Source organism: Oncorhynchus keta, chromosome 18, assembly GCF_023373465.1.
Source record: "Oncorhynchus keta strain PuntledgeMale-10-30-2019 chromosome 18, Oket_V2, whole genome shotgun sequence".
NCBI classification, from domain to species: domain Eukaryota; kingdom Metazoa; phylum Chordata; class Actinopteri; order Salmoniformes; family Salmonidae; genus Oncorhynchus; species Oncorhynchus keta.
Window position 1 is genome coordinate 31,203,558 of NC_068438.1, and position 72,089 is coordinate 31,275,646.

Here is a 72,089-nt window from a genome sequence, read left to right on the forward strand (position 1 = left end):
AATAAGAGAAGTCTGATACGTTCGATATCTCTGCTGTGCTCTCTTTTCTCGTAGGTGACCTCACGGGGTTGGAGAGGTGGAGTTAAAGACAAAAGACTTGGAACATCAGGTGCGTCTGCTCCTTCCAACTAGTTGCTGTTGTCTTAAGGTGCGTAATGTGGAGTGTGAATTCGTTCAAATACCATTACAATGGCATACATTTCAGAATAACATTTTGTCATTAGAAAAAAACGAAACAATCCACAAAAGAGGGAGTAGCATGGAGAGGGAGTACCATGTCTTCAACATCAATTTGGTCAAACCTATTCTTTAGTTGCTATTAGCAAGGCTACTGGCGCTAGCAGCAAGCATAGGCATGTCTGTGTTATTGGTATTATGTAATGTAGGCTATCACGGAGGCCCTAATAAAAGTCAATTTAGCCTGTACATGTGCATATGCCCTCAGGTCCCGCGTCAAAAGTTCAGCCACGATGGGCGAGATAATACAGTTATAGTGCACCTCGGCACCTGGATGGGTAACGACCTCTGTGCTTCAGTGCATGACATATGCGCCCCACGCGCAAGCGTCAAATGGGGGAAAATGCGTGGTATTTGGGACGACACACAAAGAAAATCAAATGCTTACAAAACAATCAATTATAGGCCTAGATTATAAACCAAATCGATGAAGAGAGTATTTACAGTATATACACTAAACAAAAATATAAACACAACATGTCGAGTGTTAGTCTGAAATTTAAAAAAGCCCAGAAATTTTCCATATGCACAAAAAGCTTATTTCTCTCAAATTTAGTGCACACATTTGTTAATATCCCTGTTAGTGAGCATTCCTCCATTGCCAAGATAATCCATCCACCTGACAGGTGTGGCATATGAAGAAGCTTGGTCATTACACAGGTGCACCTTGTGCTGGGACAATAAAGGCCACTTTAAAATGTGCAGTTTGTCACAATACAATGCCACAGAAGTTTTGAGGGAGTGTGCAGTTGCCATGCTGACTGTAGGAATGTCCACCAGAGCTGTTGCTAGAGAATTTAATGTTAATTTCTCGACCATAAGCTTCCTCCAACGTTGTTTTAGAGAATTTGGCAGTACTGTAATAAAGCCCTTTTGTGGGGAAAAACTCCTTCTGAGTAGCTGGACCTGGCTCCCCAAGCCCACTCGTGGCTGCGCCCCTGCCAAGTCATGTAAAATCCATAGATTAGGGCCAAATTTATTTATTTCAATTGACTGATTTCCTGATATGAACTGTAACTCAGTAAAATCTTTTAATGTGTTCCATGTTGCATTTCTATTTTTGTTCGGTATATATACAAAAGTATGTGGACACCCCTTCAAATAAGTGGATTCAGCTATTTCAGCCACACCCATAGCTGACAAGTGTATAAAATGTAGCACACAGCCATGCAATCTCCACAGTAGGACATTGGCAGTAGAATGGTCTTGCTGAAGAGCTCAGTGACTTGCAACATGGCACCGTCATAGGATGCCACCTTCCCGACATATCAGTTCGTCAAATTTCTACCCTGCTAGAACCTCCTGTAAGTGTAAGTGCTGTTATTGTGAAGTGGAAACGTCTAGGAGCAACAACGGCTCAGCCCAAAAGTGGTAGACCACAAAAGCTCACAGAATGGAACCGGCGAGTGCTGAAGCGCTTAACGTGTAAAAATTGCCTGTCCTTAGCTGCAACACTCACTACCAAGTTCAAAACTGCCTCTGGAAGCAACGTCAGCACAAAAACTTTTTGTTGGAAGCTTAGTGAAATAGGCTTGTGTGCGGCTGCTCGGCCATGGAAACCTAAGTTCACTATGCGCAATGCCAAGCGTCGGCTGGAGGGGTGTTAAGCTCGCCGCCATTGGACTCTGGAGTAGTAGAAATGCGTTCAATTGCTCCAGAGCAATGATTCACGCTTCACCATCTGTCATCCGACGGAGGAATCTGGGTTTGGTGGATGCCAGGACAATGCTACCTGCCTGAATGCATAGTGTCCACTGTATAGTTTGGTGGAGGAGGAATAATAGTCTGGGGCTGTTTTTCATGGTTCAGGCCCCTTAGTTCCAGTGAAGGGAAATCTTAACGCTACAGCATACAATGACAATCTAGACAATTCTGTGTTTTCAACTTTGTGGCATCAGTTTGAGGAAGGCCCTTTCCTGTTTCAACATGAGATTGGTGTGGAATAACTTGACTGGCATGCACAGAACCCTGACCTCAACTCCATCAAACACCTTTGGGATGAATTGGAACCGCGACTGTGAGCTAGGCCTAATCGCCCAACATCCGTACCCGACCTCCCTAATGCTCTTGTGGCTAAAAGGAACAATGTTCCAACATCTAGTGGAAAAACTTCCCAGAAGAGTGGAAGCTGTTATATCAGCAAAGGGGGGACCAACTCCATATTAATGCCCATGATTTTGGAATGAGATGTTCGACGAGCAGGTGTCCACATACTTATGGTCATGTAGTGTATGTAGGGTTTAAAATGGTATGTGTATGTTACATATTGAATTTGAAAATATCAGCCAAAAATAAAAAAGGCCATGTGATTAATATATGACAAAAAAATTACAGTTTACTACAAAATCATCCAAATACCTTTACTATTCAAAAGTGATTGGATCATTACTCTATATACTGTTGGGACTAAATAAATTAAATCTAAAAGCAAACATGCAGCTAACCAGGTAAAAATTAGCTCCTTTAAATGGACAGTGGAGGGAAGTGGGGTTTTGTTTGAATTCAAAAGTGGGGAATGAACCTCTGCTCCTTTGATTGATAAGGAAACTCTAAAGAGCATGGCTGCTTTCACTTCTTCTACGATGCCCTGCACTGCAGCCAAACATTCAAAAGAACTTTCTCTTCTTCTACGATGCCCTGCACTGCAGCCAAACATTCAAAAGAACTTTCTCTTCTTCTACGATGCCCTGCACTGCAGCCAACATTTTTTTTAAAACAGGCTATATGCACACTGCCCACAAAATGAGGTGAAAACTCAGCTACACTTCCTAACCTCCTGCCAAATGTATGACCTTATTAGAGACACATATTTCCCTCAGATTACACAGACCCACAAAGAATTTGAAAGCATATCCAATTAATAAACTCCCAAATCTATTGGGTGAAATACCACAGTGGGCCATCACAGCAGCAAGAGTTGTGACTTGTTACCACAAGAAAAGGGCAACCAGTGAAGAACTCTCTGTATACACCATTGTAAATACGCCCCATATTTATGTTTATTTATTTTCCCCTTTGCATTATATGCTAGACATAGACATAATGACATTTTATTAAATATCTATTCCTTTGAAGCTCTTGTGATTGTAATGTTTACTGTAATTTTTTACTGTTTATTTCACTTTTGTTTGTTATATTTCACTTGCTTTGGCAATGTAAACATATGTTTTCTATGCCAATAAAGCCCTTTGAATTGAATTGAGGAAGAGAGAGAGGGAGAGAAAGAGAGGGACTGCAATGCCCCTTCCTTGTGAGATTGCCTATAGGGATACTACGTGTCTTTAAAACTTGCAAGGGAACTAAAAATAAATGCCCAACAACACAATAGTTACGTCTTGTCAGCAGAGCAGACGTTCTTTACCGCTCTCCTGGCGTCGTACCCTGCTGGGGCGCGAGTACCGGTCAGATGGCTCTCCTATTGGTAGTGCGCAATCTAAAAGCGACAATAAATTCCTCGAGGTGCACTAACTTTTGCAGTATTTGTGTTATCTTCAGGCCATAGAGTGAGAACAAATGGATGCATGGGCCCTACGAAAAAATAGCTTCAATTAAACACTGTTGTATGTTGAGTGACTAATCAAAACGGCAACATTGAAAAACTACACGCATCTGTAAATGTAATCGAACTTATGACCTGAGTTGATGTCACATCTGTCAAGAAGATGATTAAAGACGCTTCCTCAGTCCTGTCCCAAGCAACGCCTCTGACAACAACTCTGAGGAAGAAAGTTTCCTGCACCGTAAGCCAATCATTACGCACGCCCAAGAGCCGGTCTCTCCTCTAAACCAATCACAGAGCCTGGATCACTGATGGGAAAGAAGGGCAGCACAACTAATAACTGTTCCTCTGGGTTTTGACCATCTTCCCTCACACTGAACGTCTGTCAACAACAGCGACAACAACATCACTTGCATGATTATTGATGACATCGCAGATTCCCTCACGTATCCAAGTGCCTCTCGACTGGTGAAAGCTCAACGCATAGGCGCACTCTTCAGAAGTCTACCTCAAGTTTTCCTGATTTGGTAACTTGGGCTCTTTTCTTCGGGAGGCGGGAGTGTTTTTTTTGTTGTTGATCTCCCTGGATGCTGGTTCCTGTCTAGTCCAGTGGCTACCCTATCAAGACTAACCTTCCACGAATTGGAATACAGGGCATTTTTACTCATAATTTCTCCCAGTGGTCAAGCTCCATCGTCGGAAGCTCCCTGTTCTCCTCTCTGGCGGGAGGTTAGTTGAAGGCGTAGGGTTGTGGAGGTATGACTGCGTTGGCAGGGGCAATACCAAGGATGATGCGCCCCATGCTGGCTCAGAACTACCCACACAGTGGCTTCCCACTGGAAGGTAAAATCAAAAGTCGAAACAACTTTTTGAGCACTGCTTCTGGGAAGATTTGGGCTTCGATGCGTAATAATTAAGGAGTGATTATTAATATAGGATATTCTGTAGCCTTAACCCCCTCCCCCCTAAACATAAACTTGGTCATATCCAATTGTAAAAACATTTTTTATAAAACTTTGGGATTGACACGCAAAATTGAGAAGTAACACAATTACAATGTAATGTTCTTTTCATGTTTCATTTTTTCAAAGTTATTTTCATTTCGGTTATTGGATGCAAAGTGGATTGAACGGTTATCGTCATCTTTATCATATGTTTTTTGTAGTCATTATTGACACCTTTTTATATTTATCTATTTGTTTGCAGTGGACTATTTATTAAAGTATTAATTTAATAATCTCTTAATCGCTGAAAACAAGTAATGCGTTTATTTACAGAAGATTTACAGGGTCATGTAAATAGTCTATACACCTCGCTATTTTAAATAATAAGATACAGTATCATTACTTAAAGCAACTTTTAAGGACTTTCATTGTTACCAAACCTTTCATTTGAAACTACTTTTATTTTTTATTAGGCTATTATGTTTAAAAAAAACATTATTTGTAGTAGCCTTGTGGTGTTATTAGTAGCCTATGATGGAAAACAATGTTAGTTGTTGTAGGTCTATAGTTTATAATCATGAAGCCTTCTGGTGACCATTTTGTGTTTTCTTTTACTCAGTCTCAACCCCGTTAGGCCAAGGCAGAATGAACCAGCTCGGGGGAGTTTTCATAAATGGCAGACCTTTGCCCAACCATATCCGCCATAAGATCGTCGAAATGGCCCACCATGGCATCAGGCCATGCGTAATCTCCCGTCAGCTCCGCGTCTCTCACGGTTGCGTTTCCAAAATCCTCTGCCGGTACCAGGAGACCGGCTCCATCCGACCCGGGGCCATCGGGGGAAGCAAACCCAAGGTGAGGGAGCACGAGCAGTTCTATCGCTGGTGAAATTGTTGGGTTTTGTATTGTCATGCATTTTATTATGCTCTTAAAACTGTTTTCTCGAGGTATGACATGTTGGGTTAAAATTTAACAAGCTACAGGTTGGGAAAGCATGTAAGAGGCCTATATTGTATTGCTGAGTGTAAGTAGACAGTGTAAGTAGATATGAGCTGTTTATTATGCTTTAATTAATTAACGATGATATGATTTCTCGTTTCCTTAGCAGGGGACGACACCTGATGTTGAGAAGAGAATAGAGGAGTACAAGCGTGACAACCCGGGTATGTTTAGCTGGGAGATTCGGGATAAATTACTGATGGATGGGATATGTGACCGGAACACCGTTCCATCAGGTAAAAGGAAACATCTGCATTCTGTCATAATTGCTGCCCATTTAAATGGGCGCAATCTTCACCTGCAGCCATAGATTGTTCATCATCATCATGGTCATCATCATCACCGTCTTATTTATGATAATGGAACTAATGTATTTTCTTTCTCAATAACCACATTTTACCACAATAATAAACCGTTTACTCTCTGAAAACAAAAACGTTAACACCTGCTGAAAATTATGGCTGGGGAAAATAATAACTGCTATAATGTAACTGCCAAATTAATTTTAAGTTAAGATAAAATCATAAAAGAATATTGCAAAGTCAATCGATTTTTTGAATGGTGCATATGTTGATATCAAGTTCGATTTATTTGATGCTTTATCACGGTAGATTAGAAGAACAAATGAAAGCAAGTGAATGCAGATTGTTAAACTTTTATTTAGACATTTCTAGTTTATTATTTATTAATCAGTGCTCTGTAATTTCTTTATACCACAGTGAGCTCTATCAGTCGCATCATGAGGAGTAAATTCGGAGGGAAGGGAGATGACGATGATGATGAAGATGAAATCGAGAAAAAGGAATTAGAAGAACACGAACGGCGGGCCAAACACAGCATCGAGGGCATCTTAGGAGACCGATGTGAGTGCAATCATAAATACATTATACATTTTCTATCTTCTATAGGCAACTTGCGTGAGGCAACTTGTTGCGTAAGGGGGAGGCCCTTCATACACAGAACTGAATGCTTCTGTGCACTTTCATGTCCTTTGAAACGGTGAGGAAACTTCTCGTTTATTCAAAACTAAACAAAGATGGACATAAAAAGGTTTTCATCTTGTTTTGTGTATACTTCTTGGTTTTCTGACTCGGTGTTATAGGCTAGGCCTACACTTTCACAATGGGAGTCACCACTCCTTACGGGTTGCCATTCATTTTTAGACTGTGAGGTAGATAGGCCTAGTCTGTCTTTAATGAAAGTGAAGTGAAAGCACAAGGAGAGTGTCTTCCTTTGTCAACAGTCATAAAGTGCACTGGATTGTTTTGAATTCTTACAAACCATATTCTCCTGCTAATGCTTGTCCCATGAGGCGTTACGATAATTCAAACAGCAGGTGATAACTTTTGTGGTAAAGGGAGGATTGCCCCATTGTTTGTTTGTGTGTGTGTGTGTGTGTGTGTGTGTGTGTGTGTGTGTGTGTGTGTGTGTGTGTGTGTGTGTGTGTGTGTGTGTGTGTGTGTGTGTGTGTGTGTGTGTGTGTGTGTGTGTGTGTGTGTGTGTGAGTGAGAGGGAAAGATAATTTACATTTTAATTAAGTGAACGAATGTGTAACCACGGGTGCTTGCACGAAGTGGGCAACCCACCCACACGATATTTGTCTGTGCATATTCTACTTCTGCTACATATTTGTATTTAATTGTTCATGGTAGGACACTTCGCTTTTAAATAGGCTAGCCTTTACCTTGTAGGTTTATTGTAGGTATATGCCTACTGTTTTATAATGTCTTTATCAGGCTAATAACATTGTTATTAGGCCTATACATGCATTTTAATCGGATGCACACAGCCCCGTTGTAATGTTTGAGGAAATACCCCTTATCAAAAGTATATCAAAAAGAAACAAAAACTTTTTCAACCCCTAATTGCCAAGATGTATTTTAAACAAAGAAATCTCATAACATCCCATTTTACGTTTCCTACAATTTATTATGAACGAATTCGCAGGCCTATTCCATCTCAACGCAGCTGCTCTTTCTCTACTGTAAATGCAGGCACAGTAAAATAAATGAATAAATGATAGAAAAAGACAGGGAGTTGGAGGAGACAAAACGTCCCAAATGAGTTGATCAAACATTTGTATAACAGTTCCATCCCTCACAAAGCCAAGCCTCGAGCACACAATCGGACATTTGAGGATGAACTTGGGAGACAAAGGCGCGAGAGTCCATTGAGATTTACGCTTCGGTTACGCGTGGACAAAGCCTGGCTTCGCAGCAGCTTGGTCGCCATAAAAGAAGGCAACCTGTTTATAATTCAGTCAGAAAGGGAGAAGGAGCTTTGCAACAAAAGGCAGAGAAAATACATTATGAGACCGCAATGAAGGATGAATTATTCAGGTCCGCCAATAGCCGCTGCTCGGGCTAGGTCTAGAGACTGTTCACCATGGAGAAATGGCCGTTTTCACCTACAAAATGTTTCTTTTGGAGTCTTTTTAGGTCGTCTAAAGAAGCCGACTGCCATTCAGAACCTCTCAAGCCCTCTTTCACACACACACACACACACACACACACACACACACGCGCGCGCGCGCGCACACGCACACACACACACACACACACACACACACACACACACACACACACATCTATAGTGTATAGGCCTAACTGGTATTTAAACAAAATACTTAATACGCTTATTTAATGGCGAGGTGAATTAAACTTATTGATAATGTGTTACTTTTAATTTTGGACATACAGAACATTGCGGACAAAATGGTTTACGATTTTTTTTGTGTGTATTATGTGCACTCAGATTATACATTTTGTGCACACACATATTTTACACAATGTTTAAAAGTTATAGTTTTTTTGTTGATGCTTCGGGTTCATGCTTTCAACACTTTTATACTAGCCTTTTAGGTAATGTCACTTAATAATTATTTAGGCATGTTACAAATTCCAATGCCACAAGATAAGAAATTCTAGTTTCTGTGTAGCAGGCTCATATCAACGGCTTTGACCAAATATTATATCTCATAAAATGACAAATACTTTCCTAAATATATGCATAGGCTACTTTATGGTTATTAATAATTTAATTCATAGGCCTAATATATAAATATATATATTTTATTTTCCAAGTACAAATTGTGGCAATATATTTTCTTACCAATATCGGCCTGATGATATACATGTACAATTGGCTAGTTACATGTCCCTCTGCATGGTCTATTATTAAGTCTTTGATGCCCTATTCTTTCCCTTTTAAACATTAATAATGTCTTCTAAATGAGTTGATATTGTGCTATGTCACATTTAATGATCGAGGGAGTGTATTAAGGACTCCTTTGGTGAATGGGGACCAATGTTCTCCCCCGAGAGGCGCTTGGCCTCGAGCGGCGGTCACAATGGAACTCGCCACTCGTCATGCGCACTGCTGCAATACTCACCCATCATGCTCTCACCCCTTGCGTTCTCAAAATCTCTTCAAGCGGATTAAATTGAGCCTTTTATTTCATTTTACTTTCATCCAGAGAGCGAACCCGCCCCTCTCACTCGGTTTCCTTCTCTTTCTCTCCATGCCTGCGGCGCACATTCGTTTAATATCTATGGTTCATCTTCAGGAGTGCAACCGCTAACAAAAGGAAGTCAGTTTGTTGTAGAAAGGTCCCTAAAATTAAATTATCCGTTAAATCATTGACCCATCTGATATTTGTCTTGATATGGTTGCCAATACATGTCACATTGTTTTATTAATTCCAAAATGAAGGGTATAAATTAATATTAATACGCCTAAAATAGTATCCGTTTCCTTAGAAAGGTTGTGCTGTGTCCAAATGCTCATTCGGGCTCGCTTTACCTCAGTCGGTTTACTATCCTATTTCCATTCGTATCGGTCAAGTGTACATTTTACCCCAGGGGCTAACTAAAAATGTTAATGACCTTTGCCACGACAATGCTTTGACTTGAAACGGGCACAGTTGATTTTTGCACTAATATCAGATAACTCAAACTAATGCATGGTGTATGCTATTATGCGTAGGTAATGAGAGTTGAAATGAGTGCACGCTTCAAATTGGTTGGTGTTTGGTCCTGAGGACTAAGCTATTGTGGTGCTCTAGAGATTGCCTTGTATGGGTAGAGTGACACCAGTAACGTGAAATCTCGACTTTTTTTAACGATGTGTAGTTTTTTCGAGACCTGTGGCGTCCACTATTGTCGTGCGTTTTTTTCTGTCTGGTCTCATTTGGAATGCTGTTTTTACAGCTGCAATTACAATCTGAAAATTACTTTTTTACTGCTAAACGGGTCAAACATTGATGAAGTCGATGTTTGTGGAGACCATTGTTGTGCGAGGGCCGTTCAGAATTCATTGTCGTTTCTCTTAAGCGTCCACATCAACGGCGGCTTGATTGGATTTATTTGTCTGTTGAAAAAGACTATTGAAATTATTTCGGAAATTTCAAGCTTGCTCAATTGCAGCCTCGTGCACCGCAGTGCCTAAAATGATGCGCAAGTATATCATCACGTGCCAACTGTTTTTGGAATAAAGGCTGGTGCAGTTGGTTAAGTGGACAGTAGGGCAGGCTATCTTTCTCAATTCATGTGTCAGAGAAAATACTTTCAACTTAGAATTACAATAGTTGAATACATTATGCCACTCTTTAGAAAATAGCTTTCCAAATGTCCAGTCAGTGCTCCAGTCTCACTTAATGCCTCCTGTGCATATTTGCTATTTTGGCACAGTTCCTACATAACCATTAGCAGGGGGTTCAAAATAGTAGTTTCTCTGCCTTCCAGACTCTAAAAGGCTAACATTGAGTTAATTAACCCCAGAAATGGAGCTAATGATTGATAATGTACAAGAGGCCCTCCCCTCTCTCCTCCTCTCTCATATTTCCAGTGTATCTTCTTAACCTTACTTGGCTAATTAAAATGACCCTGAATAACACTGATGATACATACAGAGGAGCCTTGTTGGCCCAGCACATTTCCATTTCATCTCGGACACACACAAAAATCCCCATCTGAAAGACAAACAGTCAAAGGGGGATAACTTTATTTTGTGAAAGGGACTCCTGGAAAGGGCTAATTGAATAAGTCTGGGATCTTTGAAAACCTGCCATGGTGAGCGCAGTCATCGTGTCATAATTAGGTTTATTGAGGCACATTCCGCCAATCTGCTGCCATTCTCCCCGCCTCATTGTGCCCAGAGCCAGGCCAATAGCTGCAGGACAAAAGGGAATCAAGGGCTGACAATACATGAAAGGGCCAAAAGATTTAGCTGCTTTTGTAACAGAAACTGAGCAGGACTTTTGTTTGTGTAAATAAAGTTGACGAACTGCCCGCTACTCAGGCTGGAGCATCTATACAATTTGATATGTGGGCACATACTGGATTAGTGCCAGGAGGAGAGAGGAGGAGAGAGGAGGCGAGAGACAGGAGAGGGAGAGAGGAAGAGAGGAGGAGAGGAGGAAAGGAAGAGAGGGAGAGAGGAGGAGAGGGAGAGATGATGAGAGGGAGAGAGGAGGAGAGGGAGAGAGGAAGAGAGGAGGAGAGAGGAGGAGAGGGAGAGAGGAGGAGAGGAGGAGAGGGAGAGAGGAGGAGAGGGAGAGAGGAAGAGAGGGAGAGAGGAGGAGAGGGAGAGAGGAAGAGAGGAGGAGAGAGGGAGAGAGGAGGAGAGGAGGAGAGGGAGAGAGGAAGAGAGGAGGAGAGGGATCAGGGGGGGTGCTGGAAAGAGAGTGAATGGAGAAGAGAGAAGGGAGAGGGGGGTAAAAGAAAATGGTTTGAGAGAGTATTAGGGGCTAGGTTTGTGTATTTAGTGTGTGAGTGTTTGCAGATTTATGTTCTGCATGGCTTCTGATGTTGGATATGTGATGTTCACCATTGTCTTACAGTGGCACTGGAAGAGGATTTGCCAAGAGGCATTCAAATAAAATCAAATAAAATTTATTTATATAGCCCTTCGTACATCAGCTGATATCTCAAAGTGCTGTACAGAAACCCAGCCTAAAACCCCAAACAGCAAGCAATGCAGGTGTAGAAGCAGGGTGGCTAGGACAAACTCCCTAGGAAGAAACCTAGAGAGGAACCAGGCTATGTGGGGTGGCCAGTCCTCTTCTGGCTGTGCCGGGTGGAGATTTTAACAGAACATGGCCAAGATGTTCAAATGTTCATAAATGACCAGCATGGTCGTATAATAATAAGGCAGAACAGTTGAAACTGGAGCAGCAGCACGGTCAGGTGGACTGGGGACAGCAAGGAGTCATGTCAGGTAGTCCTGGGGCATGGTCCTAGGGCTCAGGTCCTCCGAGAGAGAGAAAGAAAGAGAGAACGAGAGAATTAGAGAACACACACTGAATACTGAATAGGACAGGAGAAGTACTCCAGATATAACAAACTGACCCTAGCCCCCCGACACATAAACTACTGCAGCATAAATACTGGAGCCTGAGATAGGAGGGGTCAGGAGACACTGTGGCCCCATCCGAGGACACCCCCGGACAGGGCCAAACAGGAAGGATATAACCCCACCCACTTTGCCAAAGCACAGCCCCCACACCACTAGATGGATAACTTCAACCACCAACTTACCATCCTGAGACAAGGCTGAGTATAGCCCACAAAGATCTCCGCCATGGCACAACCCAAGGGGGGGCGCCAGCCCAGACAGGAAGATCACATCAGTGAATCAACCCACTCAGGTGACGCACCCCTTCCAGGGACGGCATGAGAGAGCTCCAGTAAGCCAGTGACTCAGCCCCTGTAATAGGGTTAGAGGCAGAGAATCCCAGTGGAAAGAGGGGAACTGGCCAGGCAGAGACAGCAAGGGCGGTTCGTTGCTCCAGAGCCTTTCCGTTCACCTTCCCACTCCTGGGCCAGACTACACTCAATCATATGACCCACTGAAGAGATGAGTCTTCAGTAAAGACTTAAAGATTGAAGTTGGAAACACAATACACACTATACTGTAGCATAGATCTATGGTCAAGTTCCCATATCACATTCTCATATACATCATAATGTTCCAGGTCTTATGTTTTAAGGTGTTAAAACTGAAAATCAGTTATCTTCATGGATTCAGTTACACTCCGAAGGCACATTCCAAATAATGGCTGATGCATGCGTTTGCTCCCAAGTTGTGCAGCGGTCTAAGGGACTGCATCTCAGTGCAAGAGGCATCACTACAGTCCCTGGTTCGAATCCAGATCACATCCAGCTGTGATTGTGAGTCCCATAGGGTGGCGCACAATTGGCCCAGCGTCATCTGGGTTTGGCCGGGGTAGGCCGTCATTTTAAATAAGAATCTATTCTTAACTGACTTGCATTGTTAAATAAAGGTGCAATGTTACTGAATCTTTCACACAAGTCATGCATTGATATTTTTGAGTGAAAGTTTGAGTTGTATGTGCAGTTAGGGAACAGAACAATTAGACTATAGGGAAACTCAGTACGATGACTTGATGGATTCCACTCATGGCACATTCCATGTATACTCTTAAATAGACTTCACACTTGAGTTCTTCTCTGTGATTTTCACCTTGTAAACAAGATCTCACAATTAAAATATCCAGCAGCAGATGATTCAAACCAAGGGTGCAACTTTGGTTTTAGAAGGGGGGAGGGGACATAATATACAGTACCAGTCAAAAGTTTGGACACAACTACTCCTTCCGGGGGTTTTATTTCTTTAAAAAAAATATTTTCTACATTGTAGAATAATAGTGAAGACATCAACACTATGAAATAACACATATGGAATCATTTAGTAGCCGAAAAAGTGTTAAACAAATGTATTTCAATTAACAGGTGTGCCTTGTTAAAAGTTAAATTGTGGAACTTCTTTCCTTCTTAATGCGTTTGAGCCAATCAGTTGTGGTGTGACAAGGTAGAGATGGTAAACAGAAGCTAGCCCTATTTGTTAAAAGACCAAGTCCATATTATGTCAAGAACAGCTCAAATAAACAAAGAGAAACGACAATCCATCATTACTTTAATACATGAAGGTCAGTCAATCTGGAAAATTTCAAGAACTTTTAAAGTTTATTCAAGTCTAGTCGCAAAATCCATCGAGCGCTATGATGAAACTGGCTCTCATGAGGACTGTCACAGGAAAGGAAGACCCAGAGTTACCTCTGCTGCAGAGGATAAGTTCATTATAGAGTTAACTGCACCTCAGATTGCAGCCCAAATAAATGCTTCACAGAGTTCAAGTAACAGACACATCTCAACATCCACTGTTCAGAGGAGACTGAGTGAATCAGGCCTTCATGGTCAAATTGCTGCAGCAAAACCACTACTAAGGACACCAATAAGAAGAAGAGACTTGCGTGGGCCAAGAAACATGAGCAATGGACATTAGACTGGTGGAAATCTGTCCTTTGGTCTGATGAGTCCAAATTTGAGATGTTTGGTTCCAACTGCAGTGTCTTTGTGAGACTCCAAATAAGTGAACGGATGATCTCTGCATGTATGGTTCACACTGTGAAGCATGGAGGAGGAGGTGTGATGGTGTGGGGATGGTTTGCTTGTGACACTGTCTGTGATTTATTTAGAATTCAAGGTACACTTAACCAGCATGCTTACCACAGTGATATGCCATCCCATCTGGTTTGTGCTTAGTGGGTCTATCATTTGTTTTTCAAGAGGACAATGATATAAAACACACCTCCAGTCTGTGTAAGGGCTATTTGACCAAGAAGGAGAGTGACAATCACCGACCTCAACCCAATTGAGATGGTATGAGATGAGTTGGACAACAAGTGCTCAGCAAGTGCTCAGCATATGTGGGAACTCCTTCAAGACTGCTGGAAAAGCATTCCTTACAAAGCTGGTTGAGAGAATGCCTAGAGTGTGCAAAGCTGTTGTCAAGGCAAAGGGTGGCTACTTTGAGGAATCTAAAATATATTTGATTTGTATAACACTTTTTTGGTTACTACATGATTCCATATGTGTTATTTCATAGTTTTGATGTCTTCACTATTATTCTGCAATGTAGAAAATAGTAAAAATAAAGAAAAACCTTGAATGAGTAGGTGTGTCCAATCTTTTGACTGGTACTGTATATATATTTTTTTTTTATCCAGTCAGATAAACACTCCAAACAGTCTACCGGACCGCTTGGAGGCGTCCACATGGTCCTAAAGCACACCATTGCCTCATTTAGTATCACATTCCAATGATTAAACTGGGGGCAGAAAAATGCAATTTCAGAATGTGTGTGGGGTGGGGGGGTATGGCCCCCCATCCCCAGTGAAAGTTGCGCCCCTGATTCATACATTCATGAAGGTGGCTCATTAAAGACAGTTATAGAAAACATGACAACCTTGACATCTTCAGAAGATACATCTTGTGTTCTATACGAGAAGCTGTAAATAATAGTCATTTCTGGCACGTTAACGGTTGTTGCTATGCTCTCTCGCAACGATCAAAGTAGGGTGAAGAAACTATATGGAAAGGTACAATATGTGAGTGTGTCTGGAACATACATTTTTTTTGAGTGTTGAGTGCTTGTTGATTGTTTGTTGTTATAAAGCTTAGAGCTTCAGAGAAACAGAGTTAGACTGGGTTTATATAGAGCTAGACTTCGTCTATATAGAGCTAGACTGGGTCTATATAGAGCTAGACTGAGGTGATATAGAGTTAGACTGAGGTTGTATAGAGTTAGACTCAGACTATACAAAGCTAGACTGAGGTTATGTAGAGTCACACTCAGACTATACAAAGTTAGACTGAGGCTATATAGAGCAAAATGACGACTGCCCTAAATAACATGACCATCCGAAGACTGATATTCCCTGTCAGTCTGAGGAATGTGTCACTCAGTGTGTCCCTGGCCACGAGGGCACAGGGGGCAAGGGGGAGCACCAAATCACTCTCACTAACCCTCGCCTCGGGCTCTCTCTGTTCTTCTCCTCCTCTCCTCTCCTCTCCTCCCCTGCTCCTCCGCCTCGCATAATTTTTTTATAATGCAGTGCATGATGACAATCCAAGCATAAAAACATAGTTATCTGCAGATGAATGGGGGCTCTATGCTTCATTAAAGCCTCTTTCTCCTTTCACACCCCTATTGTGACCCTCTGATATCAATTCAAAGGGCAATTAATGAATGCAGGCCAACTTTGAAGTGGGGGTGATTGGAGAAGGGGTTCGGGGCTCGGGGCTTCCTCCTTCAGCCCCTTCAACCTCTCGCACCCCCTTCACCCGTGATGGACTTGCCACATTCAGCCGAGTGCTCCAAAAGACGGTTTGAAGTGAGTGAAAGAGTGAAAGGCCTGTGAAGGTCAAGGAGAATGGCTGCCATAGAATATGACCTCTCTTTATCTAATGGAAGTATCCACCAAACACAACGGCTAGAGAAAAAGAGAGAGAGAAGGAAGGGGGTGAGAGGTTGTTTTTACAAGTGTGTGTGAGTGTGTGTGCATGTGCAGAGGAGCGATTGGGGGTGTCAAAGCTATGGAATGCAGGGCAAAGGCAACTGAATGCAGTGGTTGAATAAGGAAAGGCAGACAGGGAGTTGTTAATCACTTGACTGAGGTAAGGGTATAAGGCTCTGGACAGGGCAGGGGTAGGGGTATAAGGCTCTGGACAGGGCAGGGGTAGGGATATAAGGTTCTGGACAGGGCAGGGGTAGGGGTATAAGGCTCTGGACAGGGTAGGGGTAGGGATATAAGGTTCTGGACAGGGCAGGGGTAGGGGTATAAGGCTCTGGACAGGGTAGGGGTAGGGATATAAGGCTCTGGACAGGGCAGGGGTAGGGATATAAGGCTCTGGACAGGGCAGGGGTAGGGGTAGGGATATAAGGCTCTGGACAGGGCACGGGTAGGGATATAAGGCTCTGGACAGGGCACGGGTAGGGATATAAGGCTCTGGACAGGGCAGGGGTAGGGGTAGGGATATAAGGCTCTGGACAAGGCAGGGGTAGGGATATAAGGCTCTGGACAGGGCAGGGGTAGGGGTAGGGATATAAGGCTCTGGACAGGGCAGGGGTAGGGATATAAGGCTCTGGACAAGGCAGGGGAAGGGATATAAGGCTCTGGACAAGGCAGGGGAAGGGATATAAGGCTCTGGACAGGGCAGGGGTAGGGATATAATGCTCTGGACAGGGCAGGGGAATGGATATAAGGCTCTGGACAAGGCAGGGGAAGGGATATAAGGCTCTGGACAGGGCAGGGGAAGGGATATAATGCTCTGGACAGGGCAGGGGAAGGGATATAAGGCTCTGGACAAGGCAGGGGAAGGGATATAAGGCTCTGGACAGGGCAGGGGTAGGGGTAGGGATATAAGGCTCTGGACAGGGCAGGGGAAGGGATATAAGGCTCTGGACAAGGCAGGGGAAGGGATATAAGGCTCTGGACAGGGCAGGGGTAGGGATATAATGCTCTGGACAGGGCAGGGGAATGGATATAAGGCTCTGGACAAGGCAGGGGAAGGGATATAAGGCTCTGGACAGGGCAGGGGAAGGGATATAATGCTCTGGACAGGGCAGGGGAAGGGATATAAGGCTCTGGACAAGGCAGGGGAAGGGATATAAGGCTCTGGACAGGGCAGGGGTAGGGGTAGGGATATAAGGCTCTGGACAGGGCAGGGGAAGGGATATAAGGCTCTGGACAGGGCAGGGGTAGGGATATAAGGCTCTGGACAAGGCAGGGGAAGGGATATAAGGCTCTGGACAGGGCAGGGGTAGGGATATAAGGCTCTGGACAGGGCAGGGGAAGGGATATAAGGCTCTGGACAGGGCAGGGGAAGGGATATAAGGCTCTGGACAGGGCAGGGGAAGGGATATAATGCTCTGGACAGGGCAGGGGAAGGGATATAAGGCTCTGGACAAGGCAGGGGAAGGGATATAAGGCTCTGGACAGGGCAGGGGTAGGGGTAGGGATATAAGGCTCTGGACAGGGCAGGGGAAGGGATGTAAGGCTCTGGACAGGGCAGGGGTAGGGATATAAGGCTCTGGACAAGGCAGGGGAAGGGATATAAGGCTCTGGACAGGGCAGGGGTAGGGATATAAGGCTCTGGACAGGCCAGGGGAAGGGATATAAGGCTCTGGACAGGGCAGGGGAAGGGATATAAGGCTCTGGACAGGGCAGGGGAAGGGATATAAGGTTCTGGACAGGGCAGGGGTAGGGATATAAGGCTCTGGACAGGGCAGGGGAAGGGATATAAGGCTCTGGACAGGGCAGGGGTAGGGATATAAGGTTCTGGACAGGGCAGGGGAAGGGATATAAGGCTCTGGACAGGCTCTGGACAGGGCAGGGCAAGCTGGGAGGGAGGGAGTTAATCTTGCTCTCAATAGTAGAACCTAGAAATGGCAATATAAGGTTGTTTTTATTGTAAGGAACTATAACTTGCTGTTACTATACGAGTACCATGTTATTAACATTTAATTACATGCCATAGTGTAAAATGCTACCAACAGTCAAAGATGACAAGAGCTTAGCTGTTTTTGACCTTTTAAATTTTAAGGGACTTCGTAAAAGAGAGTCATATTGAGTTAACTCCCCAGTGGTCAGTCAGTGCGGAGCTCTCTTTTCCTGTCAGACCAGGCTAAGTGGGGTCAGATGTCAACATAAGGTCATTCTCCATCATCCCTACAGGAAACAGGGTTACAATCATGCTTGGGTCAACATGACAGGTAATAGCTTCCTGTTGTCCCGCCACAGCACAGACTCTCATAACTCTCATTGCTGTCTAAAGGTTTTATGTCTAGAGGTTTTCTCTCTAGAGGTTTTCTGTCTAGAGGTTTTCTCTCTAGAGGTTTTCTCTCTAGAGGTTTTCTCTCTAGAGGTTTTCTGTCTAGAGGTTTTCTGTCTAGAGGTTTTCTCTCTAGAGGTTTTCTCTCTAGAGGTTTTCTGTCTAGAGGTTTTTCTGTCTAGAGGTTTTCTCTCTAGAGGTTTTCTCTCTAGAGGTTTTCTGTCTATAGGTTTTCTGTCTAGAGGTTTCCTTTAGAGGTTTTTATCGTTTGAGGAGAGCTCGTCGCTTTGTCTTATTCAGTCTTTCTTTTCCTGAAGCTTGATGAGGTTATGATTTATTAGTTATTCTTTCTCTCACCACATCATCTCTTTCTCAAGCAAGCAAGCAAGCAAGCACACACACACACACACACACACACACACACACACACACACACACACACACACACACACACACACACACACACACACACACACACACACACACACACACACACACACACACACACACACACACACACACACACACACACACACCCTCGTTGACAGTGCAGACAAACACACAGCGCTCTTCACACACTCTCAATTACAGGGCAGCTGTAGAGGTCGGGGCTCCTCCTTAGCAAGTCAAGTGAGCACCCCCCATCTCCTTTAACAACATGGTAGATGCGCAGATGGGCCCATAAGCTGTCAGCTAACTATTATCCTTCAGTCCTTCAGGCATCTGCCCAGTCTTCTATGTACTGTTTAATGCAGTTGGGCAGTCACTTAGTCCCCCGGCCCCTGAAAAGGACCAGCGTCACTCCCCGCCCAAATAAATGCTTCATTTGTCTCCTCTGCCTTTTGTTTTGTTTCAGAGGGGGGCACATGTCACTGGCTCAGTTACCCTCTTCATTTACCAACCACCCCAAGAGAACTTCCATGGCAGTACCCGCCGTCCGTCCAGTAACCCCCATGAGAAGGCTGTAAACAGAAACCCATATGGTCAGCCACACCGCACACCCACCCACCATGCCCAAAATGTAGCTCCATACACTCCATCTCTCTGCGGACATTTTAAAGCCTTTTTGTCCCCACTCGCAGTCCCCACAAAACCATGCTGTACGATTTCCAGGAGCACAGTCTATTTCAGTTAAATCCTCTTTTCTTTACCCTCCTCTGGAATGAAGGGAGTCTCTCAGGTTGTTTTGGCTCTGGCTGCTATGTGCTGTGTGCCTCAGGTTGTTTTGGCTCAGGCTGCTTTGTGTTCTGTGCCTCTCAGGTTGTTTTGGCTCTGGCTGCTTTGTGTTCTGTGCCTCTCAGGTTGTTTTGGCTCAGGCTGCTGTGTGCCTCTCAGGTTGTTTTGGCTCAGGCTGCTGTGTGCCTCTCAGGTTGTTTTGGCTCAGGCTGCTTTGTGCCTCTCAGGTTGTTTTGGCTCAGGCTGCTGTGTGCCTCTCAGGTTGTTTTGGCTCAGGCTGCTGTGTGCCTCTCAGGTTGTTTTGGCTCAGGCTGCTGTGTGCCTCTCAGGTTGTTTTGGCTCAGGCTGCTGTGTGCCTCTCAGGTTGTTTTGGCTCAGGCTGCTGTGTGCCTCTCAGGTTGTTTTGGCTCAGGCTGCTGTGTGCCTCTCATGTTATTTTGGCTCTGGCTGCTTTGTGTTCTGTGCCTCTCAGGTTGTTTTGGCTCAGGCTGCTGTGTGCCTCTCAGGTTGTTTTGGCTCAGGCTGCTGTGTGCCTCTCAAGTTGTTTTGTCTCAGGCTGCTGTGTGCCTCTCAGGTTGTTTTGGCTCAGGCTGCTGTGTGCCTCTCAGGTTGTTTTGGCGCAGGCTGCTGTGTGCCTCTCAGGTTGTTTTGGCTCAGGCTGCTGTGTGCCTCTCAGGTGGTTTTGCTCAGGCTTTGTGCCTCAGGCTCAGGCTGTGTGCCTCTCAGGTTGTTTTGGCTCAGGCTTCTGTGTGCCTCTCAGGTTGTTTTGGCTCAGGCTGCTGTGTGCCTCTCAGGTTGTTTTGGCTCAGGCTGCTGTGTGCCTCTCAGGTTGTTTTGGCTCAGGCTTCTGTGTGCCTCTCAGGTTGTTTTGGCTCAGGCTGCTGTGTGCCTCTCAGGTTGTTTTGGCTCAGGCTGCTGTGTGCCTCTCAGGAATACAGTTTGGTTAAATTAAACAGTTTTCTTTTCTCTGCTACTCCCCTTCTCTCTGTGGCTTAAAGCAGCAATGCTCCGGCTCCCTGGCAGGCCCAGCCCAAGTCAGGCTTCTTCACTGGGTCTCTGACATTCAGATACTGTAGCTTTACCCTTTTAAGGATTGCACTGTGTCTTTTTGGGTTTTACAAACTGGCAAGCTTACGGGTCCAATCCCACACATACTGTAAACCCACTCCACCCACAGCTGAGGTGAAGTGAAAATACATGGAAAAGTAAGTTTGAATGTTTAGCTAAAGTATGAATAAAACATTTTAAAATACAGTTTATGTATACATAAAGAGAGATATGTGGGATTGGGTGGATAATTGGATTGCAAAGGCTATTCAGCAGTGCCAAATAAAAGCAATGAGATCCATGGATAGGAGGCAGTGGGCGGCGCCTGGGACCAACGGGGCACTCAGAGACCACAGGTTTACAGAACAGCTGTAAAGGATCGGATTTTCTCTTCCTTCCCTCACTTCACTGCTGTGTGCCGAGTTTACTAGCTCGGAAAAATAAGCACATTCATCCTGTTATACAATTTTGTTTTGTTTTACATGGAACTATTCTTAACTCAAGAGTAATAATGACCAAAGTAGTATCAGGGGGAAATGGTCAACTCATTGCTGTGTGCTCAGGCTGTAAATATCTTGAATGGATCTTTTCATTGTACGTGTTTGTTTGTGCGTCTAATGTGTGAAATAGAGAATATCTATGTCAAAATTAGAATGTGCTGAAAACGTACATGAGTTTATGTGTGTGTGTGTGTGTGTGTGTGTGTGTGTGTGTGTGTGTGTGTGTGTGTGTGTGTGTGTGTGTGTGTGTGTGTGTGTGTGTGTGTGTGTGTGTGTGTGAGTGAGTGAGGGAGGGAGGGAGGGAGGGAGGGAGGGAGGGAGGGAGGGAGGGAGGGAGGGAGTGTATGAGTGAGTGTATGAGTGAGTGTTTGAGTATATGAGTGAGGGAGTGTGTGTGTATCTCCACTCCACCAGATTTGGCATAGGGCTGACAAGGCTCATTAACCTAGAAGCAGAAGGATGGTCTACAGAAGCCTAGGCGCCTGTGTGTGTGTGTTTGTGTGTGTGGGTTGCTCTGCGCCAGGGTACCGAGAGTAATGGGAGTTAGCGGGTGGCAGGGAAGGTGTGCTTTCTGCCCTATCACCAGGTAGACTTTTGTCACTTCAACCCCCTACTGTGTGTGCCACGCCACTTGGTGACACATCTCTCTCTCTCTCTCTCTCTCTCTCTCTCTCTCTCTCTCTCTCTCTCTCTCTCTCTCTCTCTCTTTCTTTCTTTCTCTCTCTCCCTCTACTCTCTCTACTCTCTCTCCCTATCTCTCTCTGTAAGACCCACACTATCTCTCTCTCACAAACACACTGACACACACAACAACAACATCAACAACACAAATGCACAGTCATAGAAAGCTAGTGGTGGTAGCCTACATTTGAATAAGAGAACAACAAAGGCCTCCTCCTTCCTCTACCCCTCAGGTGCTCCCATGGTCCCCCAGGCTGAAGTGGAAGGTTTTGGGAGCCCCCCCCCCAGCTGTGCCCCCCTCGCCACTCTCTGGCTCTCTTTGTGCCCCCCGTTCCCCTGTGGGGCAGGTGACAGGCCCCTCTGTGCGGGCCGAGGCATCCATGACGGATTCCACAGATGGAGCGTGCAAATCGCCAGCAAAGACCTCAGACTTAGAGCAACAAAGAGAGAGAAAGAGAGAGAGATGGTAACAGAAAGAGAGAGACAGAGTAGGCAGAGAGAGAGAGATGGGGACGAGGAGAGGGAGACAAAGAGTATGTGAGAGAAAGAGATGGGTGAGAAAGGGAGAGAGGGAGCGAGGTCTAGGTGGTGTTTAGTTAAAGAGAGTCTCTCTGAAAGGAGTGTTCTAAGTTGGTCGGTGACTTCATTCATATTTTTATAGTTCAACTAGATTAATGTCCCTGAATAGTTTTGTCACATGAGAGTATATCAAGACGTGACTGCAGACCTCCAAGAGGCCATAATGACACTCTGGTTGAAAGACAATGTTCCCTAGGATCCCCAAAGCAGACTGATCATAACCGATAGGCAATTCCAAAGTAATTAAGGATTTTTCCAACGACTCGGCATTCCCAGAATCTAAATCCCTGTGAAATTCTTTGGAACGCTGTTGCATTCTGGTAACTGTGGGGAAACTAAGCATTCCCTATGGGCCTCCAGGAGCTGGAGCTACAAAGGCTCCTCTCTGTTTTTCACCAGCAATCCTGTTTTGAATAATGCCCCCCACTCCAACTCCTCCACACCTCAAATTCCTACCCCACCAGCCACTACCACCACCACCTAAAAATTCTCCAACCACCCCTTGGTCTCTCTATATAATAAGTATTTGCATTTGTTGTTTGGTTAGTGATGTGGCTTGAAGATGTTTAGAAGTCAGTAAGTAAAATAATTGTTCTACTGGAAGCTCACAGTGAATGACTCATTTGGCACTTGGAGGTAGTAAAGTTGCAGTTTTCCTTCTTGATTCATTGTAATGGTCTTAACCACGACTGGCAGCCATTTTACATCTTGGTTCTGTTGGGGCGGCAGGGTAGCCTAGTGGTTAGAGCGTTAGACTAGTAACCGAAAGGTTGCAAGTTCAAATTCCCCAGCTGACAAGGTACAAAATCTGTCGTTCTGCCCCTGAACAGGCAGTTAACCCACTAGGGCCCCACTAGGCCGTCATTGAAAATAACAATTTGTTCTTAACTGACTTGCCTAGTAAAATAAAGGTAAAATAAATAAATAAAATAGTGTGGATGGGAGCAGCTGAGAGGCCTGTGTGAGTGTGAGTCACTGTAAACAGAAATAGAACATTCTGATAAAATAAAAAATATAATAATCTTCCCAAATACCCAAAGGAAATGTCTCTCCCTTCTCTTTCTCTCTCTCCCTTCCTCACATTGTTTAATGTTTCTTTACCAATTTGCTCTTAATGCATCCTAAGTTGGCTCCCACTGTCATTGGTGTTGAGAAGGGAAAGTGTTGAGGGGGGAGTGGATCAGTTTCACATGAGGAACCTCAAGCTATTTGGATTTTCTTGTATTTTCTTGTTGCTTCTGATGGGGACTAATAGAGTGTTGCACAAAAACTCCCCCTCCGCTCCAGGGAATTCATTAAGCGTAACACAAAGTCGGTGCGCCAGCCTCAATGAACTTCTGTTCTGAAGTAGCTAAAGGCCTACTAGAACTGCCTGGTAGGAAACCAGCCCATACGCTTCAGAACAGAGTACACAGTAGTATTACAACTGATCTTACTTTAACTTGAATAGTAGACATACAAAAGCTGTCAAGTCTCATATTATCACACTAACTCAATCAAGCTGAAACTTCCACTCAGTGGCCACCTCCTCAATGTCTGACTGTGTGTGTGTGTGCGTGTGCATGTGTGTGTGTGTGTGCATGTGCGTGTCTTTACAAAGTAGAGCTGGGATGATAAACTGAAAATGATCGACACCGACTATATCGATCACTTATCGCAGGCATTTTGCTGATATCGTTCATCATGATAAGTAGCCTATACTGGAGACATGTGAAATTTGAAATGAAACAAGTTTGAAAATATGGGTGATTGTAAATGGAACAATTGATGGTACAACCATCAAACTAGTAGTTTAAAGGCAGAGTGCAGTCAAAAACTAGATTTGTCTGTGCTTTAAATACACTACATGACCAAAAGATCAGAACTCTGTGCAGGCCAATCAAGTTATTCCACACCGATCTTGAAAAATAATTTCTGTATGGACCTCGCTTTGTGCACGGGGGCGTTGTCATGCTGAAAGAAAGTGTGAAAAACATCCCCAGGCCATTATTCCTCCTCTCCCAAACTTTACAGTTGACACAATGCATTGGGGCAGGTATCCACCAAACCACGAATCGTCCGTCGGACTACCAGATGGTGAAGCGTGATTCATCACTCCAGAGAACGCCTTTCCACTGCTCCAGAGTCCAATGGTGGTGAGCTTTACAGCATTCCAGCCGACGCTTGGCATTGCGCATGGTGATCTTAGGCTTGTGTGCGGCTGCTCGATGAACAGTTATTGTGCTGACGTTGCTTCCAGAGGCAGTTTGGAACTCGGTAGTGAGTTTTGCAACCGAGGACAGGTGATTTTTAAGCACTTCAGCACTCAGTGGTCCCATTCTGTGAGCTTGTGTGGCCTACCACTTCACAGATGAGCCGTTGTTGCTCTTAGACTTTTCCACTTCACAATAACTGCACTTCCAGTCGACCAGAGCAGCCCTAGCAGGGCAGAAATTTGATGAACTGACTAGTTGGAAAGGTAGCATCATATGTCACTGAGCTCTTCAGTAAGGCCAGTCTACTGCCAATGTTTGTCTATGGAGATTGCATGGCGGTGTGCTCGATTTTATACACCTGTGTAAAATATAAATGTAAAATTAGCTGTTTTGAAAAGACCAGCCTTTTTTGATGGGATGACGTTTTGGCCTGCCCGGTGACATCACCAGGAGGTAAAGTAGTTAATTGACCAATAAAAAAGAGAGTTCCTAACCTCTCTGCCAATAACAGAGAGTTTCCCACTCCCCACTCAGACCCTCCCCCCCAGATAGACCTAAGAAGCTATTTTTGTTTATTTTTGATCATTTTAATTGAAAATAATCACGGTAAGGTACTTAATTGTTACCAAGAAGTTATTTGATTTTGAGGGAAAAACGGCTGCACTGGAAATGTAAAGGATAATTTAACAAACTGTGGTGCACATTCATGCTATGAACATATCATTCTATTGATCAATGTTGCATAAATTCAGGCAATTCATTGCAATAAGTGTTTTTGTCCATATCACACAGCTCTAGTACAAATGTGTGCTTATGTGTGTGCTCATGTGCACATAGACAGGGACACTGAGGTGCAGAGTAAAGCTGGGCATTGGACACACAATGGCCTGTGGTCACCCTGGCCTGAGGAGAGTCTCTGATCTCTGGGTCTCCTTGGCCTTGGGTCTGTCTGTCTGTCTGGCTTGGCCCTGCCCTAGGTTACCACTGTGTTACTACAGGGCCGCAGCTTTAGAGAGCCTCTCCAATTCACTGCCTCTTCTGCTGAATTGGCTCTTAAAGGGCTGGCGTTTCTCTCTGAGCAAACAAGACCATCATGCACCTGCAGAGGGGGTATATGGGGGGAGGGCTGCTGCCCTGTCCCTCGCTCAATCCCCAACTGCTACTGGGGCTCCAGAAAGACTGCAACTGTAGACAATGCTGGTTCCCCCCTACACTCTCTCTTTCCATCACTGACCCCTTTTCCCCCCTTAAAAAAACAAATGATCCCTGGATCCAAATTAGGCCTTTGTGTGGTGCTTAGTCCTCTCAATCCCACTGTCGCTGCGCCTCGGGAACCTTGTCCTGTGGGATTATTTATAAAATCACACAGATTTCCCCTCTGAATGGAAGTCTTTTGGTGCACAAGACAAGAGGGAACATTGGGAGTAATGGGGGGTATTGGGAGGGTGTTGGTGGCCCCTCCTCTGAAGAGATTTATGTAAACAGATAGCAGGGGAAAGGGAAAGTAAACATGTTCACACTTCAAGTGGATGGATGGATGTATACTTCTGTTATTCACTCTCTACTCTCTATGTTACTACTCTTCTTTTTCTTGAGGACTTTCCCTTTTGGTCTCCCTGCATTCTATTTGATCACTGTAGTCAGGAGAATGAGAAACTGAAGATATGTTTTGTAAGACTTTTAAGTATTTTAAAAACTTTTATTAAACCAGTCGAGTCAATTAAGAAGAAAAAACGTCAGTAACTGTTACCTGTGATAATGATATAGTACTAACTAACACCATGAAAGCCCTAACTGAGCACCTCTTGTCTGTTGGAGCAGCGAGCCACTCAGATGAGGCGTCGGACGTGGAGTCAGAACCGGACCTGCCTCTGAAGAGGAAGCAGCGCCGCAGTAGAACCACCTTCACGGCTGAACAGTTGGATGAGCTGGAGAGAGCCTTCGAACGAACACACTACCCTGACATCTACACGAGGGAAGAGCTTGCTCAGAGGGCCAAACTCACGGAGGCCAGAGTACAGGTAGACTACACACACATCACACACATTATTTGTCTCACATCACACACAGGGATGCACAAGTATACACACACACATTCCTGGCCTTCCCCTTCATCCTGTGTTCCCAGGGGTCCAATCTGCAGGGCCAGCTCTGATCTACGGCCCAGAAAATTCCCCACAACAGCTCCCATATGGAGGCTGTACCGGGCCCAGCATGAGCATACATATGGAATCAGCATGAGTCCTGCCAGTCACACACACTGACGCTCAGCAGCAGCAGAAGGAGGCCTGTTCAGTTAAATGTTCATTTAGAAATTTGGATGGGTTCATTTATCCGCTATGTCCCTGTGAATGAATCAGCCAGGTCACTCGTGATACAAGTCAGTATTCGACATACATCCATGTCTGAGGAGGTCAGGAGATGACGTGGAAACCGGCCAACAGGAGCAGCAGTGAGCGCTGTAAGTTTCGGTTATGCTAGGGTGTTGAGGACGAGGAGACGGATAAGTGTAAGCATCTGCCTCTGATTCCAAACGTTGGAAGTTTGAATCCAGCGATAGAAAGTTGTTTTTGAGATGTGTGTTTCAAGCCTATCCCAAACCTTAACCCTAACCTTAACCATTCTGAGTTAATGCCTAAACTTAACCCTTACCTTAAAAAATAGGTGTTAATGCTTAAACTGAACCTTAAACACTTCGAAATGTTACGTTTTTAACAACTTCGAAAATTGACGTTTGAGAAACATGGATGAACGTCTAATTCTGACGTGAGAGTGTGAGAGCTAGTTGGAATGGATTTGAGTTTTGAGGAAAGCACCGCCCTCAAACATGATTCCTTTGTTCTCATTAGCTACAGTATTTGGGATTTTGGGTGACTCTTTGGCTTTGGAACAGAAATAAAATAAGACCATCAGAGATAGTTTATAGTTAGCGGAATATATACTGGAGGAAACCATGTAAAATAGTGTTGTGTTGCTATGGCCAAGTCCATGTTTAATGATGTTCTGGTTGTGGGCCATGAGATGTGGAGATAGCGAAGGCCTTGTTGGCTGCAGCCAGGAGTCACATGGGCTGGTCTGGAGAGGAACACATGACCCCCCCACACACACACACAAAGAGATGATGTCACAGTGTGGTCCACACAAATGGGAGATCACTATGTGACTTCTAACTATAGCTAAGGGCAGTACACACACACACTAATGCAAATGCACAAGCACACACACACACACACATGATACATAGAAAGCAGATTATTTAAAAAACGCAGTCAGACAAAAACAGAGATTGACTCATAGAGAGAGGTATACACATATGCACAAATAACAGTCATTAACTATTCATATACAGTACCATTCAAAAGTGTGGACAAACCTACTCATTCATTCCAGATGGGATGGCATATCACTGCAGAATGCTGTGGTAGCCATGCTGGTTAAGTGTGCCTTGAATTCTAAATAAATCACAGACAGTGTCACCAGCTCAGCACCCCCACACCATCACACCTCCTCCTCCATGCTTCATGGTGGGAACCACACACTTGGAGATCATCCGTTCCCCTACTCTGTGTCTCACAAAGACACACAGGTTGGAACCAAACATTTCAAATTTGGACTCATCAGACCAAAGGACAGATTTCCACCATTGTAATGTCCAATGCTCATGTTTCTTGGCCCAAGCAAGTCCGTTCTTCTTATTGGTGTCCTTTAGTAGTGGTTTTGCTGCAGTAATTCCACCATGAAGGCCTGATTCACGCAGTCTCCTCTGAACAGTTGACATTTATTTGGGCTGCAATCTGAGGTGCAGTTAATTGCCTATTTCTGAGGCTGGTAACTCTAACAAACGTATCCTCTGTAGCAGAGGTAACTCTGGGTCTTCCATTTCTGTGGCGGTCCTCATGAGAGCCAGTTTCATCATAGCGCTTGATGGTTTTTGCAACTGCACTTGAAGAAACTTTAAAAGTTCTTGAAATGTTCCCGTATTGACTGACCTTCATGTCCTAAAGTAATGATGGACTGTTGTTTCACTTTGCTTATTTGAGCTGTTCTCGCCATAATATGGACTTGGTCCTTTACCTAATAGGGTTGTCTTCTGTATTTTACCCCTACCTTGTCACAACACAACTGATTGTCTCAAACGCATTAAGAAGGAAAGAAATTCCACAAATTAACTTTTAACAAGGCACACCTGTTAATTGAAATGCATTCCAGGTGACTACCTCAAGAAGCTGGTTGAGAGAATGCCAACAGTGTGCAAAGCTGTCATCAAGGCAAATGGTGGCTACTTTGAAGAATCACAAATATAAAATATATTTGGATTTGTTTAACACTTTTTTTGTTACTACAAATAACATGTGTTATTTCATAGTTTTGATGTCTTCACTATTTTTCTACAATGTAGAAAATAGTAAAAATAAAGAAAAACCCTTGAATGAGTATCCAATCCTTTGACTGGTTCTGTATGTGGGAATGAATGTTTAAGACAATGTAAGATCTCATGTCTTATATCCTCTTTCCCCAGGTGTGGTTCAGTAACAGAAGAGCCCGATGGAGGAAGCAGGCTGGAGCTAGTCAGCTCATGGCCTTCAATCACCTGATCCCTGGGGGTTTCCCGCCCTCTGCCATGTCCAGTCTCTCACCTTATCAGCTGTCTGACAGCCCGTATCCCCCTACATCCATATCACAAGGTTTGGACACTATAAACAAGGCCACAGGCTGAACATCCTGTTTGTTTCAGATATACAACTATTGCTCTCAGGGTTCAGACCCTAGAGTTTGATTAACAAAGTCATGTATTATTAAATATTACCTGCTTCAAGTTGGCTACAATGTAATAATCTGTCAATTGATTGACAATATATCTAAATTGAACTTTCTTCCTTTCTATTTGTCCTTCCCTTAGCGGTGTCGGAGCAGCCCAGCACCCTGCATCGGCCCCAGCCCCTGCCACCCTCCTCAGGCCACCACCAGAGCTCAGGTGGGGGAGGGCAGGATGTGGGGTCGGCCTACTGCCTGGCCACTGGACGCCACGGCTTCTCAGGCTACTCGGACAACTTTGTCACGTCAGGAGGCCCTCCCAACTCCCAGAACTCTTCCAACGGCAATGGCCTCTCTTCCCAGGTGAGTCCAGCGGAGTTACCTATCTACACACAGACACACACAGAAACAGAGTTCACACTCTTATCTATGTCGGGAGGTGGGTGTGAGGTGGAGGTCAAATCAAATTTCATTTGTTATATGCGCCGAATACAACAGGTCTGTAGACCTTACCATGAAATGCTTACTTTCAAGCCCTTAACCAACAATGCAGTTTTAAGAAAAATAAGAGTGAAGAAAAATATTTACAAAATAAACTAAAGTAAAAAATAAAAGAATAACAATACAGTAATGTGGCTATGTACAGGGGGTACCGGTTCCTGAGTCAATGTGCAGGCGTACAAGTTAGTCCAGGTAATTGAGGTAATATGTACATGTAGATAGTGGTAAAGTGACTATGCATAAATAATAAACAACGAGTAGCAGCATAGTAAAACAAAAAGGGAGGTGGGGTCAATGCAGGTAGTCTGGGTAGCCATTAGTTCAGCAGTGTTATGGCTTTGGGGTAGAAGCTGTTAAGAATCCTTTTGGACCTAGACTTGGCGCTCTGGTACCGCTTGCAATGCCGTAGTAGAGAGAAGAGGGCTTTTAGGGCCTTCCTCTGATACTGCCTGATATAGAACTCCTTGATGTCAGGAAGCTTGCAGTCAGAGGCCGAGCAGTTGTCATACCAGGAGGTGATGCAACCAGTTCTCAATGGTGCAGCTGTAGAACTTTTTGAGGATCTGAGGACCCATGCCAAATCTTTTCAGTCTCCTGAGGAGGAATAGGCATTGTTGTACCCTCTTCACGACTGTCTTGGTGTGTTTGAACCATGATAGTTTGTTGGTGACACCAAGGCTCCACTACAGCCCCGTCGATGAGAATGGGGGCTTGCTTGGCTCTACTTTTCCTGTAGTCCACAATAATCTCCTTGTTCATGATCACATTGAGGGAGAGGTTGTTGTCCTGGCACCACACTGCCAGATCTCTGACCTCCTCCCTATAGGCTGTCTCATTGTTGTCGGTGATCAGGCCCACCACCGTTGTGTCGTCGGCAAACTTGATGATGGTGTTGGAGTCATGCTTGGCCACGCAGTCATGAGTGAACAGGGAGTGTAGGAGGGGACTAGGCATGCACCCCTGAGGGGCCCCCGTGTTGAGGATCAGCGTGGCAGATGTGTTATTGCCTACCTGGGGGCGGCCCATAAGGAAGTCCAGGATCCAGTTGCAGAGGGTCCTTAGCTCAATGATGAGCTTTGAGGGCAATATGGTGTTGAACGCTGAGCTGTAGCCAATGAACAGCATTCTCACGTAGGTGTTCCTTTTGTCCAGGTGGGAAAGGGCAGTGTTGAGTGCAATAGAGATTGTGTCCTTCTGTTGGGGCGGTATGCAATTTCTTGGGTTTCTGGGATGGTGGTGTTGATGTGAGCCATGACCAGCCTTTCAAAGCACTTCATGGCTACAGACGTGAGTGCTACGGGTCGGTAGTCATTTAGGCAGGTTGCCTCTGTGTTCTTGGCCACAGGGACTATGGTGGTCTACTTGAAACATGTAGGTATTACAGACTCGGCCAGGGACAGGCTGAAAATGTCAGTGAAGACACTTGCCAGCTGGTCAGCGCATGCTCGGAGTACACATCCTGGTAATCCATCTGGCCCTGCGGCCTTGTGAATGTCGACCTGTTTAAAGGTCTTATTCACATCGGCTATGGTGAGCGTGATCACACAGTCGTCCGGAACAGCTGCTTCAGTGTTGCTTGCCTCGAATCACACATAGAAGTTGTTTAGCTCGTCTGGTAGGCTTGTGTCACTGAGTAGTCTCTGAGTGTGCGGCTCTCCTTTATTTTCAGGCTTGTGTCACTGGGCAGCTTGCGGCTGGGCTTCCCTTTATGGTCAGTAATAGTTTGCAAGCCCTGCCACATCCGACGAGTGTCGGAGCTGGTGTAGTAGGATTCAATCTTAGTCCTGTATTGACACATTGCCTATTTGATGGTTCATCTGAGGGCATAGCAGGATTTTTTTAGAAGCCTCCGGATTATAGTCCCGCTCCTTGAAAGTGGCATCCGGGATGGCAGGTAGGCTAGTGGTTAGAACGTTGGGCCAGTAACCGAAAGGTTGCTGGATCGAATCCCCGAGCTGACAAGGTAAAAATCTGTCATTCTGCCCCTGAACAAGGCAGTTAACCCACTGTTCCCTGGTAGGCCGTCATTGTAAATAAGAATTTGTTCTTAACTGACTTGCTTAGTTAAATAAAGGTTCATAAAAATAAAAAAAACTCTACCATTTAGCCCAGCTCAGATGTGAGGTGGTGGTGGGTGTGCGGTGGTGAAAGGACTTGAAAAGGACAGAGGAAGGACACGGAGGAGGACAAATGAGGAGAAGATGAGACAAATGAAAACTGAAAAGACAATTATGGCCAATTATACAGGGATGAGGCTTATCGTCCCTTTACCTAAACATTAAAGGCTGTCCTAACAGGCAGAAAATGAGATTTCAGCTGCTCAAAGTCAGACCGCTCAGACAATAGAGCACAGGGTTTACACACGCGCACTCGCACACACACACACTTGCACGCACACACACTCACACACTCACGCGCGCGCGCATACGCACACACACACACACACACGCACACACACGCACTCACATACGCACACACACACACAGACTCGCACGCGCACACACACACACGCGCACTCACACGCACACGCACGCACTCACACACGCGCACTCACACGCACACAGTGCTTCAGGATCACTTTAGAGAGTGTGACTGACAATATGGACATGAAGGATGACTGACTGGAGAGGCTGACATGGAAAAATTATATTTACACAGGTCACATGTTGGGAAAGAAAGCATTTTGAAATGTTTCATATTATTGATGAATGTTTAAAATAGTTATTGGTAATTTGTAAGACATTTATTTGGTTCAGTTTCATATACTGAACTGTGTTCAATTGATCTAAATGACAATGAATGGGCTAAGTCATAAGGAGGGGAGATATCGTCTATCAAAGAACATGTATGGTAGTCTAATATTTTCAGATATTATTCTGTTTTTCTGTAGCAGTAGGGCAAATATACTTTTGCTTCCAGTCTCACCGTCATCACCTCTAACTCGTCCCACAGTTTAGCCCATCAACACATCCATAATATCCTTGCACTTTGGAAGAGTAATCAATCAAGGTTCCAGTGTCCAAATTGATTGCTACCGAATATTTAATGAATTGAATTATGTGTGTAATTTATGTAGATTATTTCCTATGTTTTGTTCCATATATCATTGGTGCAGGCTATCTACATTTTTTTGGTACGAGTGTGGAATGTTGTTTAAATGATGAATTGACTTATATTGGATGGGTATGTCTTTTATATAAATGGTTATGAAGACTGTATATCGAAGATCAACTAGGCCTACTCTATTTAGAAACTACAAATAAGGTGGATTGATCATTATTATTTGCATGCAAGAGAACTTTTGCTGCATGTTGGCGCAACACACAATTCTACAAATCAAACACCTCTTATCCCCCCTCCCCCTCTCTGATAAATGGGGTGCCTGACCCCCAGATGTTTTCCATTTGTAAGGAACACACCTCGACTTCTGCAAGGGTGTTTGTCAAGATTACACTGACAGGGCTTCTGTATGACAACCATAATGTATGTTTGAGAGTCTGTATTTTAAGGTGCATGGGAAACTACCCCTCCCTGAATCTCTGTTGAGACATTGTTTATCTACACTTTCGTCTCTTAAGCAGTCCATATGCAGCTACCTTGGGCAATCAGGGAAACACACACACACACACACACACACACACACACACACACACACACACACACACACACACACACACACACACACACACACACACACACACACACACACACACACACACACACACACACACACACACACACACACACACACACACACACACACACACACACATATACTGCACATAAACCGTTAAGCCTCCAGGGAGGCTTCTCATGATTGCATTCTTACAATGTTTGTCTCCACATTCCTCAGTATGAAAGTCAAGTCCTCATTTATTTGAATATACAGTATATTGTATGAGAGAGCAGGAATGTCCTGTATGTCTCAGACTTCCCCCATTCCGACATTCTTCCCTGGCTCTCCTCTGCTGTCCGGCTCTTCCTGGACACGCTGATTTGGGGCCGCTGGACACAGCAATGTTCCAACACAGAAAAACGTTGATGAAGCCCAGCCAGGAGCCACGTCACGCTAAAGAGACAAGGAGAGACGAAAGAGGGAGAGAGAGAGAGAGGTATAGCGTTTTTAGAAAGCTGTAGTTTCTTTTAGAGGTCGACCGCACCAATCGTCTATATACTTCTTCTGTTTAAACAGAGTGTTCCAAAACGCAGGTCATTTTTTGGGAAAATGTTATTTGGGTCGAGAAACACAACTCCCCTCTCAAAATCAACATGGGCTCCTCTGTCCCCTGCCTGGGAAATGACTTAAGCAGGACCATCTGTGTGTGTGGATGTAGAATAATATGTCACTTATAGGGCCAGAAGAGCCCAAAGTGCAGCGTACCTGCTTTTCATTAGGACATGGACAGAGGCTAGAGGTCTTTGTTTAGAGGGATTTGATGCATTTAGAGGTAGGGAGGTTTAAAGTGGTCACGTTGGGATATATCTTTTCAGTGAGATGATCTTGAGTCACAGCAATTATCTGTTTATTAGACACTTTTGTTGAACTTTTTCTCATCCATCCAGTTAAAGTTAGTGAGGGTTTGTTATCGGCTCGTTCTGTCTGAACCTCCTTTACAACAACACCCTACGGCTCTTTTCCGTCCTTCGCTCGCCAAGAAATATTCCCCCAAATTCAATTATCGGGTGGCTAATCAACAACAGGTCAAAGCCTAGCCTGTTTCTCTGTCTGCAGCTTGTCTGCTGTAGTCCAAAGGTTTTTCTCTCTGCTTCTAAAGGTCTACTAGCTTATCTGTGTCAGGACATCTTTGGTGATAAGTCTTTATCTCATCCTTTGCTTTTTGGAGCGGCGACAGGAGGGAATGTCCTAATAAGTGGAGTAGAGTTTCTGAGACAAATTGGTTGATTATTCCTCTGTGGTGCTATCGCTGCCTGTCTGGGAAGGCCTGGTGGAAGGGTTTTGATGTCAGTGGAGAGGAACTTCCTGTCTGATTTAGGCTGTGCTACTATATGTTATGGATGGGGGTTGGGCGTAGTGTTTGGAATGTTACATAACACAATGCTGTGCCAAAGCCTCTGATAGGACTACACCACCTGTTCTCACAAGTTCCAAAATCACTTAACCACCTATCTGAATGGAATGTCAATAACGTCACTGTAACAGCAATAACACTCTTTCTCCCTGTCTCCAGGTGATGGGTCTGTTGAACCCAGGCGGAGTGCCCCACCAGCCCCAGAGTGACTACGCCCTCTCCCCCCTGACAGGAGGCCTGGAGCCCCCCGGGGGCATGGGGGCCAGCTGCTCCCAGCGTCTGGAGCACCTCAAGGGTCTGGAGGGCCTGTCCAGTGTCCCCAACATCCCCAGTCTCCCCTCGCTGCCCAACTCCCAGTCCTACTGCCCGTCCTCCTACAGTGCTCCTGCCTACAGCGTGGACCCTGTGGCCTCCTACCAGTATGGGCAGTACCACGGACAAAGTAAGGTCAATATCTCTCACTTTTATTACCACTTAAACACTTAGGAAGATCTCTCTCCAATCATATCAACTGTAGCCGCCTTGAGTTTTCACTGCTCTGAAGTCTACCACGCCAAAATATTTACAAAGGACAAATGTGTTGATAGGACTCTATCAGTGTTCATATGACGTGTTTCCATCCAATGAAAACAGCAGGTTTCAGACAGGAAGAGTTGTTTGATCTTATCTCTGCTGACTATATTGGATCATATCTGTCCTTTGGTATACTGTAGCTCACGTCATGTCACCACGCCTCACCTCGCCTCGCCTGTCAGCAATTGTTACTTCCTGTCAAACAGCACTAATAGTGTAAGATAGTGTCTCCTGGAACGTTTTCTTATGGGAGGCTTGTTTAACTGTGAGGAGGCCCTTCAGTTCACATTAACATTACACTAAGGTTAACACTGACATCAAACAAACGTTCATGTAACTCTCAAAAACCGACGTCATCCACATGCATTCAACCGTGATTAGAGCACCCTGTAGTTTTCAATTTCCCTCTGTGGGGGGTGACCTGCACGGGGCACCCAATCAGGCCAGTCCCTCGACCTCGCAGCAACCTCGCCCTTCAAAGCAAAGGCACCAGTCCATGTAGCTTTATAAAGCACTGCAGGTATCGAGTGAATATTTAACCTAATATCCGAGAGAAAGAAATGCCTAATGAAATATCTTGAAGAGATTTCTAAGTGGACAGAAAAGACACGTACACACACACACACACACACACACACACACACACACACACACACACACACACACACACACACACACACACACACACACACACACACACACACACACACACACACACACACACACACACACACACACACACACACACACACACACACACACACACATCAGAGGGACTGCATCTTGATGTCATTAATCACAGAGACTGGATACCCGTGTGCAGTTAGGTCTGTAGAACGGGAAAAGGGATTTTCTGGGGGGTGGAAGGATCCTAATATCCTCTGGCAGGGAGCAATTAGAAACAGGTGTGTGGTGTGGGCCTGCTGGGGAAACAGTATTGATCCCTGTCCCAGATTCGCTGGTACTGGGCCTCTAGTGTCAAGCCTAACCCAGCCCTTACCCAATCTTAATGGGACTGATATCAAGTCTGCCCACTTCACCTTTCTATACACACACACACACACACACACACACACACACACACACACACACACACACACACACACACACACACACACACACACACACACACACACACACACACACACACACACACACACACACACACACACACACACACACACACACACACACACACATAGCTGCACTGTGAGACTAATCACCAAGATAGTGCTGCTCCCATGGTTCAAACCCTCTTTATCTCTGTCAGTGATCATCAGTCTTTATTTTTAATTGAGGTTAACTTGTAACTTAGTCTCATTCATTTCTGTTTTTCCTTTTAGGTGCCCTTCATTATCTGAGACCAGAGATCACCTGAGGATCTGCCCATCTAAGAACCCCCCCCCACCTCTGGCTCAAACCAGTCTCCACCTCTACCTCCTGCCCAACCCAGTGTCCACCTCCGGCCCAACCCAGTCTCCACCTCCACCTCCGGCCCAGCCCAGTCTCCACCACCACCTCTGGCCTAGCCCAGTCTCCACCTCTGACCCATCCCAGTCTCCACCTCCAGCCCAGCCCAGTCTCCTCCTCTGGCCAAGCCCAGTCTCCTCCTCCGGCCAAGCCCAGTCTCCAACTCCGGCCCAGCCCAGTCTCCACCTTCAGCCTAGTCTCGGTTGAGGGACGTGTGTACTGTACTGTATATGTTGAGACTGAGGGGGCTCTTCAAGTAATCAGGACCAAAAGCTTCGTCCACTATCCCTGGCTACCTATTTCCTCACCCAGGCACTTCCACTCAACAATGATCTGTTCCTTCAGGCTTGATCAAAGTAATGGAAGAGAGACTAAAGTTAAAGGACATTGATAGAGAGGAATTTAAGGCCCAAACAATGAAACACATGAACTTAGATTAATGTCTGTTGATGACTGACAGAGATGCCACTGGGTACATTCCCTTGGCTGTGATGTGGTCTACCCCACATTGGGCGCCAACTATGACCAGGAAACCTGTGGAAGACTAATCCACACAGACCCACAGCACAGCCCAGGAGTGGAGTGGAGGCCCGGTTGGGGTAAAACATCCTTAAGTCAGGCCTGTGGAAGAGCACAACCAGACTGTATAGTAACAGACTCACTAGTGGCTTTAGAGCTGTGAACCTGTTTACATGTTTGTCGTAGGGCCAAAGGAATACAGATTCATTCTATTTATCTCTGAATGAAAGCTACTTGAGGGAAAAAATAACAGGCTTTTATTTGACGTTGCATTTATTTGATATGTTTTGTTCCAGAAGATTCCTTCCCACACAAAGAGTGAAAAAAAACCACAACATTCCAGCCATAGACTGAGGAACAAACAAACAAACAAACAAACAAACAAGGAAATGTGTAGAAAATAAACATGTTAATCAAAGAAAGAGGAAGCTTTGAGGCATCATCATAAACAGACCTGCAATGTATACTACAGCTGTTCCGTTCCCTTCATTATGTTAAATGCTCAGTGTTCTAAAACATTCCATTGAACTCTCACTGTGTTCTGTTGATAACTCTGATCTCTTGTAGCTTTAGAAGTATTCCTAGGGGTCAGGGGTGACTTCGGGGAAAGTCCCAGGTGAAGGAGGAGGATGAAGGAGGGGGGATTCAGGGGTTCTGATGGGTGACAGGGCTGATCCATCAAGGGGTGCAGTTCCCCCTCATAGAGGCCTATTAGGGCACGAGACTCACGACCAAGAGACACATGAGAAACCAGGACCACCTCACCACAGACCAACCCAGCTGACCAGAAGTGCAATATCATGTACCTCAGAGTCAACGATGCCATCAAACAGATGAATCAAAAAGATCTTGTGTCTTAAGAACTTTCTGTAAACATTTGAATCATGTTTGAGTCATTGGTTATTACATGTGCCTACTTAGGCTTCGAGGTCCAATACAAAGAAACAACAACATTGTCAGTACGGCTCTGACAGCAAAGCCACAGGGAAAGGTGGGATGCACATTGTGAACCATTGAAGTCATTCCAAGCCCATGTGGAGCAGATTGATTCAAGGGGGAAAAAAGAAGTCAACAAAAGAAACTTATGAAGAATTACGAAGCCAAATTATTTCATACATTTTTTTGCTTGTGTCTTTTTGTTTCTCTTGTGTTGTTTTACATCATTTCCTTATTTATTCTCTCTAAAATATCTTAACAATTCTGCAACATTATTCTTAAACTTTCTGCAACGTTTTCGTCAAATTACTACATCACATACCTTATAGGAACACTGTGTCCGTCTGTTCACTAAATGGTAGCTGGATGTCTCAACAGATCAAAGGTTGCCACAAGCACTCATCGCTCAATTGTACATTTGTCTGTAACAGAAAGAAAAGTGTTTTTTCTTTCCAATGATTTCTTTCATTTTTATATATTTTTTTGTATTATTTGACAGAATGATATCGTGAAATGTCTTGTGTACAAGCTCACTATTTATAATAAAAAATGAAAATACAATGACTAAAAATAGTTTTAATTTTATTGAAAGTTACACTGTAATTTCAAGGTAATTTTGGTCTCAATGCAATCTTTGTGTATGAAATGTTTGTCATCAATGTGCAGTAAATAATTGACAGTGATTCATCGCAATATAAAATACAAAAGAATAGAGAGACAAGCATGTATTTTTCAAATAAACGTATTTAAACCCCTTAGCCCTGTGTAAAAATAGAACCGTAAAGAGAGGTTCCTGACATGGAGTTGGACTTGAACACAACAGCCTTTCTTAGAAACAGTACTCAAGACATTCAAACATCTGCACCATCTATTAATGCCCACGGGCACTCTACTGTAACAAACACACGTCTGTTTCACAAATTCTAAATGAGAACAACCCTCAGAGCGTTTGGACAAACAGAACACCCTCCTCCCCCTCACTCTTCACCCTCGCTGCCCCTTACCGCTCTCAGGCCTTGGTCATACACACAGGGTCTGTGTGTGTGTGTGTGTGTGTGTGTGTGTGTGTGTGTGTGTGTGTGTGTGTGTGTGTGTGTGTGTGTGTGTGTGCGCGCCACCCTGAGGATATTAGCCCTAATTAAAACACTGGTCTGATTAATCGAGTCTCGTCTCAGCCCTTGGAGGGACTACACACTTTATAAATAGAGATGTCAACAGAAATGTTTACCCGCTTTGGATCAATCATACAGCTGACATTTTTATTGTTGAATACGAAATAATTGGGCCAATATGAGGAACCAAATGTAAACTTCCACACACACACACACACACTCCCATAAACACACAATCCAATATACAATCCTGTACAGTATCGCCAGAAAGACTGTTTGCTTTCCTAATCAGGCAGTAGCATTTAAGATGAAGACAAATCGCTGTCGCTGTACAAGTCCCAAGCAAAGCTGTGACCACAGAAATGAGTTTTACTAATGTACACTCCTCGTGAACTGAATACACCCCAGAGTCTACTTAAAACCCAAACTAGTTGAATCAATTTTACAACATGTAATGAAAGGAAAGAGATAAAGACAAACAGAGGTATATAACATTCTTATTTAGCCATTTCGTTGCACTATGAGTTGTGAGCAGTGCGTATGGCCATGTTAGTGGTTACCAGGGGCCCTCTGTATCCCTCTGTCTGTTCCATAGGGTTACACTTCGAACCTACACTAACCCCCATCAGCATGTGATCTGGTAACTCACTTCATAGACATTCACCCCCCCTGGGTCATGTGAGCTAACATGACCCAGAGATCACACTGGCAGCTGCCTCTGCCACTCCGAATCGATGTGTGTGTGTGTTAGTGCTTTTGCTTCTGAGTTTGTGTGTATGTACAACTACAGTATTAGTGTATTTCCGGGAGTGTATTCCTGCATTATACTATATTATACTATAACTATGTGTATAAATAAGTTCTGTATAACATCTCTGTTGTCATGTTCTTGTCTATGAGGTAAAGCAGCGGATGTGTTTTGGTGTTGTTTTTAATCCTCAGCAGCAACCCCCCTGTCCAGGCACTTAACCTCTAACCCTTCCACTGGTGCAGACCTGGGCTTTCCTCATTCCTCTCACACGCTAAGGACAACTTAACCCCACAACCCCCAGGATATTAATGCAATGAAAAACAGGGTTGTGAGAGAGAGAGGGAAGGATACAGAGAAGAGAGGAACAGACAGCTGAAACTGAAGCCTTGTTTATACCTGGGGATAACATGCGCAACAAGCTCTCACAGTCTCACGTTAGAATTAGACGTTCATCCATGTTTCTTAAGCGTCAAAATTCGAAGTTATTCCCAACATTAAATTTTGAAATCTTAAGGTTAGGCATTATTAACTCCGAATGGTTAAAGTAAAGGTTAAGGTTTGGGTTAGGCTTAAAAATATATCTCCCAAAAAACTTTTTTCTATCGCTGGATGCGAACATGCAGCCTTTGGCCACATCCTCAGACATGGATGGACGATGAATACTGACTTGTACCACGGTGACCTGGCTGGACATGCTTCTTTTGTTCTGATCGTATGCACATTCTGATTATGCCCATATTGGAGCTGTTGCATCTACACATGGTAGTAAAATGTGTCTCTTATCCATCCACTGTGTGACCAGATATCCTCAGGGTATGCAAATAATTTGACAGATATTGTAAGATACATAGTGATGCCATAAGTCAATGGCATTTTAGACACCTGTCTAAAAATTAGAACGTGTCCACGTTCTAATTTTTAGACAGGTGTAGACGATTAAAAGACACATTGTGATCTGACTGTAATCAGATGTTAGAACCAGGTATAAGTGACACTTGAGAGACCAAGACAGAAGAGAGAGAGAGAAGGGAAGAAAGAAGGAAAGAGAGACAGAGTGAGAAGGGGGGGAGGACCAGCCAGTAAAAAAATAAGAGGCGGAGAGACACCCTATCCTCTGTTTTATGATAGACTATTACTACCATGACAGAGCTCTGAAAGAGAAAGAGATTCTGGATGAGGTATCCCAGCAGTACATCAGAGACTGCATGTGAGTTATTTGATCCAGGCTGTTACAGCTGGGCTCGCTGGCTGGCTGTCTGATGGGATGGACGGCAGGCTGCTTTGATGAGGCAGTACGTTGGCTTAGGGTAGGCAGGCAGGCAGAGATGTTTTGACAGTTGTGGAGCCAGGCAAAATATCAATCTGCTGGAATGGGGTTTGCCTTGGTTCATTCCTTGCTTCATACATTGGACCAGAACCCTCCTCTCACGACCATAACAGTGTGCATGCATGTGCCTGCGTTTGCGTGTTTTTGCTTGACGTATGTTTGGAAAAAAGACAGTGGATTGGAGCAAACCTGGACAGAAACTTGTTATACTTTGTATTTATTTTGAATTTTTTTTTTTTAAATACTTGAGGTTGTTGAATATAGATGAAATAGAGTTTCAATGAAAATGAAACTATTTTCTTTGATATTCAAATACAGGTCTCAGAAAACCAAATAATATTTGAAGGTATTTGAATATATGTGAGTTATTTGAAAATCCCAAAATATGTATTTGATGGCTGCAAAATATCTGATGAAGAACAAAAAACTACAATAGTTTGTTGAATTAATCTAGATACAGTATATGATCATTAGCACATGGTTTGGAGGGCACTTAGATATTAATCTTAATTATAGCCTATAGCCTAGAATGAAATACATGAGGGACAACCACTTTTGAAGTTTCAAAATGACTAATAAATATATTTGAATAAATAAGTGACATAAGGTAATGCAGTAACACTTGAAATCAAGTTATTCTACATGTGTAGTAACTTAGTGATTATTAAAATAATGTTGGTACATAGGACTTTGGAAATGTCTTTATAATTACCTAATAACAGAATTGTTACATAAGTGGAATAAGGAAGTCACTATTCCTCTTGTGTACAGTAGTTAATTGAAATGCAATTGCCAAAGTATAATGTAACAACATGCTAATAAAATTATGCTCCAAAAGTTATTACACTTTTATTACACCGGCTGTCACGTTGGTCATAACGAGGAGACCAAGGCGCAGCGTGAGACGAATACATTATTATTTTATTACAACGAAGAACACCAAACAAACAAAATAACAAAACGAACGTGAAGCTATAAACACGAGTGCTGACATGCAACTACACATAGACAATAACCCACAAAACGAAAATGGAAATCGCAACCTAAATAGGATCCCCAATCAGAGACAACGATAAACAGCAATTCAGGCTACCATAGACCTACATTTACCCAGACAAACCAAAACCCCATAGATGTACAAAAAACCCTAGACATGTCAAAAAACACACATACCACCCTCGTCACACCCTGACCTAACCAAGATAATAAAGAAAACAAAGATAACTAAGGTCAGGGCGTGACCCTGGCACAAGAACAGCTTAATGTTCAGCGTTACTGAGAATGCTAACAGTAACAAAATATGGCTATTAAATGTAGAAAGGAAACTACACTGGGAAAAACATAAATGCAACACGAGTTACTGAGTTACAGTTCATATCAGGAAATTAGTCCATTTAAATAAATTAATGAGGTTCTATTGGAATAGTATAGGAGATTGTGTGTGCTCTAATCATTACATTTCTATCTTCAACATGCAGTTCTAGATACAGCCCTGTCATTAGTTGAAGGCAGCCAATCCAATAGTTTCTCAAAAGTAGTCACTTCCTGGGGTCTGTATTCAACTAATGGCAGGGCATAATGTTTTTTGGGGGGGTATGTATTTAAATATTCTTAGTCACCTTAAAATGTACTATTTGTTCCCCTGGAAAATGTGTTACTTTCCACAAGCAGAGTTAAAATTATAGTTATCCCAGGCTGGAATGTGGTGACACACATGAAGGGGAGGGAGGGCCTTGTGAAGATGAGGTGGGGGTAGGGTGTGGGTACGAAGCAAATAGATACCAAAAAAAGAGTAACATGACTACAAGAAAACAAAGAATCCCCTTCACGTCATGCACGCTGGCCATGTTTTCTCAGAAAACTCACTCCAGGATGATCACATGTCCCCAATGCTTTCATTCTGTGGGCATCAATATTTTTTTCCGTAGAGTGGGTGGCAACTGGGGTCTAGAAAGCTTCAGTCTTTGTTTAATGCAATGAAATCAGTGTAATGATGAGACCACATGACCAAAACAAAGCTGGAGAACATGTGTTATCTAGGGAGAGCTGACCGAACACAACAAGTAATCATTTACACTTCCACCCACAAATACTGTAAAAAAAAAAGTACAAATAGACATGATTTTTCTTCCTCGATGGCCTTAAATCAAATCAAGTTGTATTTGTCACATGTCACCTGACAGTGAAATGATTACTTACAAGCCCTTAACCAACAATGCTTTATTAAGAAAAATGGAATTTAAAAAAAGAAGATCCATCCATACTATCCATACTCAATTTGACATAGTCAATATTAATTCATAATTGATATGATTCATTGCTGTAAGTTCTAATGAGTTTCCTCCTCTCCTCAAGATCAGTGGTTACCAACCAGGGGTACTAGGACCCTGGGGGTACTTGGCCTATCCACAGGGGTACTAGGACCCTGGGGGTACTTGGCCTATACACAGGGGTACTAGAACCCTGGGGGTACTTGGCCTATCCACAGGGGTACTAGGACCCTGGGGGGGATTGGCCTATCCACAGGGGTACTAGGACCCTGGGGGTACTTGGCCTATACACAGGGGTACTAGAACCCTGGGGGTACTTGGCCTATCCACAGGGGTACTAGGACCCTGGGGGGGATTGGCCTATCCACAGGGGTACTAGGACCCTGGGGGTACTTGGCCTATCCACAGGGGTACTAGGACCCTGGGGGTACTTGGCCTATCCACAGGGGTACTAGGACCCTGGGGGTACTTGGCCTATCCACAGGGGTACTGGGACCCTGGGGGTACTTGGCCTATCCACAGGGGTACTAGGACCCTGGGGGTACTTGGCCTATCCACAGGGGTACTAGGACCCTGGGGGTACTTGGCCTATCCACAGGGGTACTAGGACCCTGGGGGTACTTGGCCTATCCACAGGGGTACTATGACCCTGGGGGTACTTGGCCTATCCACAGGGGTACTAGGACCCTGGGGGTACTTGGCCTATCCACAGGGGTACTGGGGGTACTTGGCCTATCCACAGGGGTACTAGGACCCTGGGGGTACTTGGCCTATCCACAGGGGTACTAGGACCCTGGGGGTACTTGGCCTATCCACAGGGGTACTAGGACCCTGGGGGTACTTGGCCTATCCACAGGGGTACTAGGACCCTGGGGGTACTTGGCCTATCCACAGGGGTACTAGGGCCCTGGGGGTACTTGGCCTATCCACAGGGGTACTAGGACCCTGGGGGTACTTGACCTATCCACAGGGGTACTAGGACCCTGGGGGTACTTGGCCTATCCACAGGGGTACTAGGACCCTGGGGGTACTTGGCCTATCCACAGGGGTACTAGGACCCTGGGGGTACTTGGCCTATCCACAGGGGTACTAGGACCCTGGGGGCACATGGCCTATCCACAGGGGTACTAGGACCCTGGGGGTACTTGGCCTATCCACAGGGGTACTAGGACCCTGGGGGTACTTGGCCTATCCACAGGGGTACTAGGACCCTGGGGGTACTTGGCCTATCCACAGGGGTACTAGGACCCTGGGGGTACTTGGCCTATCCACAGGGGTACTAGGACCCTGGGGGTACTTGGCCTATCCACAGGGGTACTAGGACCCTGGGGGTACTTGGCCTATCCACAGGGGTACTAGGACCCTGGGGGTACTTGGCCTATCCACAGGGGTACTAGGACCCTGGGGGCACATGGCCTATCCACAGGGTACTAGGACCCTGGGGGTACTTGGCCTATCCACAGGGGTACTAGGACCCTGGGGGTACTTGGCCTATCCACAGGGGTACTAGGACCCTGGGGGTACTTGGCCTATCCACAGGGGTACTAGGACCCTGGGGTACTTGGCCTATCCACAGGGGTACTAGGACCCTGGGGGCACATGGCCTATCCACAGGGGTACTAGGACCCTGGGGGTACTTGGCCTATCCACAGGGGTACTAGGACCCTGGGGGTACTTGGCCTATCCACAGGGGTACTAGGACCCTGGGGGTACTTGGCCTATCCACAGGGGTACTAGGACCCTGGGGGTACTTGGCCTATCCACAGGGGTACTAGGACCCTGGGGGTACTTGGCCTATCCACAGGGGTACTAGGACCCTGGGGGTACTTGGCCTATCCACAGGGGTACTAGGACCCTGGGGGCACATGGCCTATCCACAGGGGTACTAGGACCCTGGGGGTACTTGGCCTATCCACAGGGGTACTAGGACCCTGGGGGTACTTGGCCTATCCACAGGGGTACTAGGACCCTGGGGGTACTTGGCCTATCCACAGGGGTACTAGGACCCTGGGGGTACTTGGCCTATCCACAGGGGTACTAGGACCCTGGGGGTACTTGGCCTATCCACAGGGGTACTAGGACCCTGGGGGCACATGGCCTATCCACAGGGGTACTAGGACCCTGGGGGTACTTGGCCTATCCACAGGGGTACTAGGACCCTGGGGGTACTTGGCCTATCCACAGGGTACTAGGACCCTGGGGTACTTGGCCTATCCACAGGGGTACTAGGACCCTGGGGGTACTTGGCCTATCCACAGGGGTACTAGGACCCTGGGGTACTTGGCCTATCCACAGGGGTACTAGGACCCTGGGGGTACTTGGCCTATCCACAGGGTACTAGGACCCTGGGGTACTTGGCCTATCCACAGGGGTACTAGGACCCTGGGGGCACATGGCCTATCCACAGGGGTACTAGGACCCTGGGGGTACTTGGCCTATCCACAGGGGTACTAGGACCCTGGGGGTACTTGGCCTATCCACAGGGGTACTAGGACCCTGGGGGTACTTGGCCTATCCACAGGGGTACTAGGACCCTGGGGGTACTTGGCCTATCCACAGGGGTACTAGGACCCTGGGGGTACTTGGCCTATCCACAGGGGTACTAGGACCCTGGGGCACATGGCCTATCCACAGGGGTACTAGGACCCTGGGGCACATGGCCTATCCACAGGGGTACTAGGACCCTGGGGGTACTTGGCCTATCCACAGGGGTACTAGGACCCTGGGGGTACATGGCCTATCCACAGGGGTACTAGGACCCTGGGGGTACTTGGCCTATCCACAGGGGTACTAGGACCCTGGGGGTACTTGGCCTATCCACAGGGGTACTATGACTCTGGGGGTACTTGGCCTATCCACAGGGGTACTAGGAACTGGTAGAATACACATGAGTGGGTACTTCAGGGGTACTCTGGGTAGAGCTATCCAGTCCCTGGAACGACATAGTGGTATGAGTGAGAGAGACAGACAGAGGGACTGGATACACAGTAGGTCTAGGACGACATAATGGTATGAGTGAGAGAGACAGACAGAGGGACTGGATACACAGTAGGTCTAGGATGACATAGTGATATGAGTGAGAGAGACCGACAGAGGGACTGGATACACAGTAGGTCTAGGACATGACATAGTGGTATGAGTGAGAGAGAGAGATAGAGGGACTGGATACACAGTAGGTCTAGGACGACATAGTGGTATGAGGGACTGGATACACAGTAGGTTTTGGGACGACATAGTGGTATGAGTGAGAGAGACAGACAGACAGAGGGACTGGATACACAGTAGGTCTAGGACATGACATAGTGGTATGAGTGAGAGAGACAGACAGAGGGACTGGATACACAGTAGGTCTGGGACGACATAGTGGTATGAGTGAGAGAGACAGTCAGAGGGACTGGATACACAGTAGGTCTGGGACGACATAGTGGTATGAGTGAGAGAGATAGACAGAGGGTTTCAATGGAAGGTTCGGGGAGACAGCCAGATGAATAGGGACTTTGAGAGCTGTGGGGAGAGACAGAGGGAGAGTCTGGGAAGGTATGTGGGTAAAAGGAGAGAGGTTTTGGGAGGTATGTAATGCAAAATGGTTGAAGTGGAATACCAGCTGAGGCAGAGCAGGCCCATGAATCAGGCTGAAGCACCATGAAGTAACAGACATCACAGGAGCCAGATGTGCCTGCTGTGAGACCCCAGTAATGGAACACACACACACTTCAAAATGTATAGAATTAGTCTACAATATGGATTATAATGATTTAGAATGAGTTATTATTTAGGCTTATAGGAAGCAGTAATGCTGTCTAATATTACAATTTAATTTATACTAATGAGTTTTGAAGAGAGGAATAGATCATAAGAGTATCTATGTAAAATCGTATAATTTGGCAGTAAATAGACCAATCAAAGACGAAATGTTCTCTAAATAAGCATCAAGCAATATGGTAATTGCCCGCATTTTATCTTCACATCAATTTGGCCTCGTTACTGTTTAATTGGGCCTTAAAGTGAGAGCTGTGTGGCGCAATAAATCGTTTGCCTAAGCACAGCATCCCTGTCGATTTGAGAGAGATACGTCATTTTAGACTGTGACTGATTTCAACCCGTGACTGAACCCATATGATCCTAGTTTACGACCCACAAAAAAATTAAGCGAAAAAACGTATTTGACTTCATGGAGTTGGATAATTATCGAATTGAACTTGATGGCTTGTCGACCAGAAAGTCGTTGACTGAAAACACCACACGTTTTTTTCTTTGCACTGGACAGCGATCTGCAGTTTCAGTGTCTCAGCAAAAAGTAAGAAAGACTGCTGGCAGGAAGCCTGCACATTAGCAACGTTAACTCTATACGATCTGTGTTGTTTGCTGGGTAATTTCGTAGTTAAATGAAAATAGAAAAGAAAACGAGTCATATATTACATAGTATTTTGTGGGCCTACCTTAGAAAAACAGTTATTTGGTGTAGGCAACAAACGGGTATCCCAGTAAATGTCGGAAGCCAATAGGTTTAATGTGGTATACATTATTACATAAAGCTACCTTGAATCAATTATAACCACATTGAGTTTTATTCAATATTTGTTGGTAGTTTTTGATATTTAGATATCCAGCTTTCACGAGGACATATCATAGGGGGACATTATTTTGACCAGACTCGCATTGAAAAAATAGCAATGGAATAATTTCCGTCAGTCTGCGCAGCTACTCAATTCAGTTATGTTCAGAATCATTTTCAAATAGCTTATTGAATTAATGATACAAAACGAAATTCCACTGCTTCATTAGATTTTTCCCGTCCATAAATAAAAAGATGAGAATGTTTGATCACATCATGAGAAACAGGTTTATATGCATACAGCTATTTGAAATACATTTCCAAAACAGCTTCACCTTATTGAAAAAAAATTGACAAAATATGGCCTAATATTTCCATGTATGTCCATTATTTCCCCCACGCCACATTGGGCATCTAACACAGTCCAGAGAGGCTAACCCTCTTCCTTCACTGAAACAAAAACTCTGTGGTCTCTGACCCTAAACTCTTACCAAATGTAGCCAACATAGGTGTACATCCCTTCACGGTTAATTATATCAGGTTTCCTTGGAACGTCCCTACCCTAACCCCTCACCTTAACTCTTACCTTAACTATAACTCTTATTAACCTTTACCTTAACCGTTTTACTTTTACATTTCAATGGGGTGACGTACGGGTTGGGATGTCCCAAGGATCCGTTTAGACTTAAGCATCTCTTAAATCATTGAGGACATGTATTTCCATTGTTAGAGTGGTCATCTCGGCTATCTTTTCAATATAATAGATCATCTTAGTCAAAGGCGATGAGACAATTCACAACTAAATACTGACCTCTACTGACATGCTTGAGTTACTACACAACTACCTTTCATTTCCAGTCAGTGGCTATGCCCGAAATATGGCTTTACTACTCCTTAAACTTATTGTAGTCAATGGCGATTTTATCATGTAAATCTTTGTGGGGCAAAACAATAAAAAGTGTCATGCATACCAGCAAAGCCACAACACATGAATTGCACTATAATGGTGACAAACAGTGCTGACAGTGTTCTCCCTGTACACCAAGTCAGAACCATAGGATAAATAAAGGGGAATATAATAAATGTTTTAAATTAATTTTATTTCACCTTTATTTATCCAGGTAGACAAATTGAGAACAAGTTCTCATTTGCAACTGCGACCTGGCCAAGATAAAGCAAAGCAGTTCGACACATACAACAACACAGCGTTACACATGGAATAAACAAAACATACAGTCAATAATACAGTAGAAAAGGTCTATATACAGTACGTGCAAATGAGGTAGGAGAAGGGAGGTAAAGGCAATAAATAGGCCATGGTGGCGAAGTAATTACAATATAGCAGTTAAACACTGGAATGGTAGATGTGCAGAATATGAATGTGCGAGTAGAGATACTGGGGTGCAAAGCAGCAAGATAAATAAATAAATACAGTATGGGGATGAGGTAGTTGGTGGGCTATTTACAGGTGCAGTGATCTGTGAGCTGCTCTGACAGCTGGTGCTTAAAGCCAGTGAGGGAGATATGAGTCTCCAGCCTCAGTGTTTTTTTGCAGTTCGTTCCAGTCATTGTCAGCAGAGAACTGTAAGGAAAGGCGGCCAAAGGAAGAATTGGCTTTGGGGGTGACCAGTGAGATATACCTGCCGGAGCGCATGCTACAAGTGGGTGCTGCTATGGTGACCAATGAGCTGAGATAAGGTGGGTCTTTACCTAGCAGAGACTTGTAGATGACCTGGAGCCAGTGGGTTTGGCGACGAGTATGAAGCGAGGGCCATCCAACAAGAGCGTACAGGTCGCAGTGGTGAGTAGTATATGGAGCTTTGGTGACAAAATGGATGGCACTGTGATAGACTGCATCCAATTTGTTGAGTAGAGTGTTGGAGGCTATTTTGTAAATGACATTCCCGAAGTCAAGGATCTGTAGGATGGTCAGTTTTATGAGGGTATGTTTGGCAGCATGAGTGAAGGATGCTTTGTTGCGAAACAGGAAGCCGATTCTAGATTTAATTTTGGATTGGAGATGCTTAATGTGAGTCAGGAAGGAGAGTTTACAGTCTAATCAGACACCTAGGTATTTGTAGTCGTCCACATATTCTAAGTCAGAACCGTCCAGAGGAGTGATGCGGGCAGGTGCGGGCAGTGATCGGTTGAAGAGCATGCATTTAGCTTAACTTGCATTTAAGAGCAGTTGGAGGCCACGGAAGGCGAGTTGTATGGCATTGAAGCTCGTCTGGAGGTTAGTTAACACAGTGTCCAAAGAGGGGCCAGAAGTATACAGAATGGTGTCGTCTGTGTAGAGGTGGATCAGAGAATCACCAGCAGGAAGAGCAACATCATTGACGTTTACAGAGAAGAGAGTCGACCCGAGAATTAAACCCTGTGGCACCCCCATAGAGATAGCCAGAGGTCCGGACAACAGGTCCTCCGATTTGACACACTGAACTCTATCAGAGAAGTAGTTGGTGAACCAGGCGAGGCAATCATTTGAGAAACCAAGGCTGTTGAGTCTGCAGATAAGAATGTGGTGATTGACAGAGTCGAAAGCCTTGGCCAGGTTGATGAATACGGCTGCACAGTAATGTCTCTTATCGATGGTGGTTATGATATTGTTTAGGACCTTGAGCAGACAATGAAAACTCTTACAATATTCAATGATTATATTTCTCAAAAACAGGTTATAGGCTACATGTGCACCACCAAATCAGAACAGTATGTGAGATTAAGAGTTGAAAATATACCAATTTATTAGGGTGAGGCACATGGGCTACTAACAGCTTACTACACAACATACACTTAGTATTACTTTCTTAACTACAGTATACATATCTCCCTGCCATATTACATACTTCATGCAGCAGCAGACAAGTTGGCGCGGCGGTCCTTCGTGGGTACATTTTCTCATCATACTTTGTCATCAATGTCTGGCAATCTATGGATTTATAGTGCTTTCGAGACAACTGGGAACTCTGGAAAAAAAGGTTGAATCATTAAATGTAACCTTTATTTAACTAAGCAAGTCTGTTAAGAACAAATTCTTATTTACAAATACGGCCTACACCGGTCAAACCCGGATGACGCTGGGCCAATTGTGCGCCGCCCTATGAGACTCCCAATCACGGGCGGTTGTTATACAGCCTGGAATCGAACCAAAGTGTCTGTAGTGATGCCTCAAACACTGAGATGCAGCTCCTTAGACTGCTGCACCACTCGGGAGCTGAGATCTTCAGTTCGTAGCTCTGGAAAGAGGCTAGAGTTGATTTTGCAGATCTGAGTTAACAGTTGTTTTGAACTCACTAAAATCTGATTTAGCAGATCCGAGTTAACAGTTGTTTTGAGCTTGGCACAAATCATGCTTCATTGACAGCATAGCCAATGTTGAATGTTTATAATTTTAAACTAGGAAAAGAGACCCTTAATCTTAGACTTGGGACCCCACATCCACTCCACTGAATAGCAGGCTAGTGATTGCTTTGCAATGCTTGCAGTTAGCCACTGATTCCTTCCATACCACTCATTGTTGAATTTGTGATTTCCAACTTGTTGTGTAGTTCATGTCCAATGGCAGATGAGCACCAATACGTTTTATCTATAATTTCTCTTTATATTATAATGATTATAAATGATTAGCCAGTAGATTGTCGACTTAACTCTGTGTTGTGTGTGCATTGTGTGTGATTGATTGAGACTATAGACGTGTACTTCGGGGGATCAGGTTGTTTTAATGAATCAGAATTCTCTCTCTGCATCTGCATCCAAAAGAATATACCAAACTTTTGTTGAGCACAAATATGTTCTGCTAATTGTCGCCGCTTTCTCTCATAGTGCATCAAAATGATTTTATAATACAAAAATTAGTACAGCCTCTCCTTATAATGTATCAACAAATAACACAAATCTTACAATGATAAAACCACATACCTGCATCCCAAAGAAAATACAAAACATTTGTAAAGCACAAATATGTTCTGCCAATTGTCACCTCTTTCCACAACATAGACACACAATACAAAGGACTGGGATCAGTCGAGGAGCTAGCCATCTCACATACAATACCGTAGCTAGCTAAGCATGTTGAATTCAGAATGTTAATATCATCCTAAAAAGTACAATTACAATTGCATCTGGACAAGACCATCCACTTATGAGTAACCTCTAAGTATACAACATTATTCATGAACAAAACACTGTGTGTCATGACTTTGTGCTTAAAGGAATGTAACTTTTCTGAAGACAACAAGAAACACGTGCCTACCTCTCAAAGAGCACGAGCACACAGGCTAAAACACACGTACACACTCCCCTACTCATCACATGCTATATTAACACATGAACCTGGGGAAATTCACAAAGTATTTTAACAACTGGCTAAGATTTTGAAAGTATGATGTTGACATGACCAGTCCAATCAAAGCTACTGTAGATATAACGTGATTTGACGTAATTTTATCTGTGACCAATGACCTTGAGCCCTTCTTGGATGGACACTTCTAATGTAACTCTATGGCAGCACCCAACACGCTTGCATTTTCGAACTGGACACTTAGACTTGGCAGTGACTTAGTGTCCCAATGAGTGACAGAACACTGAGTCAATCACAGCACAACATATTTTCTGTTGGCTTGCCCCACCACAACAGAAAGTACTGAGCTGGGCTGAAACACCTGCATTTTGGAGCTGCCTTACTCAAGAAAATAAAAAAGAGACCATGTTTGTATGTGGCTTTCTCAATTATATATATATTTTTTTTACATTGTTTGCAAACTGATATGTGACACGTATCAATGCCAAAATAACATGCAAAACAGGCAAGCCCAAAATTGTATTTTTATTTTGCAAAATATGTAGGGCTCAAAACTTGTACTACATACTATTTAGCATGTACTGTTTGGTAAAAACAAATGTAGAAAGCAACAAATAACAGCATCTTACTGAGACTGCTTAATCTAACGCGTAATTGCGTTAGATGATTCCTGCCATTCGTTCATTTTGGAACGAGTCCCCTCAGTTGATTATCAGCTGTTGTCAGACATGTAGGTTTCGAAATACGATTATTTTCCTCAGTAGTGTGCAGCGAATTCTACTAGATGAAAAGCTGAAATGAGAATGACATCCTGGCATTTAAACCATATTACATGTAGGGAATTTCACACAGGCCTACTATAAAGCATTATTTTTTGGCATACTATTAACAAACAAGTAGCCGCCGCCTATTCAGACACTGCCAATTTCTTTGCATATCTAATGTATAACCACTAGGTGGGAGTAAGAGACAGCATATCATCCAGAGGCCCTCTACTTCACACTCAACCTCCCAATGTGAGAATAACCTCAGACTCTCCTCAAAGGCAGATAGATGGCAGTTATGAGTTTAGTTTATGCTGTTTTATCTCCCATAAGGTATGAATACTGCATCGAATGGTATATAGTGTTATGGTCTGTGTTGTATGATATGGAGTTATCAAAGAAATTTTAAAAAGCCAGTCCCTCCCAGCTGCCATTCTCTCTTTCTCTTTCTCTCCTCCCCCACCTCCCCCCCCAATCATATCAGCCTGAACCTGTGTGTTGTTCTCTCTTTCTCTCCTCTCCTCCCCCACCTCCCCCAATCATATCAGCCTGAACCTGTGTGTTGTTCTCTCTTTCTCTCCTCTCCTCCCCCACCTCCCCCAATCATATCAGCCTGAACCTGTGTGTTGTTCTCTCTTTCTCTCCTCTCCTCCCCCCACCTCCCCCCAATCATATCAGCCTGAACCTGTGTGTTGTTCTCTCTTTCTCTCCTCTCCTCCCCCACCTCCCCCAATCATATCAGCCTGAACCTGTGTGTTGTTCTCTCTTTCTCTCCTCTCCTCCCCACCTCCCCCAATCATATCAGCCTGAACCTGTGTGTTGTTCTCTCTTTCTCTCCTCTCCTCCCCCACCTCCCCCAATCATATCAGCCTGAACCTGTGTGTTGTTCTCTCTTTCTCTCCTCTCCTCCCCCACCTCCCACCCAAATCATATCAGCCTGAACCTGTGTGTTGTTCTCTCTTTCTCTCCTCTCACCCCCCACCTCCCCCAATCATATCAGCCTGAACCTGTGTGTTGTTCTCTCTTTCTCTCCTCTCCTCCCCCAATCATATCAGCCTGAACCTGTGTGTTGTTCTCTCTTTCTCTCCTCTCCTCCCCCCCCCCCCCCCACAATCATATCAGCCTGAACCTGTGTGTTGTTCTCTCTTTCTCTCCTCTCCTCCCCCACCTCCCCCCCCAATCATATCAGCCTGAACCTGTGTGTTTTTCTCTCTTTCTCTCCTCTCCTCCCCCACATCTCTGTTATAATCCCCCAATCATATCAGCCTGAACCTGTGTGTTGTTCTCTCTTTCTTTCTCCTCTCCTCCCCCACCTGCCCCCCAATCATATCAGCTGAACCTGTGTGTTGTTCTCTCTTTCTCTCCTCTCCTCCCCACCTCCCCCAATCATATCAGCCTGAACCTGTGTGTTGAACATTTGAACATCTCTCTTTCTCTACCCGGCACAGCCTCTCCTCCCCCACCTCCCCCAATCATATCAGCCTGAACCTGTGTGTTGTTCTCTCTTTCTCTCCTCCCCCCTGATGTCCCCCCAATCATATCAGCCTGAACCTGTGTGTTGTTCTCTCTTTCTCTCCTCTCCTCCCCCACCTCCCCCCAATCATATCAGCCTGAACCTGTGTGTTGTTCTCTCTTTCTCTCCTCTCCTCCCCCACCCCCCCCCCAATCATATCAGCCTGAACCTGTGTGTTGTTCTCTCTTTCTCTCCTCTCCTCCCCCACCCCCCAATCATATCAGCCTGAACCTGTGTGTTGTTCTCTCTTTCTCTCCTCTCCTCCCCCACCTCCCCCCAATCATATCAGCCTGAACCTGTGTGTTGTTCTCTCTTTCTCTCCTCTCCTCCCCCACCTCCCCCCCAATCATATCAGCCTGAACCTGTGTGTTGTTCTCTCTTTCTCTCCTCTCCTCCCCCACCTCCCCCAATCATATCAGCCTGAACCTGTGTGTTATTCTCTCTCTTCTCTCCTCTCTCCTCCCCCAATCATATCAGCCTGAACCTGTGTGTTGTTCTCTCTTTCTCTCCTCTCCTCCCCCACCTCCCCCCCAATCATATCAGCCTGAACCTGTGTGTTGTTCTCTCTTTCTCTCCTCTCCTCCCCCACCTCCCCCCCAATCATATCAGCCTGAACCTGTGTGTTTTCTCTCTTTCTCTCCTCTCCTCCCCCACCCCCCCAATCATATCAGCCTGAACCTGTGTGTTGTTCTCTCTTTCTCTCCTCTCCTCCCCCACCTCCCCCCAATCATATCAGCCTGAACCTGTGTGTTGTTCTCTCTTTCTCTCCTCTCCCCCACCTCCCCCAATCATATCAGCCTGAACCTGTGTGTTGTTCTCTCTTTCTCTCCTCTCCTCCCCCACCTCCCCCAATCATATCAGCCTGAACCTGTGTGTTGTTCTCTCTTTCTCTCCTCTCCTCCCCCACCTCCCCCCAATCATATCAGCCTGAACCTGTGTGTTGTTCTCTCTTTCTCTCTCTCCTCCCCCACCCCCCCCAATCATATCAGCCTGAACCTGTGTGTTGTTCTCTCTTTCTCTCCTCTCCCCCCCACCACCCCCCAATCATATCAGCCTGAACCTGTGTGTTGTTCTCTCTTTCTCTCCTCTCCTCCCCCACCTCCCCCAATCATATCAGCCTGAACCTGTGTTGTTCTCTCTTTCTCTCCTCTCCTCCCCCACCCTCCCCCAATCATATCAGCCTGAACCTGTGTGTTGTTCTCTCTTTCTCTCCTCTCCTCCCCCACCTCCCCCAATCATATCAGCCTGAACCTGTGTGTTGTTCTCTCTTTCTCTCTCTCCTCCCCACCCCCCAATCATATCAGCCTGAACCTGTGTGTTGTTCTCTCTTTCTCTCCTCTCCTCCCCCACCTCCCCCAATCATATCAGCCTGAACCTGTGTGTTGTTCTCTCTTTCTCTCCTCTCCTCCCCACCTCCCCCCAATCATATCAGCCTGAACCTGTGTGTTGTTCTCTCTTTCTCTCCTCCCCCCCCCCCAATCATATCAGCCTGAACCTGTGTGTTGTTCTCTCTTTCTCTCCTCTCCTCCCCCACCTCCCCCCAATCATATCAGCCTGAACCTGTGTGTTGTTCTCTCTTTCTCTCCTCTCCTCCCCACCTCCCCCAATCATATCAGCCTGAACCTGTGTGTTGTTCTCTCTTTCTCTCCTCCCCTCCCCCACCCCCCAATCATATCAGCCTGAACCTGTGTGTTGTTCTCTCTTTCTCTCCTCTCCTCCCCCCCCCCCCAATCATATCAGCCTGAACCTGTGTGTTGTTCTCTCTTTCTCTCCTCCCTCCCCACCTCCCCCCAATCATATCAGCCTGAACCTGTGTGTTGTTCTCTCTTTCTGTCCTCTCCTCCCCACCTCCCCCAATCATATCAGCCTGAACCTGTGTGTTGTTCTCTCTTTCTCTCCTCTCCTCCCCCCCCCCCCCAATCATATCAGCCTGAACCTGTGTGTTGTTCTCTCTTTCTCTCCTCTCCTCCCCCCTCCCCCAATCATATCAGCCTGAACCTGTGTGTTGTTCTCTCTTTCTCTCCTCTCCTCCCCCACCTCCCCCAATCATATCAGCCTGAACCTGTGTGTTGTTCTCTCTTTCTCTCCTCTCCTCCCCCACCTCCCCCAATCATATCAGCCTGAACCTGTGTGTTGTTCTCTCTTTCTCTCCTCTCCTCCCCCACCTCCCCCAATCATATCAGCCTGAACCTGTGTGTTGTTCTCTCTTTCTCTCCTCTCCTCCCCACCTCCCCCCAATCATATCAGCCTGAACCTGTGTGTTGTTTCTCTCTTCTCTCCTCCCCCCCCCCCCAATCATATCAGCCTGAACCTGTGTGTTGTTCTCTCTTTCTCTCCTCTCCTCCCCCCCCCCCCCCAATCATATCAGCCTGAACCTGTGTGTTGTTCTCTCTTTCTGTCCTCTCCTCCCCTCCTCCCCCAATCATATCAGCCTGAACCTGTGTGTTGTTCTCTCTTTCTCTCCTCTCCTCCCCCACCTCCCCCTATCATATCAGCCTGAACCTGTGTGTTGTTCTCTCTTTCTCTCCTCTCCTCCCCCCCCCCCCCCAATCATATCAGCCTGAACCTGTGTGTTGTTCTCTCTTTCTCTCCTCTCCTCCCCCCCCCCCAATCATATCAGCCTGAACCTGTGTGTTGTTCTCTCTTTCTCTCCCCTCCCCCCCCCCCCCCCCAATCATATCAGCCTGAACCTGTGTGTTGTTCTCTCTTTCTCTCCTCTCCTCCCCCACCTCCCACCCAAATCATATCAGCCTGAACCTGTGTGTTGTTCTCTCTTTCTCTCCTCTCATCCCCCACCTCCCCCAATCATATCAGCCTGAACCTGTGTGTTATTCTCTCTTTCTCTCCTCTCCTCCCCCCAATCATATCAGCCTGAACCTGTGTGTTGTTCTCTCTTTCTCTCCTCTCCTCCCCCACCTCCCCCAAATCATATCAGCCTGAACCTGTGTGTTGTTCTCTCTTTCTCTCCTCTCCTCCCCCACCTCCCCCAATCATATCAGCCTGAACCTGTGTGTTTTCTCTCTTTCTCTCCTCTCCTCCCCCCCCACCCCCAATCATATCAGCCTGAACCTGTGTGTTGTTCTCTCTTTCTCTCCTCTCCTCCCCCACCTCCCCCAAATCATATCAGCCTGAACCTGTGTGTTGTTCTCTCTTTCTCTCCTCTCCTCCCCCACCTCCCCCAATCATATCAGCCTGAACCTGTGTGTTGTTCTCTCTTTCTCTCCTCTCCTCCCCACCTCCCCCAATCATATCAGCCTGAACCTGTGTGTTGTTCTCTCTTTCTCTCCTCTCCTCCCCCACCTCCCCCCAATCATATCAGCCTGAACCTGTGTGTTGTTCTCTCTTTTCTCTCTCCTCCCCCACCCCCCAATCATATCAGCCTGAACCTGTGTGTTGTTCTCTCTTTCTGTCCTCCTCCTCCCCCACCACCCCCAATCATATCAGCCTGAACCTGTGTGTTGTTCTCTCTTTCTCTCCTCTCCTCCCCCACCTCCCCCAATCATATCAGCCTGAACCTGTGTGTTGTTCTCTCTTTCTCTCCTCTCCTCCCCCACCTCCCCCAATCATATCAGCCTTTTCCTGTGTGTTGTTCTCTCTTTCTCTCCTCTCCTCCCCACCTCCCCCAATCATATCAGCCTGAACCTGTGTTGTTCTCTCTTTCTCTTTCTCTCCTCCCCCACCCCCCCCAATCATATCAGCCTGAACCTGTGTGTTGTTCTCTCTTTCTGTCCTCTCCTCCCCCACCTCCCCCAATCATATCAGCCTGAACCTGTGTGTTGTTCTCTCTTTCTCTCCTCTCCTCCCCCACCTCCCCCAATCATATCAGCCTGAACCTGTGTGTTGTTCTCTCTTTCTCTCCTCTCCCCCCCTCCCCCAATCATATCAGCCTGAACCTGTGTGTTGTTCTCTCTTTCTCTCCTCTCCTCCCCCACCTCCCCCAATCATATCAGCCTGAACCTGTGTGTTATTCTCTCTTTCTCTCCTCCTCCCTCCCCCCCAATCATATCAGCCTGAACCTGTGTGTTGTTCTCTCTTTCTCTCCTCTCCTCCCCCACCTCCCCCAAATCATATCAGCCTGAACCTGTGTGTTGTTCTCTCTTTCTCTCCTCTCCTCCCCCCCCACCTCCCCCAATCATATCAGCCTGAACCTGTGTGTTTTTCTCTCTTTCTCTCCTCTCCTCCCCCCCCCCCAATCATATCAGCCTGAACCTGTGTGTTGTTCTCTTTCTTTCTCTCCTCTCCTCCCCCACCTCCCCCAAATCATATCAGCCTGAACCTGTGTGTTGTTCTCTCTTTCTCTCCTCTCCTCCCCACCTCCCCCAATCATATCAGCCTGAACCTGTGTGTTGTTCTCTCTTTCTCTCCTCTCCTCCCCCACCTCCCCCAATCATATCAGCCTGAACCTGTGTGTTGTTCTCTCTTTCTCTCCTCTCCTCCCCCACCTCCCCCAATCATATCAGCCTGAACCTGTGTGTTGTTCTCTCTTTCTCTCTCCCCCACCCCCCCAATCATATCAGCCTGAACCTGTGTGTTGTTCTCTCTTTCTGTCCTCTCCTCCCCCACCACCCCCCAATCATATCAGCCTGAACCTGTGTGTTGTTCTCTCTTTCTCTCCTCTCCTCCCCCACCTCCCCCAATCATATCAGCCTGAACCTGTGTGTTGTTCTCTCTTTCTCTCCTCTCCTCCCCCACCTCCCCCCAATCATATCAGCCTTTTCCTGTGTGTTGTTCTCTCTTTCTCTCCTCTCCTCCCCCACCTCCCCCAATCATATCAGCCTGAACCTGTGTGTTGTTCTCTCTTTTTCTCTCCTCCCCCACCCCCCCAATCATATCAGCCTGAACCTGTGTGTTGTTCTCTCTTTCTGTCCTCTCCTCCCCCACCTCCCCCAATCATATCAGCCTGAACCTGTGTGTTGTTCTCTCTTTCTCTCCTCTCCTCCCCCACCTCCCCCCAATCATATCAGCCTGAACCTGTGTGTTGTTCTCTCTTTCTCTCCTCTCCTCCCCCCCCCCAATCATATCAGCCTGAACCTGTGTGTTGTTCTCTCTTTCTCTCCTCTCCTCCCCCCCACCTCCCCCAATCATATCAGCCTGAACCTGTGTGTTGTTCTCTCTTTTTCTCTCCTCTCCTCCCCCACCTCCCCCAATCATATCAGCCTGAACCTGTGTGTTGTTCTCTCTTTCTCTCCTCTCCTCCCCACCCCCCAATCATATCAGCCTGAACCTGTGTGTTGTTCTCTCTTTCTCTCCTCTCCTCCCCCACCCCCCAATCATATCAGCCTGAACCTGTGTGTTGTTCTCTCTTTCTCTCCTCTCCTCCCCACCTCCCCCAATCATATCAGCCTGAACCTGTGTGTTGTTCTCTCTTTCTGTCCTCTCCTCCCCCACCTCCCCCAATCATATCAGCCTGAACCTGTGTGTTGTTCTCTCTTTCTCTCCTCTCCTCCCCCACCCCCAATCATATCAGCCTGAACCTGTGTGTTGTTCTCTCTTTCTCTCCTCTCCTCTCCCCCCCCAATCATATCAGCCTGAACCTGTGTGTTGTTCTCTCTTTCTGTCCTCTCCTCCCCCACCTCCCCCCCAATCATATCAGCCTGAACCTGTGTGTTGTTCTCTCTTTCTCTCCTCTCCTCCCCCCCCCCCCAATCATATCAGCCTGAACCTGTGTGTTGTTCTCTCTTTCTCTCCTCTCCTCCCCCACCTCCCCCAATCATATCAGCCTGAACCTGTGTGTTGTTCTCTCTTTCTCTCCTCTCCTCCCCCACCTCCCCCAATCATATCAGCCTGAACCTGTGTGTTGTTCTCTCTTTCTCTCTCTCCTCCCCCACCCCCAATCATATCAGCCTGAACCTGTGTGTTGTTCTCTCTTTCTCTCCTCTCCTCCCCCACCCACCCCCAATCATATCAGCCTGAACCTGTGTGTTGTTCTCTCTTTCTGTCCTCTCCTCCCCCCCCAATCATATCAGCCTGAACCTGTGTGTTGTTCTCTCTTTCTCTCCTCTCTCCTCCCTCCCCCAATCATATCAGCCTGAACCTGTGTGTTGTTCTCTCTTTCTGTCCTCTCCTCCCCCCCACCCCCCCAATCATATCAGCCTGAACCTGTGTGTTGTTTCTCTTTCTCTCTCTCCCCTCCCCCCCCCAATCATATCAGCCTGAACCTGTGTGTTGTTCTCTCTTCTCTCTTTCTGTCCTCTACTCCCCCACCTCCCCCAATCATATCAGCCTGAACCTGTGTGTTGTTCTCTCTTTCTCTCCTCTCCTCTCCTCCCCCACCTCCCCCAATCATATCAGCCTGAACCTGTGTGTTGTTCTCTCTTCTCTCTTTCTCCTCTTCTCTTCCATCGTTCCCTGCCTAGACTACTAATACCTGGTTGTTCCTCATTAAAATGTCCCGTTTGACTTGGGCCATCTGTGCCAACCGGTGCTCTTCATGCCAGCCGTTTGATGTTGATGAGCTCTCAGACAGACGGCTGGCCACTGGTTGGTTGATCTTCACCCACCGCCCGACAGACATAAAAGGGCTTTTTGCTTTGTAGTTTTGGGGGGGAAAGATGTGTTCTGTTAGTCTGTGAAGCTTACATGGTGTACCAAGTCCCAACCCTGTCCCGTCGTTTCGTGCTGTCGGGTAAGTTGGAGACGTGTCTGTGATTCAGACGTCTTGCTTACCTTGTGAGATGTGATACATACACACCTGTGTTGAGAGGTGAACAAAGATATTAACACAAACCAGGGGTGTAAACTCATTCCATGGAGGGCCGAGTATCTGCAGGTTTTTCGTTTTTTCCTTTCTATTAAGACCTAGACAACCAGGTGAGGGGAGTTCCTTACTAATTAGTGACCTTAATTCATCATTACATGGGTGGAACAAAAATCCGCAAACACTTGTCCCTCCGTGGAATGTGATATAAACCATGGAGGTATGGGTCATGTGAGAGCTAAGCATACTGTAATACAGGGAGTGGGGGGCAGCACTTTAAACACTGTAATGGTTGGAACTCCATCATGAATAGCCTCTTAAGGCCTAAAGCTTTAAGCCACACTGCTGGTGCCCCACAGAAACATAGAACTGAATAAATGATTTACTTTCTCCCTCTTCACTCTCACTCTTCTCCTCCCTCGATCTCCCCTTTTTACTCCCCTACCCATTCTATCTCTCTATTCATTTTTATCCTGTAGTCCTCCTCTTTGTTCACCTCTTTTGCCTCCATCTCTCTTCCACTCCATTTGTCTCCCTTACCCCCATTTTATCCCCCTTTGTCTCCCTTACCCCCATTTGATCCTCCTTTACTCTCCTACCCTTTCTTTTCTCCCTCCCTTTATCTCCTGTTAAATCTTCCTCTGTCTGTGTGTTGTGGCCAGTGGTGACCCAGTTTAGTTGAGGTGGTGTACAGGCATCTTTCTGCGTGTTTAAAATTGTGTCTGGGCTAAGGCTGGGGCTCCTCTCCTCTCTCATCTGCTCTCATGTCCCACAGTGCTATGTTTAAGGTAAATATTGTTATCGCCCTGCTGATCACAAGGACTGCTGGGACAGCACCTCCCCCTGCAGGATGAAATATTAATATGCCTTCCTCCTATTTCTGTCTCTCTCTCTCTCTCTCTATTTTATGCAACCTCCCTATATTTTACTAAAACTATCCATGTATCCTTCACTCCTCTCCTCTCTCTCCATAGTTCTCTGTCTCTCCTTCACCCCTCTGTCCCTCCTTCTCTCCCTCTCACCTGTCTCCTTCATAGTCCTCTCTCTCCTCCACCCCTTTCTCTCTCCTTCACTCCCCCTACTCTCTCTCCTTCATAGTCCTCTGTCTCACCTTTACCCATTTCTCCCTCCTTTTCTCACTCTCCTCTCCTTCATAGACCTCTGTCTCACTGTCACCCCTCTCTCTACTGCCCCTCTGTTCTCCTGCTACAGTTAATGTTGGTCTACTCTGTTCTCCTGTTACAGTTAATGTTGGTCTACTCTGTTCTCCTGTTACAGTTAATGTTGGTCTACTCTGTTCTCCTGTTACAGTTAATGTTGGTCTACTCTGTTCTCCTGTTACAGTTAATGTTGGACTACTCTGTTCTCCTGTTACAGTTAATGTTGGTCTACTCTGTTCTCCTGCTACAGTTAATGTTGGTCTACTCTGTTCTCCTGCTACAGTTAATGTTGGTCTACTCTGTTCTCCTGTTACAGTTAATGTTGGTCTACTCTGTTCTCCTGCTACAGTTAATGTTGGACTACTCTGTTCTCCTGCTACAGTTAATGTTGGTCTACTCTGTTCTCCTGTTACAGTTAATGTTGGTCTACTCTGTTCTCCTGTTACAGTTAATGTTGGTCTACTCTGTTCTCCTGCTACAGTTAATGTTGGTCTACTCTGTTCTCCTGTTACAGTTAATGTTGGTCTACTCTGTTCTCCTGTTACAGTTAATGTTGGTCTACTCTGTTCTCCTGTTACAGTTAATGTCTACTCTGTTCTCCTGCTACAGTTAATGTTGGTCTACTCTGTTCTCCTGCTTCAGTTAATGTTGGTCTACTCTGTTCTCCTGCTACAGTTAATGTTGGTCTACTCTGTTCTCCTGTTACAGTTAATGTTGGTCTACTCTGTTCTCCTGTTACAGTTAATGTTGGTCTACTCTGTTCTCCTGTTACAGTTAATGTTGGTCTACTCTGTTCTCCTGTTACAGTTAATGTTGGTCTACTCTGTTCTCCTGTTACAGTTAATGTTGGTCTACTCTGTTCTCCTGTTACAGTTAATGTTGGTCTACTCTGTTCTCCTGTTACAGTTAATGTTGGTCTACTGTTCTCCTGTTCTCCTGTTACAGTTAATGTTGGTCTACTCTGTTCTCCTGTTACAGTTAATGTTGGTCTACTCTGTTCTCCTGTTACAGTTAATGTTGGTCTACTCTGTTCTCCTGTTACAGTTAATGTTGGTCTACTCTGTTCTCCTGTTACAGTTAATGTTGGTCTACTCTGTTCTCCTGCTACAGTTAATGTTGGTCTACTCTGTTCTCCTGTTACAGTTAATGTTGGTCTACTCTGTTCTCCTGCTACAGTTAATGTTGGTCTACTCTGTTCTCCTGCTTCAGTTAATGTTGGTCTACTCTGTTCTCCTGTTACAGTTAATGTTGGTCTACTCTGTTCTCCTGTTACAGTTAATGTTGGTCTACTCTGTTCTCCTGTTACAGTTAATGTTGGTCTACTCTGTTCTCCTGCTACAGTTAATGTTGGTCTACTCTGTTCTCCTGCTACAGTTAATGTTGGTCTACTCTGTTCTCCTGTTACAGTTAATGTTGGTCTACTCTGTTCTCCTGTTACAGTTAATGTTGGTCTACTCTGTTCTCCTGTTACAGTTAATGTTGGTCTACTCTGTTCTCCTGTTACAGTTAATGTTGGTCTACTCTGTTCTCCTGTTACAGTTAATGTTGGTCTACTCTGTTCTCCTGCTACAGTTAATGTTGGTCTACTCTGTTCTCCTGTTACAGTTAATGTTGGTCTACTCTGTTCTCCTGTTACAGTTAATGTTGGTCTACTCTGTTCTCCTGTTACAGTTAATGTTGGTCTACTCTGTTCTCCTGCTACAGTTAATGTTGGTCTACTCTGTTCTCCTGCTACAGTTAATGTTGGTCTACTCTGTTCTCCTGTTACAGTTAATGTTGGTCTACTCTGTTCTCCTGTTACAGTTAATGTTGGTCTACTCTGTTCTCCTGCTTCAGTTAATGTTGGTCTACTCTGTTCTCCTGCTACAGTTAATGTTGGTCTACTCTGTTCTCCTGTTACAGTTAATGTTGGTCTACTCTGTTCTCCTGTTACAGTTAATGTTGGTCTACTCTGTTCTCCTGCTACAGTTAATGTTGGTCTACTCTGTTCTCCTGTTACAGTTAATGTTGGTCTACTCTGTTCTCCTGTTACAGTTAATGTTGGTCTACTCTGTTCTCCTGCTACAGTTAATGTTGGTCTACTCTGTTCTCCTGTTACAGTTAATGTTGGTCTACTCTGTTCTCCTCCTGTTACAGTTAATGTTGGTCTACTCTGTTCTCCTGTTACAGTTAATGTTGGTCTACTCTGTTCTCCTGCTACAGTTAATGTCTGTTCTCCTGTACTAACTCTGTTCTCCTGTTACAGTTAATGTTGGTCTACTCTGTTCTCCTGTTACAGTTAATGTTGGTCTACTCTGTTCTCCTGCTACAGTTAATGTTGGACTACTCTGTTCTCCTGTTACAGTTAATGTTGGTCTACTCTGTTCTCCTGCTACAGTTAATGTTGGTCTACTCTGTTCTCCTGTTACAGTTAATGTTGGTCTACTCTGTTCTCCTGTTACAGTTAATGTTGGTCTACTCTGTTCTCCTGTTACAGTTAATGTTGGTCTACTCTGTTCTCCTGTTACAGTTAATGTTGGTCTACTCTGTTCTCCTGTTACAGTTAATGTTGGTCTACTCTGTTCTCTGTTCTCCTGCTACAGTTAATGTTGGTCTACTCCTCTGTTCTCCTGCTACAGTTAATGTTGGTCTACTCTGTTCTCCTGCTTACAGTTAATGTTGGTCTACTCTGTTCTCCTGTTACAGTTAATGTTGGTCTACTCTGTTCTCCTGTTACAGTTAATGTTGGTCTACTCTGTTCTCCTGCTACAGTTAATGTTGTCTGTTCTCCTGTCAGTTAACTCTGTTCTCCTGCTACAGTTAATGTTGGTCTACTCTGTTCTCCTGCTACAGTTAATGTTGGTCTACTCTGTTCTCCTGTTACAGTTAATGTTGGTCTACTCTGTTCTCCTGTTACAGTTAATGTTGGTCTACTCTGTTCTCCTGTTACAGTTAATGTTGGTCTACTCTGTTCTCCTGTTACAGTTAATGTTGGTCTACTCTGTTCTCCTGTTACAGTTAATGTTGGTCTACTCTGTTCTCCTGCTACAGTTAATGTTGGTCTACTCTGTTCTCCTGTTACAGTTAATGTTGGTCTACTCTGTTCTCCTGTTACAGTTAATGTTGGTCTACTCTGTTCTCCTGTTACAGTTAATGTTGGTCTACTCTGTTCTCCTGTTAGTTAATGTTGGTCTACTCTGTTCTCCTGCTACAGTTAATGTTGGTCTACTCTGTTCTCCTGTTACAGTTAATGTTGGTCTACTCTGTTCTCCTGTTACAGTTAATGTTGGTCTACTCTGTTCTCCTGTTACAGTTAATGTTGGTCTACTCTGTTCTCCTGTTACAGTTAATGTTGGTCTACTCTGTTCTCCTGTTACAGTTAATGTTGGTCTACTCTGTTCTCCTCTACCTCTGTTCTCCTGTTACAGTTAATGTTGGTCTACTCTGTTCTCCTGTTACAGTTAATGTTGGTCTACTCTGTTCTCCTGCTTCAGTTAATGTTGGTCTACTCTGTTCTCCTGTTACAGTTAATGTTGGTCTACTCTGTTCTCCTGTTACAGTTAATGTTGGTCTACTCTGTTCTCCTGCTACAGTTAATGTTGGTCTACTCTGTTCTCCTGCTACAGTTAATGTTGGTCTACTCTGTTCTCCTGTTACAGTTAATGTTGGTCTACTCTGTTCTCCTGTTACAGTTAATGTTGGTCTACTCTGTTCTCCTGTTACAGTTAATGTTGGTCTACTCTGTTCTCCTGTTACAGTTAATGTTGGTCTACTCTGTTCTCCTGCTACAGTTAATGTTGGTCTACTCTGTTCTCCTGTTACAGTTAATGTTGGTCTACTCTGTTCTCCTGTTACAGTTAATGTTGGTCTACTCTGTTCTCCTGTTACAGTTAATGTTGGTCTACTCTGTTCTCCTGTTACAGTTAATGTTGGTCTACTCTGTTCTCCTGCTACAGTTAATGTTGGTCTACTCTGTTCTCCTGTTACAGTTAATGTTGGTCTACTCTGTTCTCCTGTTACAGTTAATGTTGGTCTACTCTGTTCTCCTGCTACAGTTAATGTTGGTCTACTCTGTTCTCCTGTTACAGTTAATGTTGGTCTACTCTGTTCTCCTGCTACAGTTAATGTTGGTCTACTCTGTTCTCCTGTTACAGTTAATGTTGGTCTACTCTGTTCTCCTGCTTACAGTTAATGTTGGTCTACTCTGTTCTCCTGTTACAGTTAATGTTGGTCTACTCTGTTCTCCTGCTTCAGTTAATGTTGGTCTACTCTGTTCTCCTGTTACAGTTAATGTTGGTCTACTCTGTTCTCCTGTTACAGTTAATGTTGGTCTACTCTGTTCTCCTGTTACAGTTAATGTTGGTCTACTCTGTTCTCCTGTTACAGTTAATGTTGGTCTACTCTGTTCTCCTGTTACAGTTAATGTTGGTCTACTCTGTTCTCCTGTTACAGTTAATGTTGGTCTACTCTGTTCTCCTGTTACAGTTAATGTTGGTCTACTCTGTTCTCCTGCTACAGTTAATGTTGGTCTACTCTGTTCTCCTGTTACAGTTAATGTTGGTCTACTCTGTTCTCCTGCAGTTTACAGTTAATGTTGGTCTACTCTGTTCTCCTGTTACAGTTAATGTTGGTCTACTCTGTTCTCCTGTTACAGTTAATGTTGGTCTACTCTGTTCTCCTGTTACAGTTAATGTTGGTCTACTCTGTTCTCCTGTTACAGTTAATGTTGGTCTACTCTGTTCTCCTGCTACAGTTAATGTTGGTCTACTCTGTTCTCCTGTTACAGTTAATGTTGGTTCTCTACAGTTAATGTTAACTCTGTTCTCCTGTTACAGTTAATGTTGGTCTGTTCTCCTGTTACAGTTAATGTTGGTCTACTCTGTTCTCCTGTTACAGTTAATGTTGGTCTACTCTGTTCTCCTGTTACAGTTAATGTTGGTCTACTCTGTTCTCCTGTTACAGTTAATGTTGGTCTACTCTGTTCTCCTGTTACAGTTAATGTTGGTCTACTCTGTTCTCCTGTTACAGTTAATGTTGGTCTACTCTGTTCTCCTGTTACAGTTAATGTTGGTCTACTCTGTTCTCCTGCTACAGTTAATGTTGGTCTACTCTGTTCTCCTGCTACAGTTAATGTTGGTCTACTCTGTTCTCCTGTTACAGTTAATGTTGGTCTACTCTGTTCTCCTGTTACAGTTAATGTTGGTCTACTCTGTTCTCCTGTTACAGTTAATGTTGGTCTACTCTGTTCTCCTGTTACAGTTAATGTTGGTCTACTCTGTTCTCCTGTTACAGTTAATGTTGGTCTACTCTGTTCTCCTGTTACAGTTAATGTTGGTCTACTCTGTTCTCCTGCTACAGTTAATGTTGGTCTACTCTGTTCTCCTGTTACAGTTAATGTTGGTCTACTCTGTTCTCCTGTTACAGTTAATGTTGGTTCTCCTACTCTGTTCTCCTGCTACAGTTAATGTTGGTCTACTCTGTTCTCCTGTTACAGTTAATGTTGGTCTACTCTGTTCTCCTGCTACAGTTAATGTTGGTCTACTCTGTTCTCCTGTTACAGTTAATGTTGGTCTACTCTGTTCTCCTGCTACAGTTAATGTTGGTCTACTCTGTTCTCCTGTTACAGTTAATGTTGGTCTACTCTGTTCTCCTGTTACAGTTAATGTTGGTCTACTCTGTTCTCCTGCTACAGTTAATGTTGGTCTACTCTGTTCTCCTGCTACAGTTAATGTTGGTCTCTGTTCTCCTGTTACAGTTAATGTTGGTCTACTCTGTTCTCCTGTTACAGTTAATGTTGGTCTACTCTGTTCTCCTGTTACAGTTAATGTTGGTCTACTCTGTTCTCCTGCTACAGTTAATGTTGGTCTACTCTGTTCTCCTGTTACAGTTAATGTTGGTCTACTCTGTTCTCCTGCTACAGTTAATGTTGGTCTACTCTGTTCTCCTGTTACAGTTAATGTTGGTCTACTCTGTTCTCCTGCTACAGTTAATGTTGGTCTACTCTGTTCTCCTGTTACAGTTAATGTTGGTCTACTCTGTTCTCCTGCTACAGTTAATGTTGGTCTACTCTGTTCTCCTGCTACAGTTAATGTTGGTCTACTCTGTTCTCCTGCTACAGTTAATGTTGGTCTACTCTGTTCTCCTGTTACAGTTAATGTTGGTCTACTCTGTTCTCCTGCTACAGTTAATGTTGGTCTACTCTGTTCTCCTGTTACAGTTAATGTTGGTCTACTCTGTTCTCCTGTTACAGTTAATGTTGGTCTACTCTGTTCTCCTGTTACAGTTAATGTTGGTCTACTCTGTTCTCCTGCTACAGTTAATGTTGGTCTACTCTGTTCTCCTGCTACAGTTAATGTTGGTCTACTCTGTTCTCCTGTTACAGTTAATGTTGGTCTACTCTGTTCTCCTGTTACAGTTAATGTTGGTCTACTCTGTTCTCCTGCTACAGTTAATGTTGGTCTACTCTGTTCTCCTGCTACAGTTAATGTTGGTCTACTCTGTTCTCCTGCTACAGTTAATGTTGGTCTACTCTGTTCTCCTGTTACAGTTAATGTTGGTCTACTCTGTTCTCCTGCTACAGTTAATGTTGGTCTACTCTGTTCTCCTGTTACAGTTAATGTTGGTCTACTCTGTTCTCCTGTTACAGTTAATGTTGGTCTACTCTGTTCTCCTGTTACAGTTAATGTTGGTCTACTCTGTTCTCCTGCTACAGTTAATGTTGGACTACTCTGTTCTCCTGTTACAGTTAATGTTGGTCTACTCTGTTCTCCTGCTACAGTTAATGTTGGTCTACTCTGTTCTCCTGTTCTCCTGTTCTCCTTACAGTTAATGTTGGTCTACTCTGTTCTCCTGTTACAGTTAATGTTGGTCTACTCTGTTCTCCTGTTACAGTTAATGTTGGTCTACTCTGTTCTCCTGCTACAGTTAATGTTGGTCTACTCTGTTCTCCTGTTACAGTTAATGTTGGTCTACTCTGTTCTCCTGTTACAGTTAATGTTGGTCTACTCTGTTCTCCTGTTACAGTTAATGTTGGTCTACTCTGTTCTCCTGTTACAGTTAATGTTGGTCTACTCTGTTCTCCTGCTACAGTTAATGTTGGTCTACTCTGTTCTCCTGCTACAGTTAATGTTGGTTAATGTTGGTCTACTCTGTTCTCCTGTTACAGTTAATGTTGGTCTACTCTGTTCTCCTGCTACAGTTAATGTTGGTCTACTCTGTTCTCCTGTTACAGTTAATGTTGGTCTACTCTGTTCTCCTGTTACAGTTAATGTTGGTCTACTCTGTTCTCCTGTTACAGTTAATGTTGGTCTACTCTGTTCTCCTGCTACAGTTAATGTTGGTCTACTCTGTTCTCCTGTTACAGTTAATGTTGGTCTACTCTGTTCTCCTGCTACAGTTAAACTCTGTTCTCCTGTTACAGTTAATGTTGGTCTACTCTGTTCTCCTGCTACAGTTACAGTTAATGTTGGTCTACTCTGTTCTCCTGTTACAGTTAATGTTGGTCTACTCTGTTCTCCTGTTACAGTTAATGTTGGTCTACTCTGTTCTCCTGTTACAGTTAATGTTGGTCTACTCTGTTCTCCTGTTACAGTTAATGTTGGTCTACTCTGTTCTCCTGTTACAGTTAATGTTGGTCTACTCTGTTCTCCTGTTACAGTTAATGTTGGTCTACTCTGTTCTCCTGCAGTTAATGTTACAGTTAATGTTGGTCTACTCTGTTCTCCTGTTACAGTTAATGTTGGTCTACTCTGTTCTCCTGCTACAGTTAATGTTGGTCTACTCTGTTCTCCTGTTACAGTTAATGTTGGTCTACTCTGTTCTCCTGTTACAGTTAATGTTGGTCTACTCTGTTCTCCTGTTACAGTTAATGTTGGTCTACTCTGTTCTCCTGTTACAGTTAATGTTGGTCTACTCTGTTCTCCTGCTACAGTTAATGTTGGTCTACTCTGTTCTCCTGTTACAGTTAATGTTGGTCTACTCTGTTCTCCTGCTACAGTTAATGTTGGTCTACTCTGTTCTCCTGTTACAGTTAATGTTGGTCTACTCTGTTCTCCTGTTACAGTTAATGTTGGTCTACTCTGTTCTCCTGTTACAGTTAATGTTGGTCTACTCTGTTCTCCTGTTACAGTTAATGTTGGTCTACTCTGTTCTCCTGCTACAGTTAATGTTGGTCTACTCTGTTCTCCTGCTACAGTTAATGTTGGTCTACTCTGTTCTCCTGTTACAGTTAATGTTGGTCTACTCTGTTCTCCTGCTACAGTTAATGTTGGTCTACTCTGTTCTCCTGTTACAGTTAATGTTGGTCTACTCTGTTCTCCTGTTACAGTTAATGTTGGTCTACTCTGTTCTCCTGTTACAGTTAATGTTGGTCTACTCTGTTCTCCTGTTACAGTTAATGTTGGTCTACTCTGTTCTCCTGTTACAGTTAATGTTGGTCTACTCTGTTCTCCTGCTACAGTTAATGTTGGTCTACTCTGTTCTCCTGTTACAGTTAATGTTGGTCTACTCTGTTCTCCTGTTACAGTTAATGTTGGTCTACTCTGTTCTCCTGCTACAGTTAATGTTGGTCTACTCTGTTCTCCTGCTACAGTTAATGTTGGTCTACTCTGTTCTCCTGTTACAGTTAATGTTGGTCTACTCTGTTCTCCTGTTACAGTTAATGTTGGTCTACTCTGTTCTCCTGCTACAGTTAATGTTGGTCTACTCTGTTCTCCTGTTCTACAGTTAATGTTGGTCTACTCTGTTCTCCTGTTACAGTTAATGTTGGTCTACTCTGTTCTCCTGTTACAGTTAATGTTGGTCTACTCTGTTCTCCTGCTACAGTTAATGTTGGTCTACTCTGTTCTCCTGTTACAGTTAATGTTGGTCTACTCTGTTCTCCTGTTACAGTTAATGTTGGTCTACTCTGTTCTCCTGTTACAGTTAATGTTGGTCTACTCTGTTCTCCTGCTACAGTTAATGTTGGTCTACTCTGTTCTCCTGCTACAGTTAATGTTGGTCTACTCTGTTCTCCTGCTGTTACAGTTAATGTTGGTCTACTCTGTTCTCCTGTTACAGTTAATGTTGGTCTACTCTGTTCTCCTCCTGCTACAGTTAATGTTGGTCTACTCTGTTCTCCTGCTACAGTTAATGTTGGTCTACTCTGTTCTCCTGTTACAGTTAATGTTGGTCTACTCTGTTCTCCTGCTACAGTTAATGTTGGTCTACTCTGTTCTCCTGTTACAGTTAATGTTGGTCTCTCTGTTCTCCTGTTACAGTTAATGTTGGTCTACTCTGTTCTCCTGTTACAGTTAATGTTGGTCTACTCTGTTCTCCTGTTACAGTTAATGTTGGTCTACTCTGTTCTCCTGTTACAGTTAATGTTGGTCTACTCTGTTCTCCTGCA

At 44.8% G+C, this 72,089-nt stretch overlaps 1 protein-coding gene across 4 annotated transcripts; it reads left to right on the forward strand.

The window, feature by feature from the left end:
* The first annotated feature begins 4,044 nt into the window (after window positions 1–4,044).
* LOC118397565 (paired box protein Pax-3-like) lies at window positions 4,045–38,978 on the forward strand. Of its 4 annotated transcripts, none has more exons than XM_052467899.1 (9): window positions 4,045–4,579; window positions 5,300–5,535; window positions 5,786–5,843; window positions 6,399–6,542; window positions 26,314–26,513; window positions 29,012–29,177; window positions 29,393–29,610; window positions 34,938–35,220; window positions 36,695–38,978. In XM_052467899.1, exons 1-9 carry the CDS (start codon window positions 4,495–4,497, stop codon window positions 36,727–36,729), a joined length of 1,425 nt encoding a protein of 474 aa, XP_052323859.1. In that variant the 5' UTR covers window positions 4,045–4,494; the 3' UTR covers window positions 36,730–38,978. The 4 variants fall into 4 exon arrangements, with proteins under 4 accessions (XP_052323859.1, XP_052323860.1, XP_052323857.1 ...); XM_052467900.1 differs by having other exon boundaries at window positions 4,046–4,579; window positions 34,938–35,225; XM_052467897.1 differs by having other exon boundaries at window positions 4,050–4,579; window positions 5,786–5,915.
* Window positions 38,979–72,089: the final 33,111 nt, after the last annotated feature.

Excerpts from the sequence above, each read along its gene's own strand:
- LOC118397565 (XM_052467897.1), top strand. The coding sequence starts at position 4,495 with ATGACTGCGTTGGCAGGGGCAATACCAAGGATGATGCGCCCCATGCTG. Across the intron at positions 6,543-26,313 it reads GGGCATCTTAGGAGACCGAT|CGAGCCACTCAGATGAGGCG; the intron begins GTGAGTGCAATC and ends CTGTTGGAGCAG. Across the intron at positions 26,514-29,011 it reads TCACGGAGGCCAGAGTACAG|GTGTGGTTCAGTAACAGAAG; the intron begins GTAGACTACACA and ends CTCTTTCCCCAG.